Genomic DNA, 72,089 nt, shown 5'->3' on the forward strand with positions numbered 1-72,089 from the left:
CCAAATTTATTCGCTAAATGTCAGGACATCTACTGAAAAAAAATATGGAGCAACTACTTACATTCTTTCCAGGTGACAAGGTCTGGTACTAAAAGAAATATTGGTAATACATGCCAAATTTTGTTGTGTGAGGTTTTACTCTTTGGGCCCACCATGCTGTTCCCTAATAAATCAAACACAGAGGCTTATTCTTAATTATGAATGAGTAGCTTTAGCTTGGCTTGTTTCTTGCCAGCTTTTCTTAAATTATCCCAACTACTTTTTCCCTCTGGGATTTTTTCTTTCTTACTTCTGTATACCTTACTTTCACTCATACCCTGTCACTGATTGGGTGGCTGGACTCTATCATCCTCTCTCCTCATTTTCTTGATTCTCCTTCTTCTCCTACGGTCTCCTTCTAGTTAAACTTCCTGCCAGCCCTGCCTGTCCATGCTCCTTCCTCACTATTGCCCATTCAGCTCTTGATTAGGACCATCAAGTGTTTTAGACAGGCAAAGAGTCACAGCTTCACAGAGTTCAACCAATGCAGCATAAACAAAAGGAACACGTCTTTACATCATTAAATAAATGTCCCACAACATAAACAAAAGTAGCACACCTTAAAATAATAGTCCCTAACAAGCTTCACTTAAAAAAAGAATCTCCTTCTTCAAACAAGTTTTTGTACATTCTGAAATGACTAACTTTTCCTTCACCCCCGCGCAAAGGAAAAGTTAGTTTAGACCCTAAAATAACTTGCCATGTTGGTGATTTGTCAGCATTCCTGTTGCCTCATTTATATTCTTAAAACATTCTGTGGTGGAATAGGTTTTAATGGAGTGTTTGATTTTATTTTTCAATCTGTGTGTCTGTGCATGAAATAACCACAGGCATACATGTACAATATAATGGTGATGTGTCGAAGTTTATTTAAGTGGGTGTTTGAGTTCGTGTATGAGAGCAAGCTTGTCATTCGTGTACTGGGGAGTGACTTTAGAGGTTGAAGGACAGCCTCAGATACCCATCCTCACCTTGTTCTTTGTCTGAGCCACGCTCTCTCAATGCATAAGCATAGTTAGCTTCCTCTCAGGCTCCTGGGACCACATTGCATCTATACCTCCCATGGGAATGACAAGATCAATCACACATGAGTCTGTATGTGCTCTAGGGATGTCCACCTATGTCATCATGCCTGTGTAGCAGATGCCAACTCTCCAGCTCTGGATCCATTTTGAATACTTCTGTTCCTTTTCTGCCTTCGAATTATGAACAACTCGTATTTTAAAAAATGGGGAATTGTTATTATCACCTGAATACAAGGTATGTGTCGGGGCAAAGGTGCAGAGGCCAGAGGACAGCATTGGGGAATTAGTTTTCTCCATCTACTTTTCAGTAGGTTCCAAGGTTCAAATGATGGTTGTCAGATGAAATCTCTTCATCCACTGTGCCATTTCTCCACGCCAGCTTACTAGTATTTAATTTTTCATAGCAATTGCCACATTATTGAATTATTTTCCGAGTTCTGACACATGTCCTAGGGGGTATTTCTGGAGTAAGTCTTGGAGTATCCAGTGATATGACCTCAAGGTTCTGTGATTCTCAGTGGATAGGACAGGACACAGAACAGTGTTAACAGAGGTATAGACTTTCGAAACCAAAGAACGCACTGCAGAAGGAGCGGCTCTAGCACCTGCGTCTCAAGAGACCCAAGTTCTTTTCTGGACTTTCTTTTGTGAGTTTTGGAAGCAACGCAGCTCTGCAGAAGCAGAAATAGGGGCTCCTTACCCTGGCTGACAGACTGCTAAACACCCCACAGAAGCTCACTCTGGTCATTTCATAATTTTAAGCATATATAAGGCATGCAACAACTACACAGAGATGGTAACTAGAATTTTCCACATAGAACTCCTCGAGAAAAGATTAACCTTCACTGTGCTCATGCCTAACATTGGTTTAGGCTGATTTTTGTTCATATTTAAGTCAGTCTTTCTCACTCTCTACCAAAAAATACCTCCCACCTATTTGCCCACAGAAGAGGTGATGACCCTTGTCCTTGAAGGATCTGATATAATTTTCTCCAAGGGAGCTGCCCCAGACAGTTGAGTTGTTCCTATGCTGGGCTATCTTAGGGGCCTAGAAGTGTAACTGGAGGTTTCTTTCCCACCAGCCAGTTCCCAAATAACACAGGACCCACAGGAAAATGACTGCTAACTTTGCCAAAATAAGGTGAAACGGTCCTTCAGGGTTCCTGCTTCATGAAAGTGTCTGCCAGAAATTCTCTGCAGGGCACAGAATAAAGTAATGTATTAATTAATATATTCATTAATCATATTTAATATATTAATTATAATTAATACATTCATTAATAGAAGTGGCTTATATTAATTATAAAACTTTGGCTGATAGCTTATTACTACCTAGCTCATACTTTTAAATTAACCTATTTCTATTGTTTTCTATTTTATCATAAGGCTTGTGGGTAGTTACCTCACATCTTACTTCTCTGTCAGCGGCTGGCATCTCCCTTGACTCTGCCTTCTTTCTCCTGGTATTTAGATCGGCTTTCCCACCTAGCTATATTCCGCACTGCTATAGGACAAAGCAGCTTTGTTTATCAACCAATAAAAACAACACATATTCGCAGTATACGGAAGGGCATTCGACATCACCTCCTCTTTTCTTTCTAATTAAAAAGGAAGGGTCATAGAGTGGAGGGGATGCCAAAGAGAGGTCCTGGTGATACAGCTATTTTCCCTCTGTAGTAAGAAAGGACAGAACACCTGCAGAATTCATGTGAATTCTGCAGCACTTTCTTATATCAAACTTGCTTTCCTCATGAACTGTCTTCTTTTTTATTTCAAACACACTTAATCCGGCAACACTCTCCCGCACAACAGTAAGTAATATTTGCTACGGCTGAGGGCCAGCCAGCTGGTCTTTTTCCTGCTTTCTGAGGCAAACAGAAGGCTGCCTGCTTTCCTTAAGTTTGTCCTCACTCATTAGACAGCCTGTGCTCTGTTTCCCTTTAAGGACCTTGTAGAAGATGGGAGCTTCCTTTTTTTCCTCTAAATGTCTCAGTGTTAGAATCCTCACTTTTGCCTATGAATGGCTGACAGAGCAAAAGCCAAGGAAACTTTTTGGAAAAGGAAAAATTAATCATGTCGTCGTAGTAGTTGAAGGGTATTTATTTCTACTAAAATTCTACCTACAATGAAGATACATCAAAGTTCTCTTACCTTTGAAGAATGATGGAAATTTATTTTGCTAATTTGCTTTTAAAAAATAACTCTTGTGAGCATTATATATTTATTTTCTTCACTAACTTTTACTTGGCCCCCAATAGGAAATTTGACTAGAAATAAAATTTGACTAGAAATTGTATAGTCAATTTCATTTCCTCTCTTTTCAGGTGAAGATCAGGTCCTGCCCATAGATTCTGGACATTTGAGTGTATATGGAGGTGACGTGTATAGGACAGAATAATGACAATGGAGAAAAACATACATCAATATAATCTAAAGTCAACAGAAAGTGGGGCAGTTTTAAAAGAGAAAGGAAAGTGATTTAGGAAGTGACTTTGTGAAGCTATTTTTCTTCATTTTTTCATGAATTCTTACAAATATGCAATTTGCTGTGACTATATTCAACCCATTACCTTCTTCAACCATGCTTCCTTTCCCTCAGAATTCATTTTTTTCATGCCTTCCATTGCCTACACATATCAACATAGAAAAGAACAGCTCCTCACCTTGTGATTATAATAGTAATTATTGCCTCCATAAGAGATGGGACCCCATGGTCACCTCCTCTATCTCTGGTGGAATGTTGAGGGCCTGATCCTGGCCAGTGGTCCATGGGTTCATGGTTGCAATGGCAATCCTATACTTGGATGACAGCATCTCATGACACTGTCCCCATCTTCTGACTTTTACATTCTTTCTGCCCTCTCCTCTATGATGTTCTTTGTGCTTCCGAAGGGAAGAGGGTGTGCCAATCTCCCACTTAAAGCTAGATGCTTACTCCTTAACAATAACAGGTCACAGAAATCATGCTGGAGCTGAGGTGTAAGCAGGCTGGCTAGTGTTCATGGAGGCAGGAAGGTCTATGCAGACTACTGAGAAAAGGCAAGTGTGGTCTCACTCAGTTGTAGACCATGCCTGCTACAACTGCATGTCAGCCTTCACAGCAAGATACTCTCAATGGCACAACTATGCTAGCAACAGCAACTGCTTTCGGATGGGATATGGGGCCTGCTCCCAGGAGGAAATACACATCTGGCCCTATAAACCAAAAGTCTTTAGCTGGGAAAGTCATGAGCCCAAGGATGAACACACTGCCATGGTTAGCCTAATGAACATGTTGCCAAACTGTCCTCTAAATATTTATAGTTATGCCCATAACTGAATGCCATTTTCAGTCTGGAGCAGAAAGGCTCCTTTTCACAGATGTTGACAGTTAATGTAGAGACTCCCTCTTTATTTCATGTTACATACCAACCACAGTTCCCCCTCCTCCTGATCCCCCCCAGCACACCCCCCAATTAGCTCCTCAGAAAGAGTAACTCCTATATGGCCAAAACAACTTCTTTCGGGACATATTTTCAAATGAAGCGTATAGTGAAAAGATGTTTATGTAAAGGTTTCCTAGGTATTCGGAATGTACCTCTCACCTAGTTATTGTTGTCAGTTTCCAGAGAATCTACAGGGAAGGGACAGATTGCTTTTAACTGCTTAGTTTGAACCCATGACTGTTTAGAATTGATGTTGGCACTAAATTCACCAGAAAAGTAGTCTTTAGGTATACATCTGAAGGTGGAAGTTCTCTATGGGGGGATGCATTCATCTCATACTTTCGAACATTCAATTATTGCTCTTCGAGTTTGGAATGATTACTTTCTTCAGTCATTTAATTATTTAGTAATACATATTAAATATATATGATGTATTGCTGTAGCCTAGGCTTGCGTGGAGGTCACAGTATAGTCTAGACTGGCCTTGAACATGAAATCTATCCTACCTTCAGTAAGGAGGCATTATACAAATTCACTAGTATATACTATATAAGGTATATAAAATGGCATTACACACACACACACACACACACACACACACACACACACACACAAGTCTACACAGAAAAGAATACCCTTTCTAAATCTGGTTGCACCTCCACTACTGTCCTAAAAGCAGAAAGCAAAATGAGTCCATTTCTCTCCGCCTAGGGCTTTACTTAAGAATCATCTCTTTTTTTTAATTGAGGTTGTTAAAAATTCGAATCATTTTCTCTAAAGTCGCATAAGCAAATTGGAAATCTCTATTCTCCCAGAAATAAAACAATTCTCAAGTTTCATCATGTCTCCTATAATAACTCTGTGGATTTTTGAATTGGGTATAAATTATCCAAGATCCTCTTAATGCCATTTCTTATGTTCTCCACGTGGAAGCTCTTCTTTCTTTCTTTCTTTCTTTCTCTCTCTCTCTCTCTCTCTTTCTTCCTTCCTTCCTTCCTACCTTCCTTCCTTCCTTTTTCTTCCTTCCTTTCCTTTTTAATCTTCTCTCAAATAATGCATCCCAACCATAGCCTCCCCTCACTCTTGCTCCTCATATCCCCTTCCCCTGCCAGATCCACTTCATCATTTCCCTTCAGAAAAGATCAAGCCTCCTCATGACACCAGTTGAACATGGCATAAGGTGCAACAAGACTACATACAAACCCTTATATTAAAGCTTGACAGTAGGAGAAAAAAGGTTTCAAGAGCAGGTAAAAGAGCCTCAGACAACCATTCTCCCACTGCTAGCAGTTCCACAAATATCCCAAGTAAAACAACCGCAGTCTGCATAAAGGGAACTCAGTAAAGTCCCATGCCGGCTCTATGACTGCTACCCTAGTCTATGATCCTCTATGAGTCCTGCTTTGTTGACTCTGTAAGCAGTTTGCTCCTGGTTTCCATGACTCCTCTAGCTCCCATACTACCTTTTTCCCCTCTCTGCCCAATGCTTGGCTATGGGTTTCTTCACCTGCTCCCATCAAGAGATGGAGGAAGCCTCTCTGATTAGACTAGGCACTGAGCACCGCAGAGCATCCTTCATTATCATCTCGCTGACTTTCGGGTTTACTCTTGGTTAGTCATGTTCTGCCCTAGGTTTTTGAACATCTCAGCTTCCAGTCCCTGGCAATCCAGGCTTTGTTGGGCTTGGGCTCCCTCTTATGACTTGGGTCTCAAATTAGATGCGTCTTTGGTTAGCCGCTGGCAAAAGCCCCTAGACATGACTGCCTCAATATATCTTGCAGGCTAAAGATGAGTCAATCGAAGATTTTGTGATTGGGTTGGTGTTCTGTGCTCTGGTACTACCACTAGGAACCTTGCCAGCTTACCAAAGATGACTGGTTCAGGCTTACACAATATATTTTTTTCACATCTTTCTATTCAGAGAAATTTTATAAATTGTTCTTTGTATTCCTTCCTATTGCCCCCGTCCTGGAAAATGAGATTAGCCATGAAAGGATGCTTGCAATAATTATGTAATGGAGCTGGAACCAAATTCTATGCTTTACTCTCAGATTAGTTATGAAATTAGGAAACAACCATCCTCAAGACCCAGTACTACCATTTTTGGGTATATATACAAAGGATGCTCAATCGTGCCACGAGGACATGTGCTCAACTATCGAAGCAGCCTTGTGTGTCATGGCCAGAACCTGGAAACAACCTAAATGTTTTTCGACCAAAGAATGGATAAGGAAAATGTGGTACATTTACACAATGGAGCATTACACAGTAGGAAAAAAAATAACAACATCTTGAATTTTGCAGGCAAATGGATGGAGCTAGAAGACATCATTTTGAGTGAGGTAACCCAGAACCAGAAGGACAATTATCACATCTACTCACTTGTAAGTGGTTTTTAAATATAAAGCAAAGAAAACCAGCCCACAAATCACAATCCCAGAGAACCTAGACAACAATGAGGACCCTAAGAGAGACATACATAGATCTAATATACATGGGAATAAGAAAAAGACAAGATCTCTTGAGGAAACAGGGAGCATGGGGACCTTGGGAAGGAGTGGAAGGGGAGGAAAGAGGCAGGGAGGTGAGCAGAGAAAAATGTAGAGTTCATTAAAAATCAGTAAAAAGAAACTATCAACATTGTATCTCTGCGTCTGAACATATAAATTAAGTGTCTTTGTGCGTGAATTTTAGAAATGCAAAACTTCAGAGGCTAAAGGTGTATGAAGGAGCAAAATTATTGGGTGTTCCGTTTCTGGTTCACTGGCAGTTGTCAACAAGACCTCCTCCCTTGCCTGATGTTCTGGCATCATCTTTGGTTCTGTGGTTGAGTTTCTTCTGGCCTCTGAGCATTCCCTTACTCTGAAATCTTACGAAACTGGGACGCATTTCTCCCCACTTCCCTCAGCGCTCTTCAGTTGGAATTTTTTTATTTTCTGAACACTCCCCCAGGTGCCTCTCTCCTCCACCATAACCACATATTTAGGGCCACATTTCTCTCTTGTCACATGAATATTTCCCTTTGAATGTCATTTTTAGTAGATTCTATGATACTTTTGCTATTCTCGTCTACCAGATCCCCATGGATTGATACAACTAAAGGATATGTCTCTTGGCCCAGCTAGTCTTTCCAACAGTGTTCACTGGGTGAATTATGAGGATTTAGGCAGTCACAAATGTACCCTTGCCAATTTTAGATTCCTTGTCTCTCCATGGCTTTATTTACATTGGTTTTCATGCTTCCCCAGCAGATTTCTGGCAAGTCCATGCTCACAATTGCTTCCCAGTTAGTCCCCAAACAGTATACATAACCTCTCTCAGCATCTTCGCCCTTCCTCCAGATGGCTCTGATAACTACACGCTTACCAAATTCCAGTTTGAATTTGAATTATCGAAACCCTCCCTCACATTCTTTCTCAACTAGACACTCTCTTCCCATGTTCTTGGATCTTCCTGTCCTGTCCCCCACTCTATGAGCTTACATCATTTTCATACCACTCAGGAGCCTTTGACATTTATGATTTATTTGTGACTTTACTAATTTCTCCACCCTTGCTGGATTGAAATTGGGGAAAGCAGAGTTGGTTGTGTTACTCCCTGCTGTATTAGCAGCTGAGTTATATAGCCCATGTTTATGTTTGTATATATATATATATATATATGTGTGTGTGTGTGTGTGTATAAATATATATATATATATGATATAGTGGATATTGAATATATTTGATGAAGAACAATTCCCCTCCCTTAAAAAGAATAATATAATAAATATTTTCAATATTTTCAGTGTTCTAATCTTCTGACCTTTGTCAAACAGAGTCCAGATATGGATTTGTGATTGAGTAACTGAAAGGTTGTTTGCTCAGAGTCAGCAGGTCGCATCCGTGTACTATCCTGGGTAGATTCAAACTGCTAATTTACTTAAGACTGAAGCAGGTATAAGATGTAGATAATGATTGCAGACTTTTCCCCCAAGTATCCTGTTTATGAAATTATCAAAAATAAACCAAGTTTTAGTTTGTGTCAGTCGTATAGTCTTTTTAAGTAAGCTTAACATTCTGAGTTCAATTCCCAGAACCCAAAATAGAAGGAGATGATTGACTCTCCAAAGCCCTGTGACCTCAACATAGGTGCCAGGACATGTACACAATTACAAATTACACACAAACACACACACACACACACACCAATAATTAAATAAGATTAATTTTAAGAAAGACTATCTTAGAAGAATGCTAAGTACATACCAATGCTTCTAAGGCTATTTCATTTTGAAGCCAATAATAACAATTTGCAGTAACTTTGTCACCATACCTAAAGAAAACCATAAGTTCTGAGAAAAACACATTCACTCCCTATGATACCATTATTATCTGTGTGACTCATTCTGCTCTCCTCATCTTCCATCAACGGAATATGCCCCCTACTGCTTCTTCTCCTTCTGAGTATCCAAGATATGTGCAAAACTTCAGGGTTTGATCATGGCTACAAACTCATAAAAGGATATCTTCTCAGGCAGATCAACTGCTAACTAACAACAAAAAGGTAACAACGAAAAATTTAAATTGATTAATTACTGCTTAAACTGCTTTCAGTTGTGGGTCAAATGTGGCTGAAATTAAATACAAAATTGGTTGATATAATTTACTTGACCTTTCCCGCCCATCATTGTTATTCAAATTTAACAATAGGATTAAATTTGGGGAGAGAAAAAAATTTTCCTCCATCTCTGAATATTTCCTAAACACAATAACCACCCATATCATAGTAATCAATGAGTTCACAGTGTATGCAGGACAATTTTTATTTGTACATTTTGCTTATTTGTCTATGTATTGCTCTCAAGCTACTCTCCAACAGAGGTTATGCACAAATCTTTGAGATAGAGGCTGAGACCCACGCAGGAAACAGTTAAGAAGATGGTAGAGTCCAAGTGGTAGAGAGGTCCCAGGAGCAAACAAAAGCACCTGGAAGTTGCTCAGAGAGCTCACAGAGAATATGCAGACAGTCCCATATTGAACTGATGTGGGTCATTTTCCAGGTTTCAAGTGTTGCCTGCAGCAGCCAGAAAACGTGGCACAAAGGATCTAAGTGTTCAGAGCAAATTGTCAGGTGTGGGCAAGAGACAAACCAGTAAGGTGGGTGCTAGCTGTAAGTAAAGTCAAAGTTTGTGATGCTCTCTGGAAAAAATAAGTGATAATTCTTGCCCCTTGTATTGCTTTCATTTTTTTCCTTTCTGCATCTGTTCTTTCCTCTCCAACTTTTCTATGGTCCTTCCTTTTTCTTCTTCCTTTCCTCTATATTTTATGTAAGCATAAGTAGTACTGTTAAAACATTGAAGAAATCACTAATAGTCCCTTACTATACAGCGGGCACTCTGGGAAATGTTCCTTAGCAAGGGACACTGACTCCATTCTTCTTGAAACTTCAGGTCTGGCGGGCACTGAAGTAAGCAGCGAGGCCCCAGACTTTGTAGTAAGGAATTACCATAAGATGAATGACATCAGAAAGAGTGTAAGGAAACCTCACAGGACAATGGCCAATGAGTGAGCCCGTGTCATATTCTCTACTAAAAGATGGAAACTTTAATAAGAAAGTGGTAATGGGGGCAGGAGCAGATTGGGTTATAGCTGGAAATAGAAGTGGATTTGGAAGTCCAAGGTCTTCCCCGCTCCATCCGGGTCTATAAAGGTAAGCATCCAAACAAACCAGGCTCCCAAAAAGTCAGTTCATGCAGTAGAATCGAAACCCAGTGCCATTGTCCCTGGCCTCTCGGTCAGCCTTCATTGCCAGCCACATTCAGAGTGTCCAGTTTGATCACATGCTCCATAACTCCCCGTCCAGCTGGCCTTGGTGAGCTTCCACAGGGCAGGGAAACCTGACTGCTCTTAGAACTAGAGAGGGAGGGAAAGGTGGGGAGGGGGAGGGAAAATGGAGGCAGGGAGGAGGTGGAAATTTTTTATAAATAAATAAATAAATGAAATGAAAAAAAGAAGTGGATCAGAAGAGGTGAGCTAATCAAAACCATATGATCAAATTTCATGTCTATATCAGCATCAACATCCACTACCCTGTCCAGCTATACATGTACTTTTTGTGCTTGCCAATATAATTTCCAGAAGTGTAGCTAATATGCCCTACCTTTAAAATTTTCCTCTCCTCAGTTCACCTTCCTCAGTATGGTTTCCATTCCTCACAGCCACTAAAATAGTTTTTAATGTGGCCTCCAATAACTGCAGCAATGCTGAAACTACTGGACGTTTTCCATTCGAGGGCCCAGCATCACTAAGCGGCCTCTCTCCAGAGCGCTCCATCCTGCTGACTTTCATGGCACTGAATTCTCCTGCCACTTCTGGGGCCACTTTTTCCTTCCTCATTTGCCAGTTTGGCTGGCACTTATCTGCCTGTCTTTTAAATACTGAAAGCAGTTCTGGCTCAACCCCAAGTCCACTCTGACAACAAATGACATTTCCTTGCTGGTTTATCCGGGGGACTGTTTATTGCATTTCTACTTCGATTATATTAAACTTTTTGGTTTTTATTCTTCTCTCATAAACTTTATCCATCCTCTAGATTTCCCTCCGCCTGCCCCAGTCTCTCTCCTCACCTCCCTTCTTCCCCCAGACCCAACCCCCCCATTCATCCCCTTTTCTCCCACTCAGAAAAAAAAGCAGACCTCCCAGGGACAGCAACCTGAAATGGTATAATAAGTTACAATAAGACCAGGCACATACCACCACCTCAAAACTGGATGAGGTCACCCAGTAGGAAGAAAAGGGTCTCACATACAGGCAAAAGAGTCAGAGACAGCCTCAATCCCACTGTTAGGAATCCTACAAAAACACTAAGCTACTCAGCCATCACATATATGCAGAGAATTTTTAACAATTCTCCTCTCAAGTATAACCATGACCATTAGGTCTTTCTTTAAGTTGTTCACAGGCAACTCAAACTCTATGTTCCTTATTCTGGGAAGACTCAAGAAGAGCAAGTATGCCTGAGGATGCCAGAGACTGATATCCAATGAAGAAAAATCATCTGTGGATATAAGTATGGACCAAGAATAGTTGTATTTTCAATGAAAACTGTAAGATTAATTTTTAAAAAAAAAATTGAATGAATACAGAGCTGACCACATCTTTAAGTGAGAAAAAAGGCTTTTCATTGCTTTGAAATGTGAAGAATTGGTATAGCTAAGAGTGCAAAAATCATAAAGGGGTGTGGTATAAAATAATAAATGGGGCATGGTATATATTAATAAAGGGTTGTGGTATAAAATAATAAAGGGTGTGGTATAAAATAATAAAGGGATGTGGTATAAAATAAGCAGAGGAAAAAATCTGAAAGTCTGAAAAGAAATGGGTCACCTGAAACTTCAGACGACTTCATTTTACCTCAACGACTTCCCCATCTTCTAATATAGCCACATTGTGGGTTGAGGATTTCATCTTGAGAACGGGTCTTAACAGCAGCAGAGTAATATTTACACACCAGTGTCTGCTACTTGAACAACGGCAAGCTGTGTGGGAAGAGCAGACAATTGTCTTGGTCAAGTAACAGGAAAGAACATTTGCTAACTCATTTTGTGAGCTCATGAGAAATGACAACAAAGCTTGGAGACATCAAGAAAAAGTGATATTGTATAAGAGGCTCACAGGACTATCATGACAACATCCCCAAACAAATTTTAAAAACAGGAAATTGTAACTACTAATGCATTCAAAATCCGTGATTCACAGAGGCCCATAATAAAAGCGCAAGGTCAGTTAACATTTATAAATATTTGATAATTTTCGTAATTGGATTGAGAAAACATATCATCATATGAAAAGATGGAGCCAAAGTATATTGAATTTCCCACTTATATTATATTATATTAAAAATCAGCAAAGTATAAACAGAAGCGAGGTTTCATTCTCTGATAACGGTTAAGTAGTTAATGGAGGAAAGCTGGGTGCTTTCATTTGAAACGAAAACACACTTTTTAAAATCCTTGTGTTGGAATGGACATTTTTTTTCTGAAAAGAAGAGAAAAGAAAAATAAAAGGGATAGTGTCTAGAACAAAGAAGGTTTTCACTATTGATGGAAGAGGTGAGAATGATATTGTCTTCCAAATTCCCAGACCATGTTGAGAAAAGCTTTGAGAGTCGTTAAGTGAAATTCTGAGCATCTTGGATAAAGCATCAAAAGTTGACAGAGCAAAAACAAATGGGAAAATCAATAAAGCTTACACTCAAATGAAAAGGGAAGAGACCTTTTGAGGAAAAGAGCAGAACCTAGGAAAAGGGCAGCATGGAAGGGGAGAATAAAACTCACACAACTTTATGCTTCCCGAAGCCTCCTCAAGACTCACTAAGGTGTTCAAGGACAGATGCATTGATACTGTTATTCCACCAACCTCCCTGGTGAATGTATAAATCCAACTCAATCCCAGTGAACTCCTTTGGGAATTTTGTTTCCTAAGATAGAGGAGCAATTTCCATGTGGACTACAAAGGGCCAAGACAATACACACAGGTCAAGGAGGAGAAAACTAGGGAAAACCTAGATCTAAAGTTGCGGTGATTAGTAATGCACATTGCAGCAAAATGTGGCAAACAGAAATAATGTTTAAGAATGGAGGATTCAGGGGCTGGAGAGATGGCTCAGTGGTTAAGAGCATTGCCTGCTCTTCCAAAGGTCCTGAGTTCAATTCCCGGCAACCACATGGTGGCTCATAACCATCTGTAATGAGGTCTGGTGCCCTCTTCTGGCCTGCAAACATACACACAGACAGAATATTGTATAATAAATAAATATTAAAAAAAAAGAATGGAGGATTCAGAAATGGACATATCAATCATATATTCACCTATCCACTTTAACAAAGGTAGCTCATCATATGTATGTAGGTTTTGTGCACAAGTATGCATAGGAATGCATACACAAACATATACCTATTCATGTATAAATAGATATCTAGATATGCAGAGACATAGTTATGTCTGTTTCAGTAAGTTTGGTTTTGTGGGACAACCCAGACTACTGCTTGTATACGCCGCAGTAATCTTCCCTTCAGGGTTGAAAGTTGCTTTAAAGTGGCGAATTTGATGAGCTGGTCATATTTGGTTTCTGACTGAGAATGTGTCTTCACTTTGCAGTAATTATTAAAGCCCTGTAATATGGATTGGTCTATTAACATATACATTTTCTTCAACAAAATTATTTTTAATGTAATTCTTGAAAAAAATGAATCAAAATGTCATATAGATTAGATTTTGGCTCATAGAAATTTTGAATAATATACATATACAATAATAGAAAACAAAATGAGTTTACATAGATTATTATTAAAAGTCCAGTCTATAAAAGTCATTTTCCAAAGGCTCATACATATCATGCACACAATATCTAGGAAAATGCAACAGAGATGATTAGAATGTCCTTTTCTTTAAAAGAAAAAGAACAGTAAAACAAAAGGAAACAAAAAACTGAGTCCTGATACGTAGCATAAGCAGGTCTGAGCCTCACTGTGTAGCTCAGGTTGCACTCATACTTGGAGCAATCCTTCTGTCTCAAGCTCTGGCTCCCAAGTGCTAGAAATACAAGTGTGAACCTCCATGCCAATATACCTAACTGATTATGGCATCTACACAGAAAAATATAACATTATTAAGATGAATTGAAAGGAAATATGATAAATGGGAAGATATAGTCTGGTGCTATTTTCTAGAGTTGCCTAAACTCTTGGCCTGATTCTACCGGCATGACAGTAGAATCCCTGCAAACATTAAACTTTCATTTTATTTTTTTGCACAGTTGCTTATGATGAAAAAAATATACTGCGAACAATCCAAGTGACCCGATCATTGGTACAATATTTTATCTGCCCCTCTGAAGGGCTGCCTGAACCACACAGAGAAGTGAAAATAAGAAAGTTGCCGAAAAAAAAAAAAACATGCTCTTATCTCATTTCTGTACAAATATTGCCACACAACCCAATTATCTGGCTTGTACAAAAACATCGTTAATCTGTTGCTCTCAGAAAGATGTGCATGACTTTAAAAGGCTGGGTCAAGTAGAAAAACATTTTCCCTTTATTTTGCCTCTGCTTTCAACATTCCATTTGCTGCAGTGGGCATGTTTTGTTTTGTTCTGTTTTGTTTTGTTTTCTTGTAAAACTGTGTTAAAAGAAAATTGTTTCCTTGGGGGATCAAATCTAAAGCGCCTTTCCTTTCCCCCTATGTATTCTCATAGGCTTAGCTTCCCCCATGGCCTCCTCCCAACACCAGTTGCTTCTTGTCTACTTTCTTTAAGCTCTCTGCAAATGGGATAACTCTGCCAGCCTCTCTTTTGGGTGCTGCTTACTATATCCTACAAGCCTTTACGTTGTGTTAAGATGACTGTGTGGGCCACGTCTCAAAGGGGATTCTGGTAAATCCTTCCCACTTACACCACGTTTATCTATGAGGTCACTGCAGCTTCTTGCTCCACTTTGGTTCCCTTACAGATTTCATCCAGGCTCTTTATGTGTTGCCAGAACCCAAAGGCACGGTTTTCTCTTTATGCACATCCAGGTTCCAGAAGACTGTAAGGATTTGCTGGCTTGATTTTCTTAAGAGGCAGCCAGCCCTTTTATTGAATTACAAAGACTTAAGATTTAACCCAGGATAAATGCTGAATAGTGCTCGTGGTCCTGGCAAGCATCAGACACTGATTGAAAGAGTCGACCTACCTCTAAGTTAAAAACAAGTCTGTTTGAACCTCCAAGTGTACATTCCACTTCCGAGTGCTCTGTCTCCCATAGGCTCTGACTCAGCTTGACAACATAAGGCCTCTTCTTGCTTGAGTTGTTTCTTCCCTCTGCGAACTGGAGAAGAAAACAGACTCTACAATCATTCATTCCTCTCTCCTCCTTCTCCTCCTCCTCTTCTTCCTCTCTCTCTCTCTCTCTCTCTCTCTCTCTCTCTCTCTCTCTCTCTCTCTCTCAAAGCAGTATGCTTAATTCGTCCTCTAGGCTTTGACAGTCACAGAAGTCCAAAAAAATATCCTGATGGTAACACATGATTCTCACTCTGTTTCACTGCATATAACCAAAACAGTTTAAGCTACTAAGGTTACATCTAAAGGAATCTAAACGTAACTAATTGTCCAAACAAATCTGCCTCACAGTGTCCTTTCTCCACAACCACTCACTTGCTTTAGCTCTTTTAGTATCTATTTACAAAAAAAGTATTGTTTTTATTTATACTTTGAGAATTGCATACATGATTTTGTTTGTTTGTTTGAGACAGTGTTTCTCAGTGTAACAGCCCTAGGTGTCAAGGAACTAGCTCTATAAACCAAGCTGGCCTTGAATATACAGAGATCCACCTGCCTCTGTCTCCTGACTGCTGGGATTACAGGAGTGCATTACCACTACCTGGCTCAGAAATGATATTTTGATTATATTTACTACTCCCCTCTTGTAACTTTTAGATCCTTCCTGACCCCCTTCCACTTGCTATCATGTCGCCCCCTCTCAAAACCAAAGAAACAAAACAGACTAACAACAACAACAAAACAAATACACACAAACAGAAGCAATAACCGAGGGAGTCTATTTTGCGTTGACTGACTCCTCTAAACATGAAACCTACCCTGAAATGTGCTGCATATACCACGTGTTGGTACCTTGAAAGAAACAACTGACTCTTCCAGAAACAATCACATGTTAATGTCTCCTTAACTAGGATTAGGAGGTAAGTTTGGAAGCATCTCGATGTGGCAATTTTGTCTAGCATGAGCTTGTCTTGTATATAACAGAGTAGTAAGCTCTGATGAAGTTTAACCTTTGATCTTTCTTTTTTTAATCTGTCATTTTATTAGTTTTGTTTCTCCATCATGTGTGGATGTGTGTATATGCACGTGAGCGTGGTGCGTATAGAAGTCATACACATAGGATTACCCTGGGTTACAGGTGGTTGGAAGCAGACAGACAGGTATTGGAAGCAAAACTCAAATCTTCTGCCAGAACCCTTTTCTTAACAAACTAACTCTTCTATTTGACTTCTTCCATCTGCTCTACTTTGAAAGATTCAATGATCATGCATCAATACATGTTTGTGTGTGATTATATGCACATGAATGTGTTCAGACACATGTTTCTGTGTGCATGTAAAGGTTATGAAAGGAATGTCACTGTTGACACCTACCCTTTTAAAGGTCTTTCTTTGAACTTGGGGCTTGTGTTTTCTTAACGAAGCTAGAAGACAGGCAGCCTCAGTGGTCCTCCTGTCTCTCTCCTCAGCCTTGAGAACTGGGGTTATGGATGTGTGCCGATTCTGCTTGTTAAATGGGTACTAGTTTCTAAACTCTGTCCCTCATAATTGGACAGCGAGCACTTTTAAAGTCATCTCCCCAGTCCCTTCCATTACCCTCTGTCAAAACTGTGCTCTTAATGGCAAAAGGAAAAAGAAAAAAAAAATAAAAGCCCCCCCCCCCGCACCCCCTAAGAGCTTTGATGTGGAACTGGAGAAACAATTCAGGAGTTAAAAGATCTCATTGCTCCTCTAACATTCAGTTCTGAGCACCTCTGATGGTTCACAAAATTATTTATTTGTTTGCCTGCTTATTTGTTTATCTGTTTGTTTGTTTTACAGTCTGACCACTCCTCTCACTCCATTTCCTGCACTGCCCTGAGGTCCTCCGAAACGATGCCTCCTCTACATTATCTGAGAAAGGGGTGGACCTCCCATGAGCATCAGCAAAGCATGGCATATTAGTCTTCCTTAAGCCCAAGCTCCTCCCCCTGTATTCAGGCTGGGCAAGGCAATACAGCAAGAAGAATAAGTTGCCAACAGCCAGCCGAAGCAGAAGGGATAGCCCCTGCTCCCAATACCAGGATTCCAACAAACAGACCCAACTATACGACAGTCACATATATGCAGAAGGCCTATATGTAGTCCCATGCAGGCTCTATGGTTGTTGGTTCAGACACTGAGTTCCCATGAGCCTGGCTAGCCATTTCTGTGGGTTTTCCTCCAGTGTCCCCTCCCCACTGGCTCCTACAATCCCTCCTCCCTCTCCTCAGCAGGGCTTCTAGAGCTCAGCTCAATATTCGGTCTTGGATCTCTGAACCTGCCTCCATCAGTCACTGGATTGTCACCCAAGAGCTCAGAGGAGAGGCCCTTTCAGGCCATGCATCCTCTGTTGCCGGAAGTCTTAGCTGGATCATCCCTGTAGTCTTCCGGAAGTTTCCCTTGCATCAGGCTTCTACCCAATCCCAAAAATCCCCTTTCCAGACATCTTTTTCAGCACTCTCCCCATCTGTTCACCTCTGCCAACCCAATCCCTCAAATTTCCATGCTCACCAGCACCCAAGCAGGAAATCTCCTCTCTCCTCTATTTTCCTCTATTTCCCCTTCCCTGGGAAAGCTATGTGTCCCTCCTTGGCCTTCCTTGTTACCTACCCTCTCTGGATCTGATCATAGCACCTTTCTTTTTAATAACCAGGACCTGGAAACAACCTAGATGCCCCTCAACCCAAGAATGCACAAACAAAATGTGGTACGTTTGTGGAATGGAGTATTACTCAGCTGTTAAAAACAACATCAGGAAATTTAAAAGCAAATGGATAGAACTAGAAAAAAAATCATCCTGAGTGAGGTAACCCAGATCCTGAAAGACAAACATGATTTGTGCTCACTCATAAGTGGATAGTGATCTTAACTGTAAAGTAAAGGCTCATAAATTCTTGGAGCTTCACATCCTGGGAATCCGATGCCCTCGCCTGGTTCCTTGGGCACTCCCACACCCTTAGCATACATTCAAACAAACACACACACACACACACACACGTACACTCGCACGCATAAACGTGCAAACAAATATGAACAAAATCATTAAAAGTACTTTCATGTCAGAACGGATAAGGAAAATGTGGTACATTTACACAATGGAGTACTCCACAGCAGAAAAAAAAATGACATCTTGAAATTTGTGGCCAAATGGATGGATCTAAAAAACATCATAATGAGAGGCAACCCAGACCTAGAAAGACAAATATCACATGTACTCACTCATAAGTAGCTTTTAACAAAAGGCAAAGAAAAACTAGCCTACAAATCTCAATCCAAGAGAACCTAGACAACAAAGAGTACTCTAAGAGAGACATACATGGATCTAATCTACATGAGAAGCTGAAAAAGACAAGATCTCCTGAGGAAATTGGGAGCATGGGGGATCATGGGAGAAGGCAGAAAGGGAGGGAGAAAAAAGGAGGTCAGCGGAGAAAAATTTATAGCTCAATAAAATCAATTTTTAAAAAAGCACCTCTAAAAAACAAGAAAAAGTACTTTCATATCTCCATAACATCCACAAACTCTTAAGGGATCCATGTTATACCATTGTAAAAATGTTCAAATCTCCCCAGACTCATTTGCTCACACAATATTATTTTGTTCATTATTGGTGGTGATTATTGGTTGGTTGATTGGTTGGTTGTTTGGTTAGTTGGTTTGGTTTTGGAGATTTAAGGGTTGTTTTTAAAACTTTTGTACATGTGTATAGTGAATGTTATTTGTGCAAACAGAGTTGTCTCTCTAAGATGAAAGATTTCAGCAAGACTTCTTACTCGTAGGTCTACTGTTTCCTTTGTGGGATTGACATCTGTGACTCTATTCTACTTGATGGATTCTAAGTCATCCTTTGAGATTCCACTCATACATTGTAGTTTCTGAAGGTATTTTGAAGTTCTTTAGGCAAATATGTTCTTCACTTTTCTCTTCTGAGCAATGTTTGAGTTTATTTGGTGTGTATATATGATATTTTAACCATAAATTACTCAACAAAAAACAAATTCTTCTTGGACTGGGATGATGAACTCATAGCCTAAACTCAGTGTCCTTTCTTGACTTGGCAAAGTTGAATCCCAAGGTTATTCAAGACTGCAGGAAGTGTCAGAGTGGAGTTTTACCACAGGGTTCAAAGAAGTCCAAAAGGCATCTGCGAAACATGTCTGAGACCAGGAAATGAATCAGAGATGTCTCTGTTATTTTGTTTAAGGAACATCCTTCCATGAGCCTCTTTGGAATTCAGTGGAAAATGACATCAATTTCCTTGTGGCAATAGTAGACTAAATTATTATTAACAGTCTGACCCAGAATACTATAAAGTTCATTTCTAGACTAAGGAATATTACAAACCCTTGACTCCTTTACTATTACTACATCAGGTTTCATTTTGCTTTCCACTCAAAATCTGATTCTATTCCAGGAATTCTCTTTAACAAATTTGTGTATCAAATACAAGTTCTGATGTAAAAGGGTCATCCTTTTCTTCATGCTATGAATATGAATCTATTACATTCATAGTGAATCCTTCTGGAAAATTGCCATTTCTTCATGTATACATGAAGTACATGCGTACATATGTGAAGGAAGATGAAGTCTGATCTCACATGTGTAAATCTCATGTAAGGGTTCTGATATTTAGAAAACTCAAGTCACTTAATAGACACCCATCCTTGTTTGCCTGAAAGGAAGAGGAGTCTCTAGAGTCTGAACTTTTTTTTATTTTAAAACCATGCAATTTGAAGCTGGAGAGTTGGCTCGGTGATTAAGAGCACTGCTTGCTCTTGCAGAGCATTCAAGTTCAATGTCCAGCACCACATGGTGTTTCATCCCCTGTAACACCAGCTCCAAGGATACAGCACTCTCATCCCCTGTAACACCAGCTCCCAAGGATGCAGCACTCTCTACTGACTTCGGTGAGCACCAAGAACACATGTGGTGGGCATGAAAACAAATAGGAAAAACCCTCATACAAATTAAATAAATAATACTCCAAGATTTGTTTTAAAACCATGGACATCCAGGGAAAAATGTGAAGAATGGATTATTTTAACCACTTACCCAAGGTCACAAGAGAAGAAAAAGGTAGATAGAACCTTCTAAATCTGTCCCACACATGTCTGCCAATTGTGTATTCAAGTCACATATTAATTCTTGGTTTGTATTTTATCCATGATATTTCTTTTCACATTGTATCGTCCAAATAATAAAAATCTTCAACAGCAACCATAATGGTCTAGGGAAGTATTTTAATTGAATTTTAAATTATGAATTAGTAGCACAATTTTATTTCAGCAACAGATGTTCATCTTCAAACTACATGGCCAAATTATGAGCTAATAGATTAATTTTACATAGTGCTAAAGTATAAAACATATTCAAGTATTTATAAAAATAACTATTAAGGCTCTTCAGTTAGACTCCTGCTCTACTTTCACTATCAAAATGAATTCCTTTATTTTTTGAGAATGTTCATAAAGTTTTTAATGGCCTTAGATGTACCTTTATTCCCCTCCAAACAAATCAAGCCCCTCATAGCCCAATTTTCAATACATTTAAAATGATGAGTAAGCAAGCAAGATGAATAAAATTTGCATTAATTTGCAGAGTAAAGCAGTAAACTGATGGAAGAGTTACAGGGAGGAATTCAAGGACAAGTGGAACAGGGAGACGATAGAGGTATATGAATCAATAGGAGCTCTCTAATACTTTCCAAAGGATGCTCTGGAATCAGTCTATTTTTGTTCAGTTCCTTCATCTCACATGAATATTTATAAATAAATATGATATTCCTTTGCACATACTTTAGACATTATGTGCAAAGGAATACCATATTCTTTTGGTTCCCTTCTCTCAAGCCATGGTTTTGAAATTGGTACAGATGTGAGTGTGTTTCCAATGAGTGACGATAATTGGAAGCTTGGGAGTTCTAGTATTAGCAAACATCGACATAAATGTGCTGTTTATAACACTGTATGTTCATTCCTCAGACAGCAGCATGATGACATAACACATATTTGGAGCTAGCTTAGGGTATTTCGTCACACAATTTCATTCACCTGGATGAAATCTTGTAATATGACAAAGGAATTGTCTTAACTTGTTTATGAGCATGGGTCATAGTTTACATATGTGACCACAATCCATGCTGGGAAAGAAATTGGGTAACTATCAATAAGAAAATCGATGATAGAAATTACTACTTTACATATAGGTATTTCAAGAGAACACATTGAATGCGTGTTACATAGGGAATTTGTTAAAACGCAAATTATAACCCAGGAATTCTGTTTTAATGTGAACATCTGAATTCTTTTATAGACTCCCCAGTAAAGTTACTAATGGACAATAAGAAGATAGCTAGAACGACAAGGTTCTTGGGTCTGCAATGCTCCAAAGCCTCATAGAGTTTTCTTTGCTTTGGAGCCATTCTGATGTGTTAACTATTACTATAAGACAGTGGCTTTTAATTGATGTAAAAAGCATCATACACAGTACATCCTAACTGACATAAACTGCCAAGGACTGAATATTTACAAATACTCAGATTTTATTTCTTATATTCTGGAGAAGAGAAGATTGAAGATCCAGAAGCCAGGAGGCAGAGTATCCTGAGAGGTCTTTCTTTCTGTTTCAGAGATGGTACCTGTTATCTATGTCCTCAGGTGGTGGAAGGAAGGGTTCTCTGAGAGATTTCCTTAAAGGCATTCATCCCATTTTGGGGGGCGGGAGTTGTCACATGGCCCAGTTGCCTCTCAGAGATACCTCTTCCTAAAAGCACCACTCTGAGAGATAAAATTGGACAAATGACTTTGAGGGGAAGATACAAATATTCAGACCGTTACAGGGGAAAATTAACTTCAGGTGGCAATGTTACAGGGAGCGAAAGTATTGTAGAGAACAGACTGGAAAATCAGGTAATTCATAGTTGAGAAAAACTTAGGATATATAGAATATGGGGGGGGTTGCTTAGAATGCAGTACTGTAAAGTGCAAAGCAAATACTATAGTGTACAACCAGTTATGTGGAGAGCTCGTTTGAGGAAACTTCTCAATAACAAATCAGAATGAGGAGAGGCAGCTGCAGCTGGATCCGATTCCAAAAGGTCATCACGGAAGGAGAATTTGAAAAACAGAGAGGCAACATCTGCATAGTGGAAAGGGAACCCAGAAAAAAAATATCTCATGGGGGAGTCAGTACATGGGAAGGCTTTTAAGGGTGAAGGAAAATGAGGCCCTTTCCAGCTGTCAGAAAAACATAACAGAAATGACAAAGAGTTATTATGAGAATTACCATTACTTATTTGGAGAAAGGGACACTTACAAAACAAGACCAGACAGAAGAAATCCCACCAGAATCCGCTGGGAAGGAACGAAAACATAGGGAGACTGATTGAAAGGAGCATTCCTTGAGAGGAACACTTGAAGGGAGACGCATTCACGGAGGGACACTATGAAAAACTGAGCTGATGTTTTCTAAGTTTGGTTTGAACTAAAGTAACTTATATGTAAAGTCTATATAGGAACTGGGGATGCCCAGGGCTTAAATCTACTGGGAAGTGCAGAAGGAGGAGGAAGGGGAGGGGGAGGAGGAGGAGGAGGGGGAGGAGGAGGAGGAGGAGGAGGAGGAGGAGGAGGAGGAGGAGGAGGAGGAGGAGAAGGAGAAGGAGAAGGAGAAGGAGAAGGAGAAGGAGAAGGAGAAGAAGAAGAAGAAGAAGAAGAAGAAGAAGAAGAAGAAGAAGAAGAAGAAGAAGAAGAAGAAGAAGAAACAAGTCCAAAGAGAGAGAAAAACAACACCACTCCAATGTGTCTTTACAAATTAAAAGCAGCCACCAGCCACTTTCATGAATCACTATTAAGGGGAAATTAGGTGACATCATCTAACATGTTGGCCAAACCTGACAAATTGGTATTACAAACTTATGGGAAGTGATTGCATCACAAAACCAAGAACTATTTCAACAGCTGGAAAAAGCAACATAAATAAAAGGCATGGCAAAATAAAGTGTCAGCGACAACAATAAAAGCCAGTGAGCAATGCCCTGGAAATCATGACACAGTAAAGCAGTGGAAGCGAGGTCCGCAGGAGTGAGAAAGTTAGGAAGTTTCCACTCATTTACATCCACGACTGGAGAAGTCCCACCCCTTGCCCTCACAGAAGCAGATGCCCCTCTCCCCTTGATTTCTTTCCCACGGTCTCATTCTCATTCATTCATCAATAGTTTAGGAGGTTGCTCTTCAGTTTTCATTTGACACATAACAGTTGCACAAAGTTACAGGGTATTTTTGGATAATTTGAGGCGTGTGCACAATAAGCATTGATCTGACTGGGATAATGGAGCCAGACGTGGTTGAACACACCTGAAAGACCATCCCTCAGGCTGAGGCAGGAAGATCCCAGTTAATTTGAAGCCTATCTGTTCTATATAAACACACCAAGTACATACATAGACACACATATTGGCGTAACTAGAATTTCCATCTCAAATTCTTAGCATTTGCTGTGTTAACAACTTTCAGGTCTTCACTTTGAGTTCTTTACAGAGCATATAATAATTTTTTTAAACAGCTGTCTCCTTAAAATGCTATAAGATGCTAGAATTTATTTAGAGAAATGACTTCTGTGTTTTTGTACCTACATACCAACCTCCCATTGTCCTCCCTTCCTCCCTCTGCAGATGAATGTTCTGTCATCTTCTTTGTTTTTTAGCTTCTGCACGCTACTCACTGTTATGCTGACAGTGACTTATTTATCAATTTCATTCACATCCCTCACATCCTTCCTGTGGCTGAATATGTTGGTGTAGCAGCACCTTTTCTTTGTCCATCTACAAATATATAACTAAGTCAATTATATTCTGTGTCTGCGTGTTTATTCAGTAGACAGGTTTTATTTTGCCCCTTCTGTCTTAGCCCTACCACCTGCCCCTCTCAAGATTCTTCCTTCCAAGACCTTTTCCCACATCTATGTCTTTCGTTTTCTTTGTCTTGTTTTGTGACCCACTGAGATGGGCTAAGTCCATCTGTGTGACCACTAGTGTAAAAATGTCCACTGGAACCTGGTGGAGTCTCCAATGGCTATATAGTGGGTATGAGTTGGTGTCTTCTGGGTTATACTTTCAGGTATGAGATTCTCCCATACTTTATGACTCTTTGTGTGGCTGTTTTATTGAGAAATGTGCATCTAGGCCTTTTGTCCATTTTTAAATTTGACTCCTTTTATTGTAGAATTTGTTAAAATCCTCATAAATTCTATGTATGAAGTCCTTATGGAACAGTTTGCAAATAATTTCTCTTATTCTGTTTAGTTTTTTCCTGAGCAATGTAGAAATTCCTTACTTTGATAATATTGTATTTAACTACTTTGGATTTTGTTTCCTGTGTCTTTGAGGTATTACTCAAAACAATATTTCCAATACCAGTCATTCTTACTTTTAGTACTTCATTGTTAGAACTCAATTCAAAGGATATTTGAAGCCACTACAAAAAGCAGTGCTGTATTATAGTTAAGTATTTAAAACAAAACTTGTTCAAGAACCACTAAAATGTGGGAAAGGAATTTCAGTATCACACTTGGTTGAATTATGAATATAACAAAAACAAGGAGGAGTAGGTTGAGGCAGTTGAAAGGTGTTGATGAATAAAAAGTTATTACTAGGATATATCAAAACGTGAAGAATTGCAGCTAAAGAAGGCATCAAAGATAAGAATTATGGGTAAGTTGTCTTCTCATGATTCTTTCTCCAGGCGTGTCAGAGCTACCAGATATAATTGGGAAGTAGAGGGAGATGAATATTTTGATCTGACAGCAATGTTTGGGGATTTTTGTTAATTAACATAAAAGATACTTGCTAGATATGCCCATTACAATGTCCAAGGATGACAACTAGTCAAGAAGAGGTATGAAGACATGAGAAATCAGACTAGGACTGGAAAAGGAGAGCATCTTTAGGTTTATCTGGTGCTCCAAGCTACTTAGGCTCACCCTGGAGTCTGCTGGCCTTCCCAGTTCTGCTCCCACACCCCTCTAAAAGTGAAATTTCTTACCGCCTCATTGCCAAGAAAATACCAAAGTCTTTCTCTTCTCCTTGTCTCCTTGGCCCAGTTACATGACTTGTTGAGCAACCTGATAAACAAATTTGAGTTATGAAAGCAATGCTTAATAATGTTTCCTATCTCGCTTCTTCCACATATGTTGGTAAAACCAAGCAATGTTTATTTCCAACTCATAAAACTTAAGTGATGTTTACAGGGTCACCCAGGGGACAGCATCCTTTGTAAGCCTGGGGAAGAAAAATCAATCCCATGCAACAGCAGACACTGTAATTCTTAAACTTTTAATTGGACTTGGTCCTTGTCCAGTTCTGCAAATACTCAAAGTACTCAAAACTTTTAGAGTTCATCATTGGATAGAAAGGGAAAGTGTCAAAAAAGCAAATGACCCCTGAACTAACTACTAGTTATGACGCACATCATTAGTGAAACCCTGCAGAAATGTAAAGATTAGATAAATGTCTAATGGCAGTTACCATGTTAAGATGTGAAGTGAAATGATAATGCGTACAGAAATAGCTAGCAACTTAGTCATCACAGGGTTACCATTTCAAAAGACATTAACAAGAAAGGTAATTCCTAGATATTTTCTTGAGAATTATCTTTAAGCCACATGAGAAAATCATTATCACAAAGTTTTGATTGTCTGAGTATTTGTATATTTCTACCACACTATTTCTGTTTTTAATTAAAAATAAATAATGTATGCTTCTGAAATTTTTAAATAAACATAGATGAAAGAAGCAACTTAGTGATGTTACACATACTTTGTACTTTGAATTGTTTAACAGCCAATTGCCAAATTTATTCTGCTGCTGTTTTCTATTGTAAGGAATTTTACGGAGAAAGAAAGAAAAGAAAACTCAATTCATGATTCTTTGGAATAAACAGGATAATATATTCCCTTTGTGATTTCTCTGGGCATGAGAAAGAAACGCTTCTGCAAATGATTAACTTAGAACACCATTTTACTACACTCACCACTGTCAAAGCAGCAAGTTGTGTAGGAAACTGCATTTCTGACAATTTTAAAGACTTGTTCGAACGGAAGTCACAACATGTTTTTCTTCCAGCATTAACAAGATAAAGCCCTTGAATTGATTTTCCTTCTGCTCAGCACTAGCAGAGAATGTTTGTGGTCTTTCCTCCCTGTGCAAAACAGAATCATTGGATGTAAAACGATTTTTCTTTTATTAGGAGTATTGGTCATAAGCACATCTATCACTGTATTTCACCATAAATTACTTAATTAAAAATCCTTTAATCAAAAAATACAGCAAGCTCAAGTTATTGATAAAAAGTTTATTTATTGTATACAAATCTCCTACATATTCATAGTAAATATCTCCCAGCACTGTATTTTTTGCAACTAAGAATTCTTCAGTAATTTTGGAGAAATAACCCCAGGACAAACAGCCAACAAACTGCAACCAGAACTGCTGTTTTTGCTTCCAACCAAAACCAAAATCCCCCTAGTATCCAGCCCTGGAAAAGAAGCATAAAGTGTTTTGAAAGAGAAAAAGCATGAACTGTATTTATAATTTACAGAAATAAAGAGCTATGCGCCTGGCTTCCAGCAGAGGGGGAGTCATGTAGTTTAGATTAACATTCTGGTATTGAGTCATTGCACTCCCACTATTCAGCTTGATGACCTTGAAGACGGTGGCTCTTTTCAATCGTGTTGAAATTTTAAAATTTACTTTAAAAATGCTTACATATTTTCTCCCAACCATTTTCCTCCCTCCAACCCTTTTCCAAAGTCTTTTCCCCTCTTCTACTTCCTGTGCCTCCTCTCTCAAATTCATAGACACTTCTTATTTGATAATTATTGTTACATATACGTGAGCAAATATAAAAATACAGCCTGTTGATAAAATAATATTGGAAGTGGGAAGGCATTCCAGTGATTACTTAAATCTCACCCACATCTATTTTTCCACAGTTTTTACACCCAAAGTAAGCAGAGGGAAGAATGTAACAAAAGACTTTGTTAGCATGATATAGTAGACCAACTCAAATGGTCAATGGCTTTATCACTCTGAGACATTAAATTGTCAGCATTCTGTTGTTTAAGCAGGGAGCTTCTCTAGACCACATATGCTAAAAGCAGCCACTCCCCAGGTGACCTCATAGTTACAAAAGAAAGAACAGAAGTAAATTTGCATATCCTGACCACCTGTAAAGATGGCATGCACCTAATTGAGTGAGCTATTTTAATAGTAAAAGAACCAATCAATCAAATCATGACTTGGGACACGTAACTATGCTTGTCCATCATTTTGAGCAACCTCCAAACTCTCTGACCATCAGACAAGGTGGGAATTGGCCCACATTTTTGGGCCTCCACAGTAACCAACTAGGGGCTCATCCTTGGAAAAGACTAATTCTCCATCTCTCAGCATTCCTTGGTTGCTTATCATTCTTTGTCCAGAGGTGGGACCCTGTGAGGGTTCCCCCTTCCATGTTAGCACATTTATTGGTGTTGGCCTTGTTCGGGTCTTATTTAGCCAGCCATATGTAGAGGCATCATGGGTGAAGCTTCCCTGTCATTTCTAGAAAACAAAAACCCGGCAGACCTTCTGGTCCTTGCCAAGGTGGATAACACAGCATCACTTTGACCACACTGTCATTAAATTTTTTAAAATAGAAACTGACCATGCCAGTTTTAAATTAAGTATGCATGTGTGTGTGATATATATCTGTGAGTCATAAACACTATATATATCCTTGAGTCATAAATGCTGAAAACCTACATGCACCCCTCTCCCTGTAGAAAAGTAAATTAAAATGCTATCCCTGCTCCCATGTCCATGTTATAAAGATAACATCGAACAATGACTTGGAAATGTTATAAGAACAGCTAAATATGTCCATGTTAGTAGTCACTTATTCACAAGAAACCATCTCAAGAAACTTTGTGGTGTCATGGGAAACAGTGGCCATAATATCTTGTATTAGGAAACCAGTATCAAGAGTTAACCAAGAAAGTAGTACGATATGGTTAAAACAATTATTTTGGCTTCTCAGTGTACAAATCACTAAAGGAAAACCAGAGAGAGAGAGACCGGGTCAGTTAGAAAATTATCACCATGATGGAGGCAAAAGATGAGAGTAGTGACTATGAAAATTCAGACAGAGTCTTAAAGAGTGTTAAATATTGACTTGGCAGGTTACCGGTGATTTTAGACCCTCTACTCAACCACAGGCCACTCCAGAAAGATTAAAGCAGAAACAGAAGCAAAGTAATAAAACACCCATCCAACAAAAACAAACTCAGATATCTACACCTAGATCTATAATCACCCCAAAATCAATATGCCTAAATGCCAGTGTAAGAACAATATCAATGATAGACAGAGCAATATGGCATCACCAGAGCCCCAACTTTCTCATTACAGTAAGTCCTGAATATTCCAACACAGCTGAGGAACAAGAAAATGACTTTAGAACCTTAAAATCGATTTTATAATGAGGCCCTTAAAGAGGAAATGAACAGTTTCTTTAAGGGATTTACTCATTTCCTCCAATTCTTTGTCTTGGAGAAAAATTGGACAAAACAAACAATTGGAAGAAATGAGTAAATCCCTTAAAGAAAGTCATGAAAAAACAAACACTTGAAGGAAATTAATAAAATTGTTCAAGACCTGTAGCTGGAAAGAGAAGGTATAATGAAAACAAAACCTGAGGGAACTACGGAAATGGAAAATGTAGGTAAGTAAACAGACACAACAGGCATGAGTGTCACCAACAGAATACAAGAGATGGGAGAGAGGATCTTAGGTATTGACGATACAAAAGCAGAAATAGATAAATTGGTCAGAAAAAATGTTGAATTTAAAAATCTCTGACATGAAACATCCAGGAAACGGGCCACACCATTCAAAGACAAAACTTAAGAATAATAGAAATAGAAGGAGAAGAATCTCAGCTCAAGGGCCCAGAAAATATTAGCAAAACCATAGAAGAAAAATTTCCTCACCTAAAGAAGGATATGCCTAAAAGGGTATAAGAACTCCAAACATACTGGACCAGAAAATAAAATTCCTGTGCTATATAATGGCCAAAACACTAAATACAGAGTATAGAAAGAATATTAGAAGCTGCAAAGAAAAAAAAAAAAAACCAAGTAACATACAAAGGCAGACTTATAACATTTAAACCTGACTTCTCAACAGAGACTCTCAAAGCCTGGACAAATGTCTTCCAGACTCTAAAAGACCACAGACATCAACCCAGATTACTATACCCAGCAAAAATTTCAATCACCATAGATGGAGAAAATAAGATATTCCATTATAAAGTACCTTATAAAAGGTACTAGGAGAAAAATTCCAACCCAAGGAGGTTAACTATATACAAAAATTGCAGGCAAATAGATAATCTCACATGAGCAAAACACCAAGAAGGGAAAAACACACACATACTATTACCTCCAGTAACAACAGCAATCATTAACCTTTGTTATCTCTCATTATCAATGACTCGATTCCCCCCAAAAAGACACAGATTAACAGAATAGATGTGAAAACAAGATCCATCCTTCTACTGCATCTATGAAACACACCTCAACATCAAGGATAGATAGTTCCTCAATGTAAAGGGTCAGAAAAAGAAATTCCAAACAAACCTAAGAAACAAACTTGTGTATCCTTTCTAATATCTAAGTAAGAGGCTTCAAACCACAGTTAATTAAAAGAGACTGAGAAAGACACTTCATGCCCTTCAAAGGAAAAATAAGCCAGAAAGATTTTTAAGTTCTTAACATCTATACTCCAAATGCAAGGACACCCACATTTGTAAAAGAAACACTACTGAAGCTTAAATTACACCTTGACCCTCACCCATTGATAGCGGAAGACTTCAATACCCCAGTATCACCAATGAACAGGTCATCCAGATGGAAGCAAAAGAGAAACGCTGGAGCTAACAGACATTGTAACCCAAATGGACCTAGTAGCTATCTACAGAATATTCACAAAAACACAAAAGAAGACACCCTCTTTTCAACACCACACAGAACATTCTCCAAAATTGACCACATACTCAGTCACAAATAAAGACTCACCTATATAAGAAAAACTGAAATATCTCCTTGAATTCTATCAGACCACCATGGAATAGAGCTGGATTTCAACAACAGAAACCCTATAAACTCATGAAAATTCAACAACTTTGTACTGTATGAAAGACCTTTCTTTGGATTTCCAACTCCCAAATAATGATACAGAGACTTTTTTAATTGTGAAAACTTGACCTTAGCTTAGGCTTGATCCCAACTAGCTCTTAAACCTTAATAAACATATTTATATTAACCTATGTTTTGCCACGTGGCTCATTATGTCTCCTCAGTAATGCACTTCTGACGTCCTATGTATCTGGTTGGCAAAACTCCCATAGTCTCTCCTCTCCTGCCTAGTTATTGGCCATCTAGCTCTTTATTATACCAACCAGAAGGTCCTTAGGCAGATGAGGTAAAACAGAGACATGTCTTCAAACAGTGTGATCAAGTATCCTGCAATCCTACTAAATGACAACTAGGACAAGCCAGAAATAAAGAAATATTCAATGAAAATAAATATGCAACATATCTAAACTGATGGAACAGAATGAAAGTGGTGCTAAGAGTTCATAGCTCTAAGTGACTTCATAAAGAAATCGGAAATTTCCATCCTAGCAACTTAAAAGCACACATGAGAGCTCTAGAGCAAGAAGAAACAAACACCCAAGTGAAGTAGATGGCAGGAAAAAAAATTAAATGAAAGGCTGAAATCAATAAAATAGAAACAAAGAGAGCATTGCAAAGACTCAACGAAGCAAGGGGTTGGTTCTTTGAGAAAATCAACAAGATAGACAAACCCTTATCCAAGCTTAATAAAACACAGAGTATCCAAATTAACAAAACTAGAAATGAAACCTGGGGAAATATAATAAGAGACATCAAGGAAAACCAAAGAATCATTAGGTCACACTTCAAAAAACTGTACTCTAAAAAAAAAAAAAAAAAAAAAAACTAAAAAATCTAAAATAAATAAATTTTTTTGATAGATACTGTTTATTAAAGTTAAAGCAAGATTGGCCAAGCAATCTAAATAGACCTTAGTAAATAAGAGAATTCATTAATTGTTACCTAACCAGAAAAAGCCCAGGGCCAGACAATTTTAGAGAGGAATTTTGCCAGTGTTTCAGATAGCTATTACCAATGTTCCTCAAATTCTCCCACACGATAGAAACAGAAGAAAAATTGCCAAAATCATTTTATGGGGCCACAGTCACCTGGTGTGGGAAGTCCTTCTGTCTATGTGTTGCTTTTATTGGTTAATGAATTAAGAAACTGTTTTCAGCCAATGGCTTACCAGAACACAGCCAGACTGGAAATAATACAGAGAGAGTAGGTGGGATCAGTGAGAAGCCATGGAGATGCCAGAGGAGAAAGATGCGAGCCGCTAGCCAGAACCTTGCTGGTAGGCCACGAACCTCATAGTAAAATATAAAATAATGGAAATGTGTTAAATTGGTGTAACAGCTAGTCAATAAGAAGCTAGAGCTAATAGGTCAAGCAGTGATTTAATTAATACAGTTTCTATGTGGTTATTTCAAATCGGGCAGCCTGGAACAAAAGAACAGCTTCCTGCCAACAGTGACCCTGATACCCAAAACACATGAAGATTCAACAAATAAAGAAAACTGCAAACCAATTTCCCTCATGAACATTGATGCAAAAATACTCAAGAAAATACTTGCAAGCAAAATCCAAGAATACATCAAAAAGATCATCCATCATGATCAAGTAGGCTTCATCCCAGAGTTTTAGGGATGGTTAAATATATGAAAATCTTTCAACGCAATCTACCATATGCACAAACTGAAAGAAAAAAAATACATGATCATTTCATCATATGGTGAAAAAACATTCAAAAATATCCAACACCCCTTTATGAAGGAAGTCTTGAAAAGATCAGGAATACAATGGTCATACCTAAACCTAATAAAGACAATATAGAGCAAGCCTACAGCCAACATCAGATTAAATAGAGAAAAACCCAAAGCAGTTCCACTAAAATCAGGAACAACACTAGACTGTCCACTCTTTCCATATCTATTCATTATAATACTGGAAGTTCTAGCTAGAGTAATGAGACAGCTAAAATAGATCAAGGGGATACAAATTGAATAGGAAAAAGTCAGAGTATCATTATTCACAGATTATATGATAGAATAAATAAATGATCCCAAAAAACTACCAGCTAAATCCTACAGCTGATAAACATCTTCAGCAAATTGGCTGGATACAAGATTAACTAAAAAAATCTGTAGTTTTCCCATATACAAATGACAAATGGTCTGAGAAAGAAAGCAGGGGAAACACCCTTCACAAAAGCCACAAATAATATAATACAATATAATATAATAATATAAAATAGCTTGGGGTAACTCTAACCATGCAAGTGAAAGACTTGTATGGCAATAACTTCAAGTCTTTCAAGAAAAAAAATTGAATAAGATATCAGATGACTGAAAGATCTCTCTTGCTCATTGATTGATAGGATTAACATACTAAAAATGGCCACATTACGAAAAGCAGCCTACAGATTCAATGTGATGCCCATCAAATTCCCCTCAAAATTCTTCACAGACCTAGTTTATTTCACTTGTATATTATCCTCCAGTTTTGTGCATAGTGTTGTGAATAAAGTATTTCTTTCCTTCGCAAGACTGTGTAAGATTTCTATTTTATATATTGGCCATATTCCCTTATTAAGAGATGATGGACCCTTCTGCTGCATCTATAACTTGGCTATTATTAATAATACTGGAAAGAACACAGGAGCATGAATGTCCCTTTGCTATACTGATTTCAATCTGAGAGATATATACTCAGGAGTAATAGATTGTTGGAACGTATGCCATTTCTTCGTTTATCTGTTGAATGACCACTGTACTATTTTTCATTACAATTTATCTTTCCATCAACAGTGGACACGGAGCCTTTCTCCACATTAACCCAATATTCTTTACTGTTTATTGTGAGTAGAACATTCAATCTTACTAGTATAAGACAATATCCGCTGTGGTTTTAATTTGCGTTTCTCCAATGGCTGAAGATAATGAGCATCTTTGACTTTATCTCTTAGTCTTTAGAGTCTATTAAGGTTTATCTTTGGCCATGGAAACACAAGTGTTAGGCAGTGTTCCTCTTCCTGTTCACAGTCTCAGAGAAAATTTGTATAAAGAGGGAAGATTTCCTTTGACATTCAGTTTCAAAGATTTTTGTTTTATCAGTTGGCTTCACTACTTTTAGTCCCTTGGTGGGACAGGACACTGTCATCATGGATGCATGTAGTCAGGGATGCTGCTCATTCACCGTTGGTCAGAGGCAAAGAAAGGGACTGTTAACCATGAACATCCTCCAAAACAAAGCACACCACTAGTCTGTGCTTTTCAATTTCCAATGCCCCCTAGCTACCAGCAAGGAACTAGGCCTTCAGTTGAACAAATCAAAGTAGATTAGAGATATAAACTCTGACAGCTACTAAAATTAAGTGTAACAGACAGGGTAATTTACAAATAGTAATGTCTCATATTTTTGGAAGATAATGCATCCAGTGTCAATGTGGCATTTAAGTTTGATATAATAGCATTGGAATGGTTTTGTCTTTGTTTTCTGTGTTTTTGCAGTCATATGAGAATTTTTTATCTGGACCAATATTGTAGACCTATTCACTATGGTTTCTTTGGATATTTTTGTAGTTTCTGGTTTTAAACTCAAGTCTTCTATTTATTTGAGATAATTTTAAAATAAAATATGAAATAATAATTCAAATTATTTCTCTGCATGTAGCTATCTACTTTTAGATTTTTATCTTCTGTTTCTGATACAGTGATATGTTATGTAGTTCAAGCTAGCCTTGGATTTATTATGTAGCCCAGGAGAGCCCAACCCATTCTCCTTCAACCTCTGCCTCTTGAGTCCTGAGATTAGAAATATATACTACTAGGCTGCACACTGGGTATCTATTTTAAAATAATACACTCACTTTTATTACTTAGGGTCTTGCTTAGCAGCACACATAATTCCTTCCAGATGGCTCATATAAAAGCCATTAATATATTGCTGAGTTGTGTCAGTTGTAAAAGGGAGAAAATAGGGAATTATGGAGCACCCAGAAGTGAGCTTCAATGGTAAACTCCACACAAAACCCAAGTGACAATTAGAAATTATGGTAATACTAACATTCACTGGCAACTGAATTGCAAAGAAATGGCTTCCTAGATTCACTAGGAAGCACCGACTGATTTTAAATCTTCTAAGTTAATTAGAAAGAGAGACAGAGGAAGCCATGGTCAGGAAGGAGCCTACTCAGGTCCAGGCAAGGAATGGAAAGGATTCAGACTTTAGACTAAGAAGACAAAGATTCTAGCCCTCTTTGATAGACTTCAAAGAGTTTTGCTCTTGACCACATCCAAGAAAGCATTGCTTAAATAAAATTGATTCCCCCAGCCTCTGTCTTCTCTCGCTCTGATAGCACATCTAGAGTCAACACTGCCTATGCCCTATACCATCAGTGTTTTTACAGTTGTCAAGATACATAGTGTTGCCTTAGCTTTTTGCTTCTAACTTACACACACACACACACACACACACACACACACACACACACACACACATTTTACGCACACAGGTACACTAGTGGAGAAGGTGTTTCCATATTGCAAATATTGACTGTATGAATCAAACCCTTCTGGAACACAAACTAAATATTTTGTTTGTTTGGAAGATCTGGCTAGAATGCTAGATTTGACTGCATCCAAAAAAAATGCCTTTATTTATGGTCTTTACTGGAAACTTCTAAACTGTTGGCAACATGAATTTAAAAAAACAAACAGACGGGCGTGTCTTCATGACTTCAGTTGGTGTTGGACTAAACAATAAAAGACAATATCTCCTTTAATGTTTGTTTAATGTTTGAAAGTAAAACGGTTTTGCCCACATTGTTTTATCCACCAATGCTTTGCTTAGTTTTTGAGGCATCTAATGTAACTACAGCTACGGTGGGTGGGAAGCTATTCAACCATTGTCTTAGGTATATTGGATATTTTTCTTTAAAAAAAAAAAGAGAAACAAAAAAACAACCAAAAATCTTTTTTAAAAGAACAAAATAGGTATGAGGTCAAGAAATTTCAAAATGTGAGAGTAGAAAATGTTTCTCAGTTATAGCAAAGTGGAAAAAAATATAAAAATTCCAATGACACTAATATTTAACAAAGATTTATTTTTCATCTTAACAAAAAAAAATAACAGTTGGCGTAGAATAACCCTGTATTTCAGCCAGTTGGGAACTTTAAAAAACTATGTCTCTCTCTTCTCTCTTTTAATCTGGAAAAAAAATCAAGCAAAGTTAGTTTCTTGGGCACCCTTTAATCTCCAATTTTTGTTAAGAAGCACCCAAAAAAAAAAAAACCAGTGATTGCACAATTCCTAAATTTGAGGAAAGAAAAGTTAGAAGTTGCAGCTATTTAAGAAACACTGCAGCGGGGTCTCCACTAGAAAAGACTACTCAGGCACAGGCTTAAAAAAAAGAAAGTCCTTATTAGATTTTTGACAACTATACCCCAATCCTTTCTTAGGATGAGCCTTTAGTCACAAAAACCATATTCCAGTTAGACATACTTCAGTTAACAAGAACAGTTAGCCAGAAGCAGAACTGCCAAAGCCAAAAGCAAGGTTAGTACATTTAGAGACTTTCCAAAAACTGTAGACTTTGATGGATTAGGCCTTTGCTTTAGCATTGGCAGATGGTGCTTTCTACTTGTTGAGTTTTATGACCTGAATGCTCCCTCAATCATGGAGTCAGTTGTGCTAAGTTCTGGCGACCTACTAAGGTTTGCAACCATGATACAATACCAGAAAAATAGTTTACTTCCTCATGCAGTATTTGAGATTAAGAGAGTGTATGTGTAGGTATAACTTTCTTCTATTTTCTCAATTGAAGTCATTTCATAAAGAAAAGGAGTCACATCATGTGAAGCTTTGCTAATTTCATTTTTAAGTGTACATTTTCGAATTGTTGGTTGATAGGTAAAAATCATACATACTAACTGGACAGTGTGTAATATTTCAACACTGGTATAGATAAATAAAATGTTTAAAGCAGGTTAAACATACCTTGTTCTTCAAAAACTCTATCATTTCTCCAGGGAATATTTCCTAAATTCTTTCTTTTAGGTATTTGACACACAGGGAGCATTATTTTTGTCTACAGTCACCATAGTGTACAATAACACCAGGAAGGGTTACTACAATGGTTTTTATTTGGAAGAAATGTTTTTCTAAAGTGATTGTCTGGACACTTTTTTTTTTAATCTTTTAATGTAATAATTCAGCTTTGGAATTACACAAAGGCTCATAAAATCTGTGACTACTAAGAAAGACATCCCTTAATGGAGTGAAGTTATATAATGTACGTCCCTCTAAAAACTCCCAGAGCTGGATAGGTAGATGCAGTTTGTGGCTTTGAGAGGGGGGGCAGATGTGTGAACTGAAGGCTCGCTCTGAAAATGTCTACTCTGTCTTCCCTCATACTGTTGAGATATCTAAGCCAGAGCAAACACTCACTCTTCCAACCAAAATGAGAGATGCCACTTCAGTAATGCATACGCTTTTTTTTTTTGTAAATTTTATTAAATTATAAAAGTTTCCATTTCCGCCCCCCCTCCCAACACCCTCCCACTCCCCCCACTCCCCCCCCCTCCTTCCCCTCCGTCCCCCAGGGCAGTCAGGGTTTCCTGCCCTGTGGGAAGCTCCAGCTCCCTCCCCCTCCCTCCAGGTCCAGGAAGGCAAGCGTCCAAACAGACTGGATCCCCAAAATCCAGCATATGCAGAGGAAACAGGTCCCAGTGTCATAGTCAATGGCTTTTCAGAAAGACCCCGGGCCAGCCACAGTCAGAGAATCCGGCCAAATTCCGAGAATCTGGCTAGATCACGTCCTCGTTCAGTCCCAGTCCGACTGGCCCTGGTAAATTCTCATCAGATCCGTTCCCTTGTATCAGTGGGTGATAGCATCCCTCGCAGTACTGATTTCGTCTTTCATGTTCCTCCTCCTTCCGCTCCCCCTCCGGACCTCGGGGGGCTCAATCCGTTGCTCCAATGTGGGCCTCCGACTGCATAGCCGTCCTTCGCCAGACGAAGGATCTATGGTGATAAGCAAAATATACATCAGTATGGTCATGGGCCACGGCCGATTCAGGCACCCTCTCCTCTGTCCAGAGAGCAATCTGGGGGATTTCTCCTTGGACCTGGGATCCCATATATAATCAAGTCTCCTGTAAACCCTAAAATGGCTCCCTTAGTTGAAATATATTGTTCCCTGATCCCATATTCATCCTACCTCCCTCCCCCCCCATCCCCGGCCACCAAGCTTTCCCCGTTCCTCCCCTACTCCCTTCTCTCTAGCCCTCTCCCCCTCCATTGACCCTCCCACCCCCCCCATGCACCCGAGGTTACCTGGGACTCTTGTCTATTTCCTACCTCCTGGTGGATAGCTAAATAATCTTCATCAGGTTCATCTTCTTATTTAGCTTCTCTAGGATCACGAATAATAGGCTCAAAGACCTTTAATTATGGTTAGAATCCACTTATGAGTGAATACATACCGTGTTCCTCTTTTTGGGATACAAGATCAACTCCAAAAAATCAGTGGCCCTCCTATACACAAAGGATAAAGAAGCAGAGAGGGAAATCAGAGAAGCATCACCTTTCATGATAGTCACAAATAGCATAAAATATCTTGGGGTTACTCTAACCAAGGAAGTGAAAGACCTATTTGACAAAAACTTTAAGTCTTTGAAGAAAGAAATTGAGGAGGATACCAGAAAATGGAAAGACCTCCCCTGCTCTTGGATTGGGAGAATCAACATAGTAAAAATGGCAATTCTACCAAAAGCAATCTATAGATTCAATGCAATCCCCATCAAAATCCCATCAAACTTCTTCACAGACCTTGAGAGAACAATAATCAAGTTTATATGGCAAAACAAAAAACCCAGGATAGCCAAAACAATCTTATACAATAAAAGAACTTCTGGAGGCATTACCATCCCTGACTTCAAACTCTATTATAGAGCTACAGTATTGAAAACAGCTTGGTATTGGCATAAGAACAGAGAAGTCGACCTATGGAATCGAATAGAAGACCCAGATATTAACCCACAAACTTATGAACACCTAATTTTCGACAAGGGAGCTAAAGGTATACAATGGAAGAAGGAAAGCATCTTTAACAAATGGTGCTGGCATAACTGGATGTCAACCTGCATACGCTTTTTAGAATCATTCCGGTTATTCTAGAATATGGAGGTACCTCTCGTGTGGGCTGCGACACCTGGCTGTGTTACACACCCGTTCTCGAGCTGAACAGATAATATTTTCCTCATTTTTCGAGCTGTTACCCAAATGGATTTTTCAAATGGTCCTGCTCTAAATGTCTGAGCAAGCAGTCATACAAAACCACAGAAATGATAAATTTCATTATTGACCAGATTTCTTTGTTTCCTAAAATCGCCACTTGTGGTAGTACTTTCCAGAAACTATTTTGATCTGTGCTCCAACAGGCGTTCTAAGGCAAAATTAAGTCACCAGTTCACGCATTTCTTGCAAGAGATTTTTAAAATGGGGGGAGGAGTGGTTGAAGAGAGAATGAGAGCAAAAAACATTTCATCTCTGATTTTTTTTTCCTATTTGCTTTTCAAATGAGAGCATCAGTGACCAGTGTGATAAACCATGTATCTGCCCATCGCAGAGCTACGAAACATTTTCTGTGAACTTTCCTGTTCACTCATAACACCTTGTACAACATTCAGAGAAAGAACAGATTTTTTTTTAGTTAAGTTCAAACGTATGAATTCTAAAATAGTAGGAAGGAGCCTTGAGAAAGGAAGAGAATGAGATACAGATAAGCAGAGGAAGAATTTACAAGTTAAAATTGATGAGTTGGAAAGAATTGGGACCCACTGGAAGCATAAAGACTGTTTCTGTTTATTTATTTACTTTGCTTTGTATGGTGTTGGAAGAAGCCTATGAAGAAAAACAAAGGATTCTGGGACTCAGCAGTGGTCCATGAAGACCTGAACAAGGTTCTGAAAAGCAGTCTCGATAGAAGAAGTCTTGTCTGATAAATTTGATGAGTAGGATTAAAAACAAAAAACAAAAAACAAAACAAAACAGAACAAACAAACAAACAAACAAAAAAACACTGCATCATTACTGGGACCTTCTCATAGGCTTATCTTATGAAAGTGAATACAATACCGTCATGTTTTATAACAATTTGTGACCAGAAGAATAACAAATAGACATGGTATCTGGAACCCCACAGTGTTGGTTCACTCACTGTTTACAACAGTTGCAGCTATTATAAACGAAATTATCTATAAGACCTAGAGTTTGGATAACATCTGGATGGAAGCAAGGCTAAAGGAATCATGCCTCTATGCAGAATGTCAGAACTGTGCAAACTGAAAAAATGTATGTTGGTGATCCTACAGTGATTTCCCACAACCTGGATGATCCCATTCATCTGCCAGGCGATATGTGCATGTGGTTTAATTTTCACTTACGGTACATAAACAGTCAAGAGTTCAAGTGTTAACAAACCATCAAGCCCAAACCAGATCCCTACAGAGGCCTTCTATACTTTCCTCAGAGATACAAACAAGTTTACAATAAAGTACAAATATTATTCATTCTTTACATCAAAAATTCTAATAGTGGGGCTTACAAGGGCTGTTGATGTATGTCAGACATGGATTGTATATTGGCTCCTTATTGAATGTCTAAAGACATAAGGAAAGCAGTACAAACAAATCTCTGCTCTAGGGTTGGTAAAAGAGGAAAAAAATACATAAATACTAGAAGTCACAAACATAGATTCCAGTATGAGGAAATGTTTTGAAATCTTTTCTTTATTATTTTGGACCTAGTGTTTGATGCCCTGGACTTCCTTGTCTTAATAATACAATTATGCTAGCTTCCCTTGCTCTTACCGCTTGCAATGGCTTAAGGGGTGCATCACTTTGGTTGATTGGGCTCAGGAAATGTGTGTTTGGCCCATTAAGATCACTCTTTTTTACACAGCTTCTTGGCCTTAGCGCTGTCTATATCAATGCCTGTTTGCACAATCAGACCCTAAACAGAAGCTTTGAAATAAAATTGACTGGCACACACAAGAGAAGAGAAAATGAGGCATTCATAAAGATTCACCCAACTCTCAAAGGGGGAACAGCCTTTGAGAAGGCCAAAGGACAAGCACGGGGAAGGAGAGGGATATAAAATGACATTGACTTGATATTATTGTTCACAGATGGTTGCCAATTTGCTTCTGAACCTAATTAAACTATGAAACAGATATACTTAATGATTGTCCATCGACTTGAATGTCACAAGTGTAGTTGGCTTTGTGTTGCACACTCTCTATAACCTCGATATTTAGTTATCTACCACAAGGCTATCCAGGGAAACTTTATGCAGTGATAGCAAACTCTACCTACTTTGGAGGCTTGTATAGTACCCTCCGGTTAGATTCAGCTCAGTGGCCTCTTGGTCCTTTTTTTTGAAGGGTATGCTGTCTTCAGTAATAGGGACTTAACTTCTGCCTCGGTGGAAACAACCAAGGACAATAAATAGCAATAGGTTGTGTGTTTTCTCTTGGACAGCTCTGACCAATAACTCAAAAGAGGGTTTCTCATGGGTAGGATTGGGGTTTTGAGCCCAGTACTAATGCCTACATTTACACAACACTCCCACACTTCATATCGCTCAGGGAATATTGTGGAATATGAAATCGGAAAGATTGTAAGAGACACAGGACCAGGGAGTTTCCATGAAATTGTTTTTCCTGGTGGTGTCAGAAGTTACACCCGGAACTGCCACCAACATGACTGCCTATACATGAGCTGAGCAAGTACAACAACAAGAGACATGTCACACTGTATAGAGAAAGGCCACAAGGCCTCAACTCTACACAAAGAACTATAGACAAATAAGGAGAAACAGTCTTCCGCAGGGAAAAGCAAACTTATTGGTTATCCAGTACCAAATGTTCAACCCTGAAAACACACATTTGAGTAACATACGGGCTGAACTTGTTATATTTAGAAACACAGACACATATATATGTGTGTTTATATATATATATATATATATATATATATATATATGAATATCCTACATATACATAAATGGCATGGAACACCAATTAATGAAAAAAGGACATGCATTTGAATAAGACCAAGGAAGGGCATATGCAAGGGTTTGGAGGAAGGAAAGAAGAAAAAAATGATGTAATTATATTATAGTCAAAAATAAAACATAAAGAGATGAGTTATAGTGTTAAAAACTGTCTACCTAGATGTGCCCTCTCTAATGTGACAGCTATGGAGCTTCTAACCACTTGAAATGTGGCAAATGTAACAGAAATGAGTTCATAGTTTTACCTAAATCAAATTGGCTTAGAGCTCAACTCAATAGTTCTATGATTAAATGTTACTGTATTTAATAGCATGCTGAACAAATGATCTTATTCATCTCTGAAATTCTACGACGGCATTGTGGCCAATACTAGCATGTGCCCCAGAGAGGAATCAATAGAAGGAGATTCCAACCATCAAAACCAAAGTTATACTTCCTCAGGTTCTGGTGTGGCACATCTCTTTGACAAATCCCATGCATTCTCACCAGTGGAGAGGAAGGAAGGGTTCAGTCCTGTCCCATAGCACACATGCCTCCAGGTTTCTGGCACTCTTGTTTCTTCCGGTGTTAGATCTGCATAATAGGAGGGGTATGTGTATGCTTGGTTTTAGGGCTCCCCTGTTAGATCCTGTCTCATGAGACTCTTTCCAGGTTGCTTTCCTCTTGCTTTCTGCCCTTGTTTGTATTTCAAAAATGCTCTCTTGCATGAAAGATGTATTCTTCTGGCTTTGGACTATAAGTAGGATGTGTTTATAACAAGCATAGACATGTATGCATGTGGCTTACATATTTTAATGAAAAGGATACGTGCGAATAGATCACAAAATGACATTTGCCGAAGATCTAAAGTAGGAAAGATCATTGTAAATTTAGTTAAAGAGCTGCAATGCTTAAAACAAGCCTAAAACAGGGGGCATGGCTTACCTCACAAAACCAGATTTATTTCTATCCTAAAGGCTTGTTGAGCACAAAAGAGTTGCAGTTGCAAAACTGCAGACTTCTGACGTGGCCAACTAGAGTTAAAGAAAAAGTAATTCTGAAAACATTGTGGTCCCTCTGGCTCCCCTGGTTCCCTGCTCCCTAATAATGAAGAAGAGTACACAAGCCCCACCTACTGGACAACATAGGAATAGCGTCCAAGATTCCGGCTTTAGAGTCTGTCGACTGATTTTCAAAAGTAAAACAAAATAATAATTTAATCTTAGAATAGTGGTTAAAAGTTACATTCCGTGGATATTTAAAAAAATTTACTTTAAAGTTACAAGTAGAAACTTTTAAACTGACTGATCTGACTTTTCGGATTTTGGAAATTGTGGTAATGTGTCAGATCTTGTTTTAAAACATTGTGTTTGAACTAACAAAATTTGCAAAATCCTAAGGCACACCTTGACATCATGATTTCTTTTAGTCTTGGAGGCTTGGGTCTGAATACATATTTTTTTAGGAATATCATTAAATCCATTTAGTCCTTAGATTAAATGCTCAATAAAGATAAACCTGAAATTCAGGGAGTATCCTGTTTTAATATTTGGGGAAAACTGGAGACGTATAACTTTTATGATATTTATTTTTAATAAGAATCCACACAGTGTGTTCCTGCTAAGATGTTTTGGGCATGGAGATCAGAATCAACGTTTCTGAGATTTCATAAAATTTAGTTGAGTGACAAGCTAAATTTCTGGCTAATATGTGTGAACAGCTTTGAGGCCACAAATCAAACATTCCTCACCAAGATAGTTCATGGAAGTGACCTTCAAAACACTTCAGGAATGGAGTTGGGAGTTATCCGGATTGGATTCCAAGCCATACATAAATATCTCAAAGTCTGACATGGACAGTTTTCACTGCGTTGGTAGATTGAGGACACACTCATTAAACAGTCATTTAATTTAATGCCATCCATTTAGTTACCTTACGCTGTCCACAAAAAAACCTTTTAGACAAATAACAAGCTGAATGTCTGGGGGAAAATATACTGAGTGACTTCCATGTTTCTGAACTCCTTCTCCCAGCGCCTTGTGCCATGTAACCACCTACATTTGAAAGAGTTAAATGGTAATTCGTGTTGAACTCAGGTTAAAACATATATAAATATCTTCATTATTTTCTGGTCAGTGATAAAATAATCATAGAGGTTTGAAAGCACAGCAGGCAAGTTGCTTTGTAAATTCCCTTGACATTTCATCAAGCCGTACTGCCGTCCGACATACACTAACAAAAACTTCCTGACCTCCTCCACCCTGTGAGATTAGCAAGCCTGTTTGCCCTGAAATAATTAAGCGAATGATTGCTAAAGCAGCTTTCTGTGTTTCCCGCTCTGCTAGCAGGAGGATGAGAAAGCCGGAGTTAAAATTCTTCAGCCTGAGCTGCTGTGGTTGTCACTCAGAGCTCTGCCTTCCCCAAACCTCTCAAAATAACTTATAATGCCACATACCATATGTGCTGTGATAATCAGGGTTGCTATGGTGCTTTCTGTTGGACAATCCCCTTGGAACAGACAAAAGCTGTAAATTCAGCACTTTACAGTTACCTTGTTTTTTCCTTTTGAGTGTTTTAAATATCATAATGATAATATCACTTGACAACTTGGCAAGCTTGGGACTGAATAATGGGTACTTTGGGGTATGCAGTGCGATGCTTTTTTTTTTTTGCTGTCTTTTTGAGACATCTGTTGGGATTTGGAAGTCAAATAAATAGGATATATCTACAATTTTTTAATTGTGAAGCTTAAAGGGGGAGATTTAAATGTGCCAATTAAAACTGACTTTTGCAAAATATGTTTTGTAGCTGCAAAACAAAGTTACTATGAAACAGCCCCCAAATTTCAAAGTTTTGAAAAGCCCAGAGACAGCATATCATTATCTTAATAAGAAACTGTATATGGTCTAATATTATGAATGCAGATATTTTCTCAATTTTGACTAAGCACCTGCTCTTGTCAATTAATTTTACCATATTCAACAATATTGTACCCCAAGATACCACCACCCAGACTACTTGAAGCAGGTGAGTGAGCAGAAGCAAACAGAGGAAGGAAGAGTTCAGTGTTCGTAGAGTAAGTTCAGGGTTGGTAAAGCCTTTCTTGTTTTCTTCTTGTCATTGTTTTATTTTCATTTTCTAGGGCAAGAAAAAGGACTGAATCTTAAAATCACATGTCTAAACTTTGAGACAGACATACACACAGAAACACACACACACCTCTACACAAGCACGTGTACCCACATACACATGTATGTGCAGGCAGGCAGGCATGTGCATACACACACACACATGCATGTGCAGGCATACATGCATGCACAACACATGTGCGCATACACATACTTGTACGTATACACACATACTCAAATACACACAATACAAAATGGTCTAAAATATGATCCCTCAGGAATGCAGGCAACAAAATGAATTCTCAAAGTCATGTAACTAAATTACCCTCCTGATTGGCAAGTTACCCCAAATCCTTGTTATCTCTTGACACATTCAGTTAAAACTTAGAGAAAAGCATGGCAAACAACCCAAGTAAACAAACACCAAACACTGAGTTCCTGATTGTTTTCAGTGCTTTCTAGACTGATCAGTGTTTGAGCCAACCATTATGCACAGTAGTCTGCATGTGTTTATATATTGGGGGAAGAAAATATTTAAACACTGTGATTAAATTTTCTAAAGCTTTGCCTTATTTTTTCAAAAAAATATATTTACAAATATTTATATTGTATATTTACAGATGCATGCATGTAATCATTTTTGCAGTGTTTGAATGCCCCTGTCCCCTTCCTTCCTCTCTCTGTGATTTAGGGCCTTCAACTATTGCCACACCTTGTATTATTGATAAGATGGGATTTAGATTGTGTTGTGGCCATTACCAGGAAACACATACCTGTAAAAATATTAAAACTCAATACATATAATTAACATCATATCCTCAAACAAGAATTACTTCCATAATTCTTTGTTCTTTGTTCACTCCTATTTCTACAATCACAAAAAATTGAAAACTTGTTTCACTCCTTAAAAGAAGAGAGTAGGACAACATGTAAAGCCACGGGCTCTAGCTCTTGACTCTTCTTTTTATTATGATGCAGTTAATAAAAGTCCAGGAACCTGTGATCTTGAGACATCATTAGCCTCCTGCAGCCAAGGACTTTCATGGTACATGTGACTATTCAGCTCTTGCTGTCTCAGTTTTACAGAGAGCCATTTATTCTAGACAGTCCATTTCAGATAAGTCTCACCCATCTCAATCACATTAATCCCAATGGACAGTAAAGGTTGACGTCCTCAAGAAGGCAAGAACTTCTAAGACGTTACCTGCTGTGATGGGTCAGGAAGATCGCTGCTAGAACTTCCTTTCATTCATTCATTCGTCCGTTCATTTACCCACCATTCATTCATGTGTTATACAGACACTCCTGGTGTGGGAGGTGCTTCTGTCTATGCATTGCTTTTATTGGTTAATGAATAAAAAAACTGCCTTGGTTTACGTAGGTAGGGAAGAACTAAATGGCATGCTGGGAGAAAGGAGTCAGGAAGAACCACCATGGAGCCACCAGAGTCAGACTTGCTCAATCTTTGCTGGTAAGCCACTATCAAGTGGCAATATACAGATTAATAGAAATGGGTTAAATTAATATAAGAGTTAGCCAATAAGAAGCTAGAGTTAATGGGTCAAGCGGTGTTTTAATGAATACGGTTTTCTGTATGATTATTTCGGGTGTAAGCTAGACAGGCAACCGGGAACCAATAAGCGACCCCTGTCCTACACACTCCTCACAATACAAGTGAAGGAGCATGGGATTGCTCCAGAGCAGTGGCTCTCAACCTTCCTAATGCTGTGACTCTTTAATACATTTCCTCACGTTGCTGTGACCTCCAACCACAACATTATTTTCATTGCTATTTCATAACTGTAATTTTGCTACTATTAGGACTCTTAATGTAAATATTCTTGGAGATAGGGGTATGCCAAAGGGGTTGCGACCCACAGGTTGAGAACCACTGCTCTAACGATGCCAGAACACAGTGAAAGGAGTAAGTGCTCAGGGTTCTCTTAAGGAGAACGTAGACGTCTGTGTCAGTTTTCTCTCCACATCTCTCACGACTGAATATATCTGGGTCATCAGAGAAGAGTGGAGACACTCTCACAGCTATGTAGAGATCTACTTCTTTGGGGGCATCTTTAGCTTCCTTGATTTTTGTAGTTCCATGAGGGCATTGTTCTCAACTTACAGTGGCCCAGAATTGATGATACTGGGAAAAGGTGAACGTGCCTTCAGTTTTGTCTCTCAGAAGTTGTCATGCTCTGAAGGAAGTGTGTCTCATTCTGTTTTTGCAATGTTTTCCTTTTATAATATAAAACGAGCCACAATATTTATAGTTTCCACCTCTCAGAAATCTGTTTTCCTGCCAGACCTAAGATACCTCTCCCCAGTTTTATTTACTTATTTCCCTGTATTAGGAAGCTTTTGCTTTTAGCAGCAGACTTTCAAATATCCAAACCAGAGGGTCTAAATTATATTCTATCTAATAGTTTGGGGAGCGATTCCAAGAAATGTGATTCTCAAGTTTCCACCCTAAAGAGTTGGTGATTCCGTTGTCGACTTAGCAGCCTTAAAAATGCATATGAATAGAACCAGTGAGATGGTTCAAGAGATAAGTTTGCTTTCCACCAAGCCTGAAAGTCTGAGTTCAATCCCCTGGACTCACATAGTGAAAAGAGAGAACTGACCTCGTAGGTTGTCTTCCAACTACCACAGGTGTGCACACATACACAAGCACATATACACTAATCAAGTAAATAGTTTATTTTAAAAAGAATATGTTTATTTACATATATACATGTGTACATGTACACCAACCCCAGCAGAGCCAGTTAGACTTTTGGCTACCCACTAAGCATCAAATAAAAGATAAGAAATTTGAAACTAAAAGGAATCTTTCCTAAAATTAAATTTTAGTTAGCACACTGAGAAATAGACTGGATTATATTTTGACCATATTACTTACCTTCCTTACTTCTTCATGCTGATCGATCCCTCCCTTCAAATGGTCTCAATTTTGTTTTTTTTTATATTTGAGTATATATAGCACATATGAGAGAAACAAGGAAAAATCCTTTGTTACTACTTCATTGTTCTATTCCTTCCTTCCTTCCCCTTAGATCCCCTCCTCCCCAGCACAAAGTACCTCTTCTGTTTTCAAACCCTATATAGTTGAGTATAAATATTTAAACACTATTTGAATATCCTCACACATTCAAATATTTGAATATATTCAATATGAATGACTAAACATGTAAATTATTAAATATATTTAGATAATTATACATCCTGAATTTACATATATATTCAATCTACATTCTGCACATGGGTAAAAAACATGTCGTTTGTCTTTCTGAGTATGGCTTGTTCTGCTTAACCTGATCTCCAGGGTTGTTCATTTGTCTGAAAATAACACCATTTCAATTTTATTTTATGGGTAAACAAAAGTCACATTGGGCATATGTGTGTGTATTTGTGTCATATTTTCTTTATCTGTTCACCCATTGATGGGCATCTAAGCCCGGTGTCTCTCTTTCTGCTGCCTGTAGATCTAGATGTAGAATTCTCAAGCTTCTGTTTTAGCACCATGTCTGCCTGTGTACTGCCATGCTTCCCACTAAGAGGATAATAGCCTCTAAACCTCTACCCTGTAAACCAGCCACAATGAAATGTTTTCCTCTATGTTAGTTGCCATGGTTATGGTGTCTCTTCATAGCAATGGAACATTGACTAAATCAAAGTGAGAAGGCTTTAGTTTCCTGTCCTCTCTTTCACTAGGTGACAAAAAAGAATTAGCCATCATTCATCACTATCATTTTATAATAATATTTTAGAGCATATTTATATAAATATTTGATCTATATTTTAATCATATCATTGAAATTACATCTAAAAATCATCTAATCAATTATATAAAGTTCCTAATTGTTTGAACTTTTTAGGTGGCATGTGCCTTATTTACATGCAATCACTTCCTTCTTCAGGGAGGTTCACTATGGTGTAATGTCTTGCAGATAATGTTAATGCCTTCTCTATGTATGTAAAGCCAGTCATAGCAGGACAACATGTAATGGTTTGGGAAGTAAAGTACATATTGCACTTTATTTCTACCGACACAGCAGCATCTCTATTAAATACAAAAACTTGACAGCATAACACAGTACTACCACCTGCTGATGGAAAATGAAAATTCAATTCAATGCATTTTCAACTCCAGAAATGAGCGCTCAAAGCTACATCTCACAAGCATTGTGGGCATAAACATCACAGTCACCATGATAGCTCAAATTTTAACTCTTAAATTATTAATGTTTTGAGCACATGTGTTGGTTTTACAGTCATACTAACAAAGCATGAGAGCCAATGAGAAGGAAGCAGCGAAAGTTGGGGGCAACAATTGCAGCAGAACTTTCTTTAGACCATGAGTTCCCAAATAGTGACACAGAGACATTTTATCAATTATGAAAGCTTGACCTTAGCTTAGGCTTGTACCCAATTAGCTCTTACAACTTTAATTAATCTGTTTATATTAATCTATATTCTGCCAGGCAACTTGTTACCTCTCCTCAGTACTGTAGGTTTAACTTCTTCAGTGTCTGGGTGGTGAATCTTCCACCTCAGGTTCTTTACCAGAGTTTCTTTCTCTGCCTGAAGTCCTGCCTATGCTCTCCTGCATAGATAGCTATTGGCCATTCAGCTCTTCATTAAACCAATCAGAAGTTGGCTTAGGCAAGTGAGGAAGGATAGAAACCCTTCCACTTTGTAGAAAAAGATTATCCCAAAGGTAATGGCTTTCTATGGAGTGCTTCACAGTTCCTTAGAGTGAAGAGGACCCATTTCTCTGCCACAACATCCCTATTGGGTGACTTTCCCCATTTCTTAGGCTATACTTGTGTCTTGTTCCGTGTAGGCATTCCTGATAAATGCTTCTGATGGAGTGCAGACAGAAAATAGGGCTTTTTGTTCTGGGTTTGAGTTCCAACCACTTCACTGACTAGGTTTGACATCAGCCCAATCACTTAACTTCTCAGAATCCAGGCTCAAAATTTTCTAAATTGGAGCATTCTCATGAACCTTGAAATAGCAAATGTAAAGTGCCCTTGTATACATTAGCACTGAAAAGAGTGGCTTCTTCAACTACTTAGCTTTTTTTTAATTCACAATTTTTAAATAGTTGAAGCCTGTCATTCTTACTGATGTTGCCCACATATTCAGAGATGTGTGGCTTTCATCATAGCTACTAGAGGCTTCATTCTTTAAAAAATCTAATTTATCTTTTCCCAGCAGGAATAAGAAAAGAAGGCTGGGAAGGAAAGTCAGGGATATGTCAGGAGGATGAATATGAAACCTAAGCTTCACCTACATTTCTGAGTGAATATTGATTAGAATTCTTATTTTTGGCATTGTGCTTAAGTTGACTGATTTGATTTCATGTGTGACCCTACTTCAGAGTCAATCGTATGTACTCTGGTGAGCTTATAATAGAATGTTGTCACTAAAATCCCATTCTGAAAAATTCAGAAAAAAATTACAAAGAAATCAGAGAGACCACAAGACAAAAGGGAGCTTATCTTGGAAAAAAACATGTGAAGACTGTGACTTCATTCAGACACAGAGTAGCTGTCACACCATAATAGATAAGTATAGTTTGGGGTCTGTAGAAGGTGGGACAATTCATAAAGCAGGTTCTCTCATTAGCATGATCTTAAAGAGCAGGCTTTTGATGTGGAATGCTTCTCTGCATGATATGAATATGTTTTATTACCATTGATTAATTAAGAAACTACTTTGGCCTATGACAGGGCAGAATATAGCAAGGCAGGAAATCTAAGCAGAGATAGAAAAGGAAAGAAGACAGAGTCATGAAGATGCCATGTAGCTGCCAAAGGAGAGACGCCAGAACCTTAACAGTAAACCACAGCCTCTTGATGATACACAGATTAATAGAAATGGGTTAATTTAAGAAATAAGAGCTAGCTAGGAATATGCCTGAGCTGTTGGCCAAACAGTGATCTAATTAATATAGTTTTGTGTTATTATTTGGGACTGGATGACCTGGAAGCCAAAGCAGAGTCTTTATTTACAAACATTCATCCCTCCTCTTTCCCCTGGTGAAACCAAGTCATAAACCCCATATAAAGGAGTAATTCCCAAAATTCCTTCAAGTATTTTTGGTTCTAAAAAGCAGATGTAGGCTTATGGGTAATAAGAGAAGCCTTGTTGGTCAACAAACATTTCAAGTCTTTGATGAAAATTTAGGTGAGAAAAATCAAATATGCCTACACCTTTGGTACTCCGTAAAATAATGTGATGAGTGGGGTTTATGAGATCCCGTTTCACACAAAATAAATTGAGAGTTATTGAGGACAAGACCCACTGTCAATCCCAGGCTTCCATACAATGTCTATATACATGCATGCCTTTGCCTGTACGCCCTTGTGTACATACCCTCATAAGTATATTCACACACAACATACATGAAAAAATAAGGAAATGAGTACTATTTGAATAAAGAGTCAGATGACTGGGAAGGGGGCTGTGAGATTCTATATTATAGGCCTGATGTTACCATTAGGCCAAGAGAAATTATCACAACTACCATTGCCTGCACTAGGTCTGTACAAGACTGGGCTGTCAGAAGTCAGTCATGGATAAGAAAAGGGACCATGTGACCTTACTCCTCCATGCAGGCTAGTGATGGATGCTAGGAGAGGAAGAGTCATTGCCTTTGACTGTGCAACCACATTTCAGCCTTTCATGCTCCAGGTGATAACTCTATGCCCATGTAGTAGACACATGTCAAATGTGGTAGATCACAAAGCAAGACAAAATGATATGAGTGTAGGGAGGGAACCTGGAGGGAGCATGGGAAAGAACTGATGGTGGGAGGGAGACAAGAAAGTGGAAGTGAGAGTAATCAGAATATATTGTATATGTGTATAAAATTATCAAATAATAAATTTTAAAAGGTAATATTAAGCAGTCCTTAGATTAATAATACTTACTTTGACACTAAAAATGATTAAATATGTGTTACTTCTTTTTAATTGGGTGGCCTTCAGTTTCTTCTCTTTGTCCAACCTCTATTTTAAAATTAAACAAAATTAATGAGACTAGACATCTGTATTTTTTTTCTTGATTTCTGCGTAAAGCATTCACTCTTTTGTCTTCAAATATCATAGTAGCTATATATCCCATTCATGACATGTACCAGCTTATAATATCTTTCATTCTGATTTTGATAGCAGATTTCAACAGAAATAGACATGTATTTAATTAAATTAATTGCTTTAAATGTCCATTTGCTTTATCTAGTTTAGTTTGTAAAATGATGAGTTAGAGTGATTTATTTTACACACTAAGCCACTCTACATTTCTAAGATAAACTTAATGATGATAATCTACCAGAATTGCAAATGTAAACCAAGTAATAGCATAAAATAATACCACATAGCAGTAATTTTTATAAATATATGTAAAAACCATATATCCTAACCATAGTTCAGCAAACTTACTGCAGAGAAGGTTAATACACAAGGTGCACAAAGTTCAAGAACAATAATGGAAGACAGAGAGACACTGAGAAAGAACATCAATAGTTAAGTTTCTGTGAATTAATAGCTTTGATTTTAAACCACTTTCCAGTTCTACACAGGAATCGTCATAAAACATGCTATTACTTATTTCTGTGAAACATCTTAGTCTTTATTGGCATTTGTTTTCAAAACTCCAATAACTTAAAATGGTTATCAAGTCTTTCTCTAGTTTTGAGCCATAAATCCTAATATAATATTATCACTTACCTGCTTTAGTGACTAGAATGTTTTCAATTTAGGAGTTCATGAAATCTCCATCATGATGTAAAGTTTGTAATTCTATTTTTAGTTTGAGCTCTATATACCTAGAAACATAACCAAAGGATAAAATTTTTCTATAAAGTAACAAACTGCTTTTCTGGTGTATAATTGATGGCATCTGCTTCTACTGGTTGTGGCTGTTTATTGCTTAGGTTGTAGAAGAGTTTGAATTAAGCTGGTGTCATTGAATGAATGTATACAACCAAAAATCTGTGCTAAAAGCATAACCTCCAATATTATGGTATTTGTAGATGGGAACTTTCTTTTCAAAAGAAATGCATGATAGTAGAATATCTATGAATGGGATCCAAAGTCCTATAAGAAGAGAGATGTGAAGCTACAGACTTGTAAGGGGAGCCTCCACTCTCTACTATGACAAATGAGAAGATCAATGTCTGGAAACCAGAATGCTGGCCTTAGCTACACTATTGATAAGCCAACACCTTGATCTTTTCTAGCCTCCAGAATAGCAGGAAATATTTTTGGTTTTTCCATTCTATGTATGTTAACTTATAGGTTTAGTATATAAAGCCTATTAATCTATTTAGTCTATTACATCCATCTACTCTAGTAGCTTTAATCTATTAAAACATAGGATTGTGAAAAGTACTTTTATGAGTAAACACCTGGTCAATCTAAAGACCAAATTACATGATGGATATGAAATCTCTGTGAAGCACAATGACATCCTTCCTTGCCATTTAGGACAGTAAACTTCAAACTTGGTTTTCACATTTAAATATAGATCATTCTCCAAAATCATCGCATTCAATGTATTACACCAACACACTAAGAAAGTATCATTTTAGTACCAAATATTTACTTAAAATATTTCACTAGCTAACAGATGCAATGGTCTGTATTGCTTATCTCTTCAGCATGTATAAACTGTGGCACTGTTCTAGGCATTGAAGATACCTCTGGGATATCCATGTGTATATGTAAAATGGGATGTTAAAAGGCATGAAGGAAAACAACGACAGCCGAGGCCGAAATGTTGATGAGGGTTTTCTCTTTTAAAAAGGGGCAGGTAGCATATTTAATAAGGTGACAATTGAAGAATTATCTATGAAATATGATGAGTCAGACTAAAGAGAGAAGGCTGTTCTAGGAACGGACAGCAGCAAGTGTCAAAATCCCATAGTTATTGTACGCTTGAGAATGTAATATATATATATATATATATATATATATATATGTGTGTGTGTGTGTGTGTGTGTGTGTGTGTGTGTGTGTGTGTGTGTGTGTGTGTAGCCAGTGTGGACTAGAGAAGACTATGTGAAGAATGAAGAAAATAGGATCCCTGTTTTTAGTCATTTTAACTTCTGAAATTGAAATAAATATTTCTCATCATTTTCATTTCACCTGATAACATTTAATACTCAAGGTAAATTTTCTTTATACTCCCTTTGGGACTTTTTTTCTGTTTCTGTTCCTGATTTTGCTTTTCAGTTCAATGTCTGTGTGAATCTCTCTCTCTGAAAGTCAGTGGTAAGTACAGTTATGAAAGCTCAACTATTCCTTCCAAGGTCCAAGCATAATATTTCTAAGGAACTCAGGAAATTTTGTCTTTTCTACTACCCATGTAGATTAGATCCATGTATGTCTCTCTTAGGGTCCTCATTGTTGTCTAGGTTCTCTGGAATTGTGATTTGTAGGCTGGTTTTCTTTGTTTTACATTTAAAAACCACTTATGACTGAGTACACATGATAATTGTCTTTCTGTGTCTGGGTTACCTCACTCAAAATGTTTTCTAGCTCCATCCATTTGCCTGCAAAATTCAAGATGTCATTATTTTTTTCTACTGTGTAGTACTCCATTGTGTAAATGTACCACATTTTCCTTATCCATTCTTCAGTCGAGGGGAAAGTCTCTTAAATGTTGACATTGGCCATGCCACTAGCATCATGGCCTTCATGTTAATTCCACACTTACCATTCTCACTGACAAGAGCAAATGTTTAAATTAGATCTACCAAAAAGAATCTGGCTTAGGACATGTAACCATGACACTTAAAATACAGGATGAAAAAGAAAGTCATATCAATATGAACTCTAATTGAAAGTATTTGCTAGAATTCAGTTACTCTGAACAAGAAATTGAGTGCACTTGACATAGTATTGACTCTCATCCCTAGAGCCACAAAGCATGTGGGTTTCTTTGTATGAAACCTATTTTAGGTTTTTGTACACAAGAACTTTCTTTCCCTTATTATTATGGATAGTTCAGTTCTTCATGAAACTCATGGACTCAAACCATTAAACATTCTTTCCACATTATAGGATATTTCTATCACTAAATAAAACTCAATGTCCATTTCTGCAAGATCCATCCACTTTGACAAATACCTAATAAATTCAGAAGTTGGAAGCATTTATGGATATTCAAGAGATTCCTCATAGTTGGAAAAAGCCACAAAAGGTAGAAATTTTGGTTACAAAGCACTGATATTTAGCAGAGCTAGAATAAGCATCAATCATCAGTTTCTACCTTGACTTCAGAAGAAATATCTTATTTCTTTTTGTTGTTTAAAATTGACTAAATACTTAAACATAGATTAATTTTCCTGGTACTGTGTTGTCTGGGTTTTTCATTCTGCCTGGTTTCTGTCCTCCCACCAGGACTCACAGCCATTTATCCCCAAAGAAATCACACAGAGGTCTATATTAATGATAAACTGATTGTCCCATTAGCTCAGGCTTCTTATTAACCTTTATAACTTATATTAACCCATTATTTTTATCTATGTTAGCCACATGGCTCCGTACGTTTTTCAGCGAGGCAATCACTTATTGCTTCTTCAGTGAATGGGCAAGGACTAGAGAGGAATGGGCTTCCTTCTTCCCAGAATTCTGTTCTCATTGACCCGCCTCTACTTCCTGTCTGGTTGTCCTGTCTATACTTCCTGTCTGGCTACTGGCCAATCAGCATTTATATAAAACATAATTGACAGAATATAAACAATTGTCCCACATCAGTACTGAGGTATTTCTATTAAAGTGGAGACAGAGTTAAAATGTTGCCATGTATTTCATCATTCTTCTGTCATTGCTGTTTTTCCTTTATCCATAGCTTCTCCCAATATTTTCTAATTGCTTCCCTAGGCATATTTTAAATGTATATATAAATGTTTCCACCCCATATTTATCAATGTGCTCTTTTTTTCTGTTTCTGGTCATTTCTAAGCTTTCTGGATTCCAATGTCTTTAGCATTGTTGTTGTTAAATGGTCCAGACTGATCTCTACTTTGCTATCCTCCTGCCTCAGATTCCTGAGTACTGTGACTATTACAGGTGAGGGGGACTATGCTCAGCTCTTCTTCTTAGATTCTTGTCAAATCTTCAAATTGCCACATAAGTGAGTTACATACATATTTGATAGCAAAATTATACTCAAACTCTGAGCTAAGTGTTTTGGTCATTAAAATACTTTTTAATAGTTACCTCAGTTTAGTAATAATTGACTTAACTAGCAAAAGTCTAGAAAATAAATAGCATAGTAATAAGTACAGGGAAAGTAGAGCATCACAAATTCTAGCTAGTGTTTGGAGGGCTTCTTGCCCCTAAGTGATGTGAAACCCTTAGCAGTGTCGTGTATTTCCCTAAAGTAGAAATATTCTCTATGGAGTTGAATTAGAAGACAATTGTGGAAAATGACAGTGACTCTTGCAGTGCTCCAGGAGAGAGTTGAGAATTCTGAAAGGTGACTTTTATTTCTGCTGCCTTGAAGAAGTACATGTATAATCCCAGCACATGGAAAAATCTCAGATTTTGACAAGAGTAGAATTTGAAGCCATGAATTATGTTCAGCATTGAGAGAGATACCTGGAAGAGTTGAACATGGAGATATTGGACAGAAACTCAGAAAGAGAAAGAAAACAACTTTCACCACAAATATTTTTCACCATAAAGAGCTTACTCTCACCCACCTGCCTTCTGGAACATATCAATAACTTCAGGTGTAAAATTCAGAATCCAGAATGACGTAAACTAAGAGTCACAGTGTCATAACTTTCATAGGTTGAATCAAAGTCTTCGTCTTCTTTTCCCCACAAAGAGCCATGGGGGAAAAACACAATTCAGAAACTTTAATAAAGCCTCACAACACAGAAGAAAACAGTGTGTGAAATCATGCATTATGGCAACAATTTTCCTTTACAGAATCAGGAATAATGATCTTTACAGAATCAGGAATAATGTTGCTAAAGAGATGGCTCAGTCAGGAAGAGCACTACTATGCCTCTATGTTATCATGCCACCAATGTCCATATCCAGACGAGTTTTGGAGGTATGAGCGGGCTTCACACAGGGTATGATCATTATTAATGTTTGTTGAAAATTGTAATAGTTCTATCATCAGATAGGTCATAATTGGTTTTTCTTTCTAATCTAATAAGAAAGGAAATATTTTTCTGTACCATTATTCTGAGTGTAGAAATAGAGGCACAGACCAAGATTATACTTCCTTTCATAGTTCAGCACATACAAACTTTGAGTCATAATTTATCCTTCCTCACTTGGATCCCCTTCTGCATAATAATTTGTAACTATCCCAGAACAGATGGCCTGCAAGGAAGTCACATAGGCCCTCTCTACTGCAAATGGCAGTTACCCCAAATATTGGAGATTTCAGTTAATAACTAAATTCCAGAGCATTTTAAAGCAAATATAAAATATAATGTTTGGCCCATGGAGAAAATTATAAAAAAATTTAAATAAACTTCTTTTCAAAATAAAAAAGGAAACAGTCTTGGAAACTATCCTAAAAGGGAGGTTGAAAGACAAATTTGATCAAATTAGGAGAGTGTGAAGAAAATATTCAAAAGCAAACCATACGCCTTGTAATAGTCTAAAGGTAAACAAAGAAAATCTGCCTTGTTATTCTGAAATTAGATCATTGTAATTGTAGAAAAAATAAGCACCAAAATATTCACTAAAAAAACAGATGTTTAGTGTAAGTTGACTTTGCAAGGAGCTAAACTGAAAAACAGAGACAAAGACATGGAGCATTGCCAAAGAGTGATCAATGCTGATTTAACAGACTGAGTGGGTGATGTGGAATTCCCCTCTGTATGCTGTGACTGTGTTTTACAATTATTGGTTAATAAAAGAAACTGCTTGGGCCTATGGCAGGACAGAATAGAGCTAGGTAGGAAAACTAAACTGAATGCTGGGAGAATGTTGTGAGAGTATGGGCCGCATCCCACCGCTGGCCTGCTTAGCCCCTGAAATAACCACACAAAAATTGTATTAGTTAAATTACTGTCTGACAAATTATATCTAGACTCTTTTTTGCCAACTCTCACATCCTAATCTAACCCATTTCTATTAATCTGTGATCACCACGAGGTCGTGGCTTACCGGCATGAGTCTAACGAGTGTCCATCTTAGGCAGGAGAATCATGGTGTCTGCCTGTCTCTGCTTTCTTCCTCCTAGAATTCTGTCTGTCTTTGCCACCTACCTGAGTTCTGCCCTATCAACTAGACCAAGGCAGTTTCTTTAATAACCAATGAAACCAACACAAATACAGAAGGACCTCCTACACCAGGAGAAAGTAAGCAGAGTCAGAGAGAAGCCATATAGCTGCCACAGGAGATAGACAACATACTGGTAAGCCACAACCATGTAGCTATACACAGATTAATAGAAATGGGTTAATTTAAGACATAAGAGCTATGTAGAAATATGCTTAAGTTATTGGCCAAACAGCATTGTAAATAATATAGTTTCAGTATGATTATTTCAGGTCTGGGCAGCTGGGAAATAAACAAGCAGTCTCCACCTACAAGTGAGTAAAAGTATTGCTATAGATATAGCTGAGGGGGCAGAATCCAAGTGCCCAAATGAGGGGAATGTTATGTGTCATTCCATAATATATTCCTCAACTATGTTTTCTATTCTACTTTTCTCCATAAAATGGATATGTAGGTCTCAGCCCTTTGAATGTAATCTGAAGAACTATTTGGTTGAAGTTGAGTATTTGAATATTAGTGGTGGTGGTTACTATAAAGCAGTGGTTCTCAAGCTCCCTAAGGCTGCGACCCTTTAATTCCTCATGTTGTGGTGACCCCTTCCCCAACCATAAGATTATTTTTGTTGTTATTTCATTATGTTAATATTTTTACCATTAGAAACAATAATGCAAATATCTGATATTCAGGATTTCTTATATAGGATCCCCAAAGGGATTATGGCTCACAGTCGACAGGTTCTCTGAGAACCACTGATATACATATGTGTGTGTCACCTATATTAATAGCCATGTATACTTATAATATTATTAATATTAATTAATTACTTCTACTCTTGGAACACAACAATCCCTAGTTTTAATTTAGCTATCCAAAACTAAGAACAGATATACCGTGCAACAAAGGTAGCAAAATTGAAATTCTATGCTATGTAAATCTAAATTCAACAGTCTATACTGTCTTCAATAAATCCCTCACACCATTAGTGAAAAAAAAATGACTCATTTTGCACCCAAATAATGAATCCTGTTATGAATAACATCTAAAGACTGCAAAATAGTTAAAATAGTTATAGGCCTTTAATATAACATAAATACAAACGTTCAGTGAGTATAGAAAGTATGTCATCTATACAGAGTTAGTATTCGTCTCAAAAACAATCCTTGCATAAATTAAGGTCAAATAAATTGGCAATACAGACACTTTGACCCTCAAATCACAACCTCATGGGTGACTGTTGCTTCTCCCATAAGAATTTCAAAGGCAAGTAGGCCTAGAAAATTTGACCCAAGGATAGAAAAATCTTTTTGTCCTTTGTCTAGACTATGAGATTTATAAGGTTGTAATCCCCAGGCATAAATTCAATGTAATATGTAAGATGATAAAATACAGACACATATTTGTGGTTTTTAATTAATCAGCCTCATTACATTAAGTTGAATGAAATCTAGAATTTTCTCCATTGTTCCTAAAGCTATTGACTTATATCAAAAAGCATCAATCTGAAATCAAAATTTTAACATAAACTATTTAAAAATAATTTAAAGTACCCTTGAATCTGTAGCGGTCTTCCTGTATCTTTAACCCAGGGCTGTGAGTAAAGACTTGCACTACCATGTTGAGAAAAAACATTAAAATGATTCCTCAAGGTACATAATTCTACTTTTGATGATCTTTATATATTTCCCAGTCTAATTGATATTGGGAATAAATATATATTGTGATTTATTTAGAAGAAGAAAATAATTTTCTGATTAGTTATTTTAATTAAGCTGTTTTCAAAATAACCTCAAACAACAAACAAACAAACAAAAAAGCTATTTGGAAATACCAGCTAGATATCATCCAATTTAAAAAGAAAGAAAGAGCCCTGAACCTGGCATTTGTTTAGGAATACTAATTGTAAACTTGGGTTGCTCAGTGTTCCCTGAGAATCAATATAACATTCTTTCCTTTGAAAGAACGAAATAATGATAATAACAGGCCACAGTCACAGTAAGAAACTGGAATCAGAAAAAAGTGAGGAGGAATTCCAGGGTGAATGCCAAAATACCAAGATAAAACTCAAGGAATGATTGATCGTGGTTCCTCGCCTTTCAAAGATGAGTTTTTCAGTTCTGCATGGAAAGAGTTGGCAAGGGAATCCCACTTGCAGAATGCTAGATTTTTGCCACCTGCAAAGGCCGTTGAGAAGAGCAATTACAAAGCCTCCACTGGTAGTATTTATGAAGTGTCTACTCTTAGATCTCAGTCTTCAGACCTCAGATGGAGGATGCTGCTGGGAGTTGCTGAGATGAAGGGTTTTATCCCAGGAAACTGCTATAAAATCTGAAACCACTGCAATGCATGGAGATGACTCTTGGAAACTCAGATACAACCTTGGCCTTCTTAGCGGGAGCAGACAGAAGTCCTGGGCAGACTTTGGGAGACAGCTGGAGGCTGCTTTCACGTCTTTGTGGTTGAGAAATTCACCTTTAGAGTCACTGGGTCTTGAAAACAGTCCCAGTTCATGGTGAGCCCAATAAGCTACACTTCTTGTCTACTATTCTGATCCTCTCAGTGAACAGTGCTGTCTAGAGAGGGGGTGAAAACGATCGTGAGAACAAGCTCCAGCTCCTTGGGAAACATCCTCTCGACAGAACAGGCAGGTCAGGCAGTCAATGCTTGTTTCTTTGCTCAGCTTTGTTTTCACAAGAGTAACTCATATATGACATGAACTAACTTAAGCCTAACTGTGGTGGTTTGAATAAAAATGGCCTCCATAGTTTATAAGGAGTGGCATTATTGGAGGCGTGACCTTGTTGGGAGGAAATGTCTCACCAGTGTGGTCTTTTAGGTTTCAGGAGCTCAAACCAGGCCTAGTAGCTCGTTCACTCTTTCTGCTGCCTGAGGATCCAGATGTAGAACTTGAAGCAACTTCTCCATCACCATGGCTGTTGCCATGTTTCTCACCATATTGATAATTAACCTTTGAATTGTAAGCCAATTCCAATGAAATGTTTTCCTTTATAAGAGTTGCCATGGTCATGGCATATGTTCACAGTAATAGAAATTCTAACTATAATGTTAGCTTTCCTCATCAACATTATTCACAAAAACATATTTGCGACATTTGTTAGCGAATAGTGATTGTTGTAGTCAAGTTCATCATGTGGTAGGTTTCACAATGAAGAAGAGACTGGGCTCGGCTTGAAAAAAAAGTCAACGTGGCAATCTCTATCCAGTGGGCAGGTATCGGAGTAAGATAACAGAGGACTCAAGAGTATCCGGAGGAAACCTTAATAGCAAGAAGAAATGGGGTGCCCACTAAATCAATACAATAGGATTCTTGCTGGTGGCATATCCAAAGCCACCCCATGTGGAATCCCATCAAATATGCACACTGATAACATATCAAGGGTAGAAAACTCAGACTAGCACTTGGATTCTTGAAAAACTGAAGATAGAGAGTTGAAAGCTCAAAAGTCAAGAGTCTACTGAGATGAACATATAGATTAGAGTCGGGTCAATGCGACAACTTATCAACATACAAAAAGATGTATACTTTTAAATATGCTACATTCACGAAGCAGAGATCATTCATCTTATTGACAACACATGAGATTTTCATTTCATACAATAATACAGTTCAATTAAATGAAGAGGAACTGAACACTCCGCAAGTTAGGGTATACATTCTGGATCTTTTTCTTGGTGTGGAGGGAAGGGCACATCTTTTCTTCCTAAATTAACAGTGATGGAGCAGACTTTAGTTCTAGACTAAGCAGGTAGATCTGGGTGAGGCATTCCTCTTCTACTGTTTCTCTGGAGTTTGCTATGCTCTTTGTAGGCACAAATCCTGCCTCAGACTATTCTCGAGCCCACCTTTCCTGTGTATTTTGCTGGAGTACTTTAAAGGCTGCTGCAGTGTGTTTACCATCCCCTGATTGATTGATTGATTGATTGATTGATTGCTAATCAGTAGCCACATAATTCTCGTTATATGATGTTTAGCATCCAGACTCCAACTTCTGCATTAGCTAATTATAACAAAGGCAATTAAATACATGGTTGGGGGTTTAGAACGAAGTCATAAATAATGAATGAATAAGTGAATGAAATTAAAGAAAACCTAGCCATTAGGGTAAAGGTTAACAAGCAAACTGTCCCTTATAGCTTCTGGGAAAGGGAAACCCGGTTTTCTACAATAGTGTCACTGGGTATACTATTTGAGGACTAACCTTATGTTCAGGAGTAGATGACCAACATGTAATGGACTCCACAGTTTGTGTGTGTGTGTGTGTGTGTGTGTGTGTGCGTGTCTGTTTATTTGGTTACAGTTTTCAGAAATTTTGGGGTGTGGTTTTATTTTGTTTTCTTGGTTTGGGGGTTGTTATTGTATTGTGGTTTGGGGGGTTGAAAAAGAACTCAAAGTAGGATAGGTAAGGAAGGGGAGAGAATCTTGGATGAGGTCTTGGGCAAGGGGAAGAATATGATAAAATATATACTTACGTTTAAAAGTTGTTTTAAATAATAAAAAACTATAATTAAAAAAGAAGAAGAAAATGGGTCAAGGACCAGAACAAACACCTCATCAAAGATAAAAGGATGAGATACAAATATCTGAAAAGATGCTCGTTAGTGTCAGAGTTCTAGTTCACTAAGAGTACTCTAACCAATTGCCACCACAGGCAAAAGCCAAAATTTATTTATCACTGTTTTAGAGGCTAGGAAGTAGGATAGTGGAGCCAGTGTGGTTGAACTCTGATGAGTGTATTTCTGATTGCAGAAGGATGATTTCTCAGGGTGTCTCCACAAGGCAGAAAGAGCCGACTTCCTAATACCAGGTCTTGGGAGGGGGATAAAGTTTTTATCCTATGAATTTGCAAGAGTGCAAGCATTTCTACAATATTGATTTAGAAGGGCACATTAGAACAATAATGAGATGCCTACCCACGGAATGGCCCACATTCGCTTCACAGAGCACACCAACAGCAAACAAGAATATAGAAAGACAGGACTGTCCATTCATCGTGACTGGGGTCGCAGAACAGTGCCATCGCCTTGGGAGTCAGTTTGGTTGCCTGTTACAAAATGAGGCAGAGTCTTACTACTCAGTAACCACACTGTCATATTTAGCTTGAAGGGGTGAAACTGTCCATACAGAATCCTGAACATATATAGTCATAAACATTTCCTGAATAATTGCCAGGCCTTGAAAATAGCCAACATGTCTTTAGAAGGGAAATGAACAAACTGACAGATCCTGGCAATGCTCAGTGCTAAACGGGCATTGATTCTTGAGCTTCAAATGATACGAGGGAAATAAGTGCTTCGCATTAAGTGAAAGGAAAAATGGAAAAAGCTTACTTAGAGTATGACTCTAAATGCATGGCATGCTGGAAAGTTAAAACCATGGAGACAGTAAAAAAAAAATCATTGGTAACCAGGGCTGAGATACAGCTATGAATAAATGGGCTTGGCAAAGAGGACTTAACTCTAACCCTAACCCTAATTAGGGAATTAAAAATATTCTATGTTATTTCCATGCAGGATGTATGACAGTATACAATGCCTAATCCCACAGAATGCCTAACATCAAAAGTTGAACTAATGAAAACTACAGACTGAGGATTGAGATGTGTTCGTGTTAATCAGTCAGTTGCAACAAGCATGCCACTCTGCTGGAGACTCTTGATAGTAGAAGTCTAGAAATTACATATTTATAATATACATGCCTGGAAACATACAGATTAGTTGCATGTCATCAGGATCCATGGTCACTGATTCATCTAGAATCGGATGATTTAATAATGACGACAATGGTCAGATCTGCCTCCTCTAGTTATAGTGAATAGATCGCTATGGAATAAAGAGAAATCGAGCTGTTGTCAAAGGACAAGACAACAATTTAGATTCTAGACAGTTTCACATCTCTAAACTTGAGATCTTCATGTATGAAACTATGTTTCTCATAGGTCAGGGATCTTATGAGGATCTGTTGGGGAATATTATTTTCAGGGGTGTGACTTTTGTTTACACTGCATTTGTTTAATTCTGTGAAGCTGTGTTACTGTGCCTGTCTAAAACAGTAGATGGTCCCAATAAAGAGATGAATGGCCAATAGTGAGGCAGGAGCAAGGATAGGCAGGAGAGAATAGGTAGAGAGAATAAATAAAAGAGAAATCTGGGAGGAGAACAAGGAGCAAGAGAACAAAGAGAGGAGGATATAAGGGGCCAGCCACCCAGCCAGTCATAGAGTAAGAAGGAAAGAAAGGTATACAGAAATAGAGAAAAATGAAACTCAGAGGCAAAAGGTAGTTGGGATAAGTTAAGTTAAGGAAAGCTGGCAAGAAACAAGCCAAGCTAAGACTGGCCTTCATAACTAAGAATAAGCCTCTGTTTGTGATTTATTTGGGAGCTGGGTGATGGGCCCCTCAAAAAAAAAAAAGGTTAACACATCACACAGCATTTTGGTGTTCCAACGTGAGGCTGTATTTCCATGTAGGACCTGAGAAAACTGGGGGAAAAAGTATACAACTCCTTTAAGAGTGTATACCTGCTGGTGAGCCCTTGAGCAGTCAGTACATTAAATTGGAACAAAAAACGAAGTAAAAATGTCCCTCACCGTGCATGCATCAGCATTCTAGAACTATAGGAAGGTTGAATGCAGCTCCTGGAGAGATAAAGCTCCAACCAGGGCACAAGCTTTAGGCTCGGCTTTCACAACCAACCCCTGAGTGGATAGAGCCGACTCTAGAGCGTGCGGAGAACCAGGTGCAGCTTAGCAGTCTAAGGTTTGCTATTGCAGTTTAAAAGACTACAGATACGGAGTGAAAGAGTTCCAGATGAAGCCTGGTGGTGGTGGCGCACACCTCTAATCCCAGCACTCAGGAGGCAGAGGCAGGAGGATCTCTATGAGTCCGAGGCCAGCCTGGTCTACAAAAGCTAGTTTCCAGGGCAGGCTCCAAAGCTACAGTGAAACCCTGTCTCAGAAAAATAAAAATAAAAGTAAAAAGAGATCCAGATGAACAAACCTCTAAACAGGTTCCAGTGTGTTTTTACAATGTGCATAGGGTAAGAAAAAGAAAATGGGAATAAGCAGTCACAGAAAGAAAGAAATAGATTCAAATGATAGTAAAGTCTTTAAAGAGACAGTAAAAGTGACAGAAAAGAAAAATATCACGTAAAGACAGAAAACACACAGTGAATCTGGGTCCTGTAGGCTATCGTGTTGATTTTGAATTTTTTGATTGCTGAAAAGCAAAGAATGGCTGCTAAGAGACCTGTAATTTGAAAGAGGGGCTGTGGAAATAAACCAACCGATATATGTTAAGGATGCCTTAACCTTAAAAAAGTCAAAAATGTATTTGTCAAATGGAAATCAAAATACTTTGGAGAAGCAGAAACAAAAGTCTGTGGATTTGTTCCTGGCTGATTAGGATCTGGTTTGATCAGGGGAGACCTCCTGAAAGTTGTCAGGTGATATCTATCAACAAAGGTTATATCCCAGGGTTTGGCCATTATCTCAGTTTTCTCTCGCCCACATTCAGCAGAAAACAGTCTAGAGAGCACAACATCCACATTCCCAAGGGTGGGGTGTGGGTGGTCTTTGTTTATTTTATTGGTCATGGATGTGTGTTAAAATTTAGAGGAATATAGGAATATAGAATGAAAAGACAACTATTAATCTTGGATATCTTTCATTGGCCTGGGTTTTGGTATATGGGTACAAATTCAAGGTCAATTTTTTTACACTGTATATATGTTTTTACTCTTGTTTAAAGGACTTTTGTTTATTGATACAAATTTAAAGTAATTTTTGCTACAACACACTGTATATATGTTTTTATTCTTGTTTAAAGGATTTTGTATATTGATATCAATTTAAGGTTATTTTGTTACAACATATTTTATACATGTTTTTGCTCCTGTTTAAGGTATTGTACCTATGCATATTTTTTAAAAAAATGTAAGGTAAAATTCTAGTCTTTGAAAGCTGCTATTATGAGCTACAGGACAACCAAGAAAAGCAGGTCAGTAGTTAGTCATCTATAACAAATTTGTAAATATCCTACATATGTTTTCCAGATCATATGGAGATATGTTTAAGATAAACAGATGGTCTTCAACACATCCAAAGGCCTACAGAACATGGGTTTTAAAATGATTTCTTAATTTAGGGATCTTCATGACAATGAGACACATTCCCTCCTGGCAGCACCAATTTACTTCAGAGATGATGGGCATTGAGGAAACTTTTTATGGAGTTTGCTTTCAGTGTGGCAAGGTTAGCCACTGAACAAAGAAACTGTTCTTGCCTGACTGCTTGACAATATGTTGTATAAACTGGACATACAGGACCCAGAAGAAAGTGACCATTGAACTTACCCTAAACAAAACTGGATGGTCCTTCAGGATTCCTACTTCACTGAAGAAACTGCCAGACATCCTGCAGGATGCAGAGGAAAGTGCCTGACAAACTTCCAGCATAGGTGGGATAGTCTTTCAAATTTCCTGCTTCCTTAAAAAGTTTGCCAGATTCCAGTGGTCACCACATGTAGTGATGAAAATGAACACATGAACCAATGAAATGATCAATACATTAAACTAATAGCAAACTCATGCTGCACAAACATTGACTCTGAACATGTTGGGAAATAGAGGTGAGCCATTCAGAAATCTGTCATCTAAGGCCCGAAATCTGCAGTTGACATAAAACTGACCTTATGAAAATTCAGACATAGATATGACTCCTTTGTCAGTCTTCATCACCAAGCACGGTGTGCCCATAAGTTTTGTTGGCTCGATAGCCCTTCAGGGAAGGGCCCATCAAGGTTGAAGACTTGAGTTCAATTCCCTGGTGGAAAGAGGAGAAAACCAATCCCCATGGGTTGTCCTCTTACCTTTGACATCTGTATGTTCTCTCTCTCCCCTCCTCTCTCTCTCTCTCTCTCTCTCTCTCTCTCTCTCTCACTCTCTCTCTCTCTCACTCACTCTCTCTCTCTCTCTCTCTCTCTCTCTCTCTCTCACACACACACACACACACACAGCACAGCAATACACACTCACACAGGACACATGTAATTTTTTTTATAGATGGAAGTGAAGAGATACTCTAATCATTCTTGCCCGTATAAGGACTCATTGTGGTACCTTGCCAGGGACTTCCTTCTGACCCTGCCCCACTCCCTCACTGGTTGGAGAAGGCTTCCCTACAGGACAGTATTTATTCCTCATGGTCTACCTACAGTAGCTGTGGCTACAGTTTTCTAGCTTGATGCTTACCAAGCAGGTTCTTGAAAACCTCACAGCTACAGGAGAGTTGGTAGACAATGCAGCTACTTCGAGACAGAGCAAAACATCCTTTTCTCCCTAATCTGAATCTGTCCGAGAGAATCTCAGAAACCAAGGCCATTTCAGAAGTGAAGAGCTCTGGAAGCATCCCTGACTCTTCTTCCCACTGCTGTCTGCTGACAGTGTGGGTTGCATTTGCTGGCACCCGCCCGTTCTCTCCTCTTGGCGTCTTTGCCTTTCTGTTAATATCAAAAGAGGAGTCATTGACCTTGTCGGTGATCTTAGCAAATTGCCTTAACCCTGTGATCTTCTTCTTCATTTTCTGTGACAGGAGACTAATGTTCCCCAATATGTGCTATAGTAAGGGCTCGAAGCACTGAGTAGGTGGGGTGGGTGCAGAGGACACCGGCTAGGTGTCATCAATCAACGGTAACAACCAGGAACCGATATAGCTGCTGTTCCTTTGGGACTTGACAGAGGAGGCCGCACATAATGTATGCTCACTATACTTGGATTAAATCTGGGTCCCGGTCTGGAGCCCTTGAAGAGCATGACGACCTTTCCCTCACTTGTAGAACTTCCTCTGACCTCCAAAGGCTGTTTAGCAGCGTTTCAACAGTAAGAACAACAAACAAAACAGCAACAAAAAAAATGGATTTTGTAAGAGTCCAATGAGAGTCTACAGTCACTCGTATTGTACTTTTACAATTGGTGAAGATGCCCTGGAACAAATACCTCATACTCTATTTCCACGAACTTTTGTGTCTTTTGTGTAATCTGTGTTTTTAGTATTGACTTCAAGGCGCCTTTTTTTTTTTTTTTACCAGTAGAAAGGTTGCATTTCAAAGCATTTTCTTTTTGAAAAGCCTGAGGAAATCACAGATGGAAAAGAGGTAGGTAAAACAACGTCACGAAAAATGTCTGACTGACCCTGAGCAAGAGAGGTTTGCCTTGGAGGCAGGGTCCTGAGTTGAGCTGCAGCGCCATCTGGTGGTCCTGTGGTGTGGCGGCCCGGTGCCGCTCTTCAATGAGATGGTTTCTTAGGTTGAAGACAAGTGAAGGTTATCTGTCTCCACCTCTCTTGTTTATACACAGGAGATGAATCTAAGAAATGAGGGGCCGTAGATGTCGTGGTGCAGAGAAGTAATTCATAGCCACCATCTCATCTCTAGGATGTGAGGCTTAAGTGTTCAGGTACCTCAGTGGTCTAACACTAGAATGAAGCTCCTTTTTCCATTGATTGTTGTTACATGCATATATGTATGTATGTGCATTTGTATTTGGGGATATATATGTATACATGTGTGCACATATATGTAAATATGTATATGTGTGTGTTGTATGCATGTATATGTATCTCCTTAAATATATCCTCTTCAGTCTGTATGGTGTTAGGAGTATGGATGCTGGATGTTTTCAGGGCTGGCCATTTGATATCGAATAACCAATTGATGTGCTTTTCCCTGTGGAAGACTATCCTAGTCTCAGATTTTTTCATGAATTTGAGAGAGATGAAGAAAGGGTGTGTAGGAATGCTTCGGGAAACTAAACGGAAGAAAGGGGGAATTGTATACTTACATGACAATCTCAAAAAAATGAAAGAAGTAATAGAAATGAATTCTCTCAGTTGTTGTAGGTATAAACGAAGTGACAGTGTGAGTACGTAAACAATGCATCATTAAAGGAAAAACACGGATGTTAAGCTTAGGTATAGAAATTGATACTATGTCATTCACACTACCAATGAGTTATACTCTAAGTCTATAGCATCATCCAGGAGTATACACCAAGGCACCTGAATGTACAACATAGGACACAATAGTACAACAAAGGCAAGAAAACATAAAGGTTTATCCTTAGAGAAAGGACGGTCTCGTAATGAAGACAGATGTTAATTCACAGATGTTAATTCTGGACACAAACGCAGTGTGATAGCAGACTGCGTAGGAGCAGGGCAGGGCACAGATCCAGTACTGGCACACAAGAAAGAGAGGGCCATAAGCCTTGAAGGGAAACATAAAATGTAACTTTGCTTGAACTTGGTCTCACATAATGTGAGAGTAAACGAGGACAGCTAGGAGAAATCTGAATGTAGAATACTGAAACTGGGAAAAATGATTATAAAGAATAACACTATCCAAGAGTCATGAAAACTCACTGTCTTCAGCTACTGGTGATCCTTGTTCTAAACAAACGACAGGGAAATTTGGATTAGGTGTACTATTTTTTATTTTTGTATTTATTTTTGTGTTTGGTTGGTTGGTTGGTTGATAGGTTGGTTTATCGAGACAGGATTTCTCTGTGTAGCCCCGACTGTCGTGAAACTCACTCTATAGATCAGGCTGACCTTGAACTTGCAGAGATCCACCTGTCCCTGCTTCCCAAGTGTTGGGATTAAAGGCTTGCACCACCACCACCTGGCTGGGGGAATATTTTATAACCTGTAGTACAATTTGCTATTTTACTCGTAGTTATGAAAACTGAGATTGCTTACGTTCTACACCGCCATTTAAAATAGTCAGTAGAAAATAATGAGAAACAAATACTTTCAAGACAGTTAACCATGAGAACAGCAGTTCTGTTGAATCCTAGATTACACCCTGGTCCTTTAGTTCTGGTTGTTAATGGCCGTTATAGATCACACCTGTTCTGTGTCAACAAATCTGTTACATGGATAAATAAATGATAAAAAACACAAAACACCAACGACCTATTTCAAATGGCTTTGAAATCCCTCCTAGTTTTCCTCACCGCTTTCTGGCATTCAGAGACTTTCCTTTTAGACAAAGGATTGATGACCATCTCCCCATACATCGCTCATTTGTTCTAAATGGCTTCTGCCTTCTGGGCTATCTCAGGAAAGGAAGTGTCAGTTAATTCTTCAAAATGCATTTGTGAGGACAGGTTTGGGTCATGCACAATAAAGATTTAAAGTTATGGTCTCACAGAACATGTATTTTCTCTTTATCGACAAGGACAGAAAAATCTCCAGCTTGGTAAACAGACAACAGGTGACAACACACTTGTGTGTGTGTGTGTGTGTGTGTGTGTGTGTGTGTGTGTGTGTGTGTGGTTTTTCAAGTCAAGATTTCTCTGTAGCTTTGGAGTCTGTCCTTGAACTAGCTCTTGGAGACCATGCAGGCCTCATACTCACAGAGATCCACTTGCCTCCACCTCCCCAGTCCTGGGATTAAATGTGTATGCCGCCACCACCCAGCTGCAGTACACTTTTTAGGAATCAGAACCTTCCCAGGTTAAAGAAATGGAGAAATTTCCAAAGTGTACTAAAACGCTGATTATGTCTTGAGACTTGCTTTGAGCCTTTCTCATCCACTTGCCCCTTTCCTCATGCACTTGCCTGCTAATGCCACACCCTAATAATTCCTGAAGCATCGTGTCCTGACGTGTTGCCTATTGAGGTTGCTTCTTCTGCCTCCAAGTCCCTTCCTTTCATCTTTGCGTTTTGATGGCAACCACCATTCCACATCGTACCCACAAGTTCATCCTCTAGGGCAGATCTCCCCCGACTTCCCAGTCTGGTCACAAGCCTTCTCCATATGCTCCTTTGACCCCTCCTGCTATGGTACCAGGACAGATTGACTGAGTGGTCAATTGCAGACAGAGCTCACTCTGCATGCTTCCTCAGTAAATGTAGATTTCTTCCCACAAAAAGCCATTGCTACCTTATTTTAAATCTGGCTTAGTCTTGTGATGTACTTTAGGCATCAGGATGCTGAAGAAGGCCAATTTATTTGCTTCAAGTTATTCAAGTTAGAACTTTGACTTTTACTACCTAAAATCAAGAATTTGCCCAGTCCCAGCAAAAGGTGCTGACTGGTTATCTTGTCCTCTCCAGCAGTCCTTAAATCTACACATGTATCTCAAAAAAAAAAAAAAAGACGTGTGTGTGTGTGTGTGTGTGTGTGATCTACTGAGAGAACAGAGACCTTTTAAAGCTGAATAACATTAAAATGTTCCAATAACACAGATTAGTATACTCTATCCTGAGATCAAATGGGAAATATCTTGAGAGAATTATTGATGTCTGCTTTCACAGAGAGGTTAGAAACCATATCTCCTGATCAACCGACCATCTCTCACAATGTGTAAATGTTCTATAATAGATGCTGAGTAAATTCACTGTGAATTTACATACAAACCCTTACCAAATAATATGAATGGCATATTATAGGTGATACATGCATAATCACTATATAGATTAAGCAGGTTAATAAATGCTAGCTAATTGAATGTCTGTATGAGTTGTTTAATATGATGTGTTGGGCAGTGGAGCAAACATAAGCTTCACAGCTAAGAGTTAGGTCCTAACTTCATCTCAGTAAAGATGCTGTCCTGGAGATTAGTTTAGATTAGTCACCGACCTCAGTATTCTCATGCAGAGAAGATATTAACAACTTTGGACATGGGCATCAAAGACAAGAAAAATAAACTGAAAAAAAAAACACCTTTCAGGCCCAGTGCCTAGTGTGTCTAATGTGTGGTATGCTCTTATTTAATGCTAACTAACAACTTGATAGAACGTTTGTATATTGAGTGTTAAATCAGAATGTGGGACTACATTTAGGTCAGTCCTTCACACAAAACAAAAGTGACCCATAAGTCATATACATTCATCAAACAGCTGTAGAAAAATCAAATGAGCGAACCCATTTTGAAAATGTTTGAAATCTGTATCAGGAACAGTGCTTTTTCCAAGCGTGTAAGAGCAATGCGGAATCGCACCACTAGGGGGCGATAAATATACATCAAGAAAACAAGACCTCCCTTCTGGGATCCTGATTCTGTTAGAAGTACTTAGAAGTGAAATTGGGCGCCACAGTTGTTTAAA

General features: G+C 38.3%; 1 long non-coding RNA gene across 1 annotated transcript; it reads right to left on the bottom strand.

Annotated features, from left to right (window-relative positions):
• Positions 1-9,304: 9,304 nt before the first annotated feature.
• LOC146889772 (uncharacterized) lies at positions 9,305-15,423 on the bottom strand. The gene is made up of 3 exons (XR_014999715.2): positions 15,204-15,423; positions 11,857-12,008; positions 9,305-10,383 (listed from the first exon to the last, which is right to left on the bottom strand). It is a non-coding gene; the product is annotated as an uncharacterized LOC146889772 (long non-coding RNA).
• Between the last annotated feature and the right edge of the window lie 56,666 nt (positions 15,424-72,089).

The sequence above is a fragment of the Myodes glareolus genome, chromosome 26, assembly GCF_982192425.1.
Source record: "Myodes glareolus chromosome 26, mMyoGla1.1, whole genome shotgun sequence".
Classification (NCBI taxonomy): Eukaryota; Metazoa; Chordata; class Mammalia; order Rodentia; family Cricetidae; genus Myodes; species Myodes glareolus.